The sequence below is a fragment of the Physcomitrium patens genome, chromosome 2 (genome assembly GCF_059467195.1).
Source record: "Physcomitrium patens ecotype Gransden chromosome 2, ASM5946719v1, whole genome shotgun sequence".
NCBI classification, from domain to species: Eukaryota; Viridiplantae; Streptophyta; class Bryopsida; order Funariales; family Funariaceae; genus Physcomitrium; species Physcomitrium patens.
In genome coordinates this window covers 19,185,142-19,247,954 of record NC_143411.1, presented here as the reverse complement: position 1 = coordinate 19,247,954, position 62,813 = coordinate 19,185,142, and the positions used below count along the sequence as shown (strand labels likewise).

The 62,813-nt window shown below is 38.9% G+C and overlaps 7 protein-coding genes and 1 long non-coding RNA gene across 18 annotated transcripts; 6 read left to right on the top strand and 2 right to left on the bottom strand.

Moving 5' to 3' along the window:
* Positions 1–27,691: 27,691 nt before the first annotated feature.
* On the top strand, positions 27,692–30,022 carry LOC112277443 (cell number regulator 8). 5 transcript variants are annotated; one of them, XM_024509784.3, is made up of 5 exons: positions 27,692–27,824; positions 27,957–28,002; positions 28,505–28,776; positions 29,049–29,251; positions 29,521–30,022. In XM_024509784.3, the coding sequence occupies exons 3-5, from the start codon at positions 28,515–28,517 to the stop codon at positions 29,749–29,751; spliced, it is 696 nt and encodes a 231-aa protein (XP_024365552.1). In that variant the 5' UTR covers positions 27,692–27,824; positions 27,957–28,002; positions 28,505–28,514; the 3' UTR covers positions 29,752–30,022. The 5 variants fall into 5 exon arrangements, with proteins under 5 accessions (XP_024365552.1, XP_090104375.1, XP_024365543.1 ...); XM_090248249.1 differs by having other exon boundaries at positions 27,957–28,200; XM_024509775.3 differs by lacking the exon at positions 27,957–28,002.
* A 907-nt stretch (positions 30,023–30,929) lies between these two features.
* LOC112277454 (uncharacterized) lies at positions 30,930–33,127 on the top strand. Of its 2 annotated transcripts, none has more exons than XM_024509809.3 (4): positions 30,930–31,132; positions 31,708–31,801; positions 32,302–32,454; positions 32,671–33,127. In XM_024509809.3, exons 1-4 carry the CDS (start codon positions 31,000–31,002, stop codon positions 32,711–32,713), a joined length of 423 nt encoding a protein of 140 aa, XP_024365577.1. In that variant the 5' UTR covers positions 30,930–30,999; the 3' UTR covers positions 32,714–33,127. The 2 variants fall into 2 exon arrangements, with proteins under 2 accessions (XP_024365577.1, XP_024365587.1); XM_024509819.3 differs by lacking the exon at positions 30,930–31,132 and adding an exon at positions 31,201–31,333.
* Positions 33,128–33,222: 95 nt separating this feature from the next.
* On the bottom strand, positions 33,223–34,995 carry LOC149989776 (putative sphingolipid transporter spinster homolog 2). Its single transcript, XM_090248251.1, has 4 exons — positions 34,981–34,995; positions 34,064–34,192; positions 33,793–33,896; positions 33,223–33,434 (listed from the first exon to the last, which is right to left on the bottom strand). Exons 2-4 carry the CDS (start codon positions 34,127–34,129, stop codon positions 33,398–33,400), a joined length of 207 nt encoding a protein of 68 aa, XP_090104377.1. The 5' UTR covers positions 34,130–34,192; positions 34,981–34,995; the 3' UTR covers positions 33,223–33,397.
* LOC112276664 (putative sphingolipid transporter spinster homolog 2) lies at positions 34,916–38,366 on the bottom strand. Of its 3 annotated transcripts, none has more exons than XM_073529617.2 (8): positions 37,987–38,128; positions 36,894–37,377; positions 36,645–36,720; positions 36,297–36,371; positions 35,914–36,016; positions 35,530–35,608; positions 35,258–35,347; positions 34,916–35,057 (listed from the first exon to the last, which is right to left on the bottom strand). In XM_073529617.2, coding segments are annotated over exons 2-8 (441 nt in total). In that variant the 5' UTR covers positions 36,896–37,377; positions 37,987–38,128; the 3' UTR covers positions 34,916–35,041. The 3 variants fall into 3 exon arrangements, with proteins under 3 accessions (XP_073385718.1, XP_073385715.1, XP_073385721.2); XM_073529614.2 differs by having other exon boundaries at positions 35,265–35,347; XM_073529620.2 differs by lacking the exons at positions 34,916–35,057; positions 35,258–35,347; positions 35,530–35,608; ... (1 more) ...; positions 36,297–36,371; positions 36,645–36,720 and adding exons at positions 37,660–37,797; positions 38,287–38,366 and having other exon boundaries at positions 37,125–37,377; positions 37,987–38,057.
* Positions 38,067–40,822, top strand: LOC149989775 (uncharacterized). Its single transcript, XR_016501792.1, has 3 exons — positions 38,067–38,154; positions 38,321–39,297; positions 39,510–40,822. It is a non-coding gene; the product is annotated as an uncharacterized LOC149989775 (long non-coding RNA).
* A 5,174-nt stretch (positions 40,823–45,996) lies between these two features.
* LOC112274734 (glycerophosphodiester phosphodiesterase GDPDL3) lies at positions 45,997–53,184 on the top strand. Its single transcript, XM_024504450.3, has 10 exons — positions 45,997–46,425; positions 48,245–48,544; positions 49,026–49,153; positions 49,312–49,846; positions 50,087–50,128; positions 50,462–50,764; positions 51,383–51,522; positions 51,714–51,932; positions 52,199–52,475; positions 52,650–53,184. Exons 1-10 carry the CDS (start codon positions 46,320–46,322, stop codon positions 52,937–52,939), a joined length of 2,340 nt encoding a protein of 779 aa, XP_024360218.1. The 5' UTR covers positions 45,997–46,319; the 3' UTR covers positions 52,940–53,184.
* Positions 53,185–53,640: 456 nt separating this feature from the next.
* On the top strand, positions 53,641–56,316 carry LOC112274744 (uncharacterized). 4 transcript variants are annotated; one of them, XM_090248248.1, is made up of 2 exons: positions 53,641–53,728; positions 54,845–56,316. In XM_090248248.1, the coding sequence occupies exon 2, from the start codon at positions 54,887–54,889 to the stop codon at positions 55,967–55,969; it is 1,083 nt and encodes a 360-aa protein (XP_090104374.1). In that variant the 5' UTR covers positions 53,641–53,728; positions 54,845–54,886; the 3' UTR covers positions 55,970–56,316. The 4 variants fall into 4 exon arrangements, with proteins under 4 accessions (XP_090104374.1, XP_024360228.1, XP_024360241.1 ...); XM_024504460.3 differs by lacking the exon at positions 53,641–53,728 and adding an exon at positions 53,790–54,571 and having other exon boundaries at positions 54,709–56,316; XM_024504473.3 differs by lacking the exon at positions 53,641–53,728 and adding an exon at positions 53,920–54,571.
* Positions 56,317–57,678: 1,362 nt separating this feature from the next.
* On the top strand, positions 57,679–62,505 carry LOC112278935 (adoMet-dependent rRNA methyltransferase spb1). Its single transcript, XM_024512862.3, has 10 exons — positions 57,679–58,336; positions 58,454–58,657; positions 58,976–59,022; positions 59,271–59,427; positions 59,683–59,744; positions 59,933–60,218; positions 60,397–60,530; positions 60,644–60,764; positions 60,888–61,502; positions 61,837–62,505. Exons 1-10 carry the CDS (start codon positions 57,857–57,859, stop codon positions 62,263–62,265), a joined length of 2,535 nt encoding a protein of 844 aa, XP_024368630.1. The 5' UTR covers positions 57,679–57,856; the 3' UTR covers positions 62,266–62,505.
* Positions 62,506–62,813: the final 308 nt, after the last annotated feature.

The window sequence follows — 62,813 nt, the reverse complement described above, 5'->3', positions numbered from 1 at the left end:
TCCCTTCTCCTATGGTGGAACGTCCTTTCGGTATTAGAGAACCAAGAATTACCTTACTCGAGAAGTTTGATGGCACCAGATTAAAGTTTAGAGGATTTATCAATCAAGTGCAACTTGTGATTGAACTTCAACCCCAAAACTATCCAACTCTAGGATCGCAACTTAGATTCATTGATACGCTTCTTTCAGGTTCAGCACTATCATGGTTTTCATCTTTTTTTGAACGACGAGATCCAATATTAGATAATCTAGAGGCTTTTTTAACACAGTTTCGATCCATGTATGGAGAACATGATGTAATTCGTATTGCAACCAATAAGATCCATATTTTATGACAAGATAATCGATCAATAATGTTATACGCTTCACAATTTTGACAACTTGCAACTGATATCAAGTGGGATGATGTTGCACTTATTAGCCAATTTCTCTACGGATTACAATATAAGGTAAAAAAATTAATGCTCAACTTACTAGATCCTCAAACATTGAATCAAGCAATTGACTTTGCTATGAAGTGTGACAATCACCTTTTTAAATTTCGATTCGAGAACAGTACAAGTCGACCTCAACGTTACTATAATTCAATGGCAACATCAATACTTCTTCAACACATACATTCGGAAGTAGAGGATATGTAAATTGATGCAGTACGTTTCAAACTTCTTACTGAGCAAGAAAAGTCTTATCGCCATCAAGAAAGATTATGTTTATATTATAGAAAACCAAAGCACACTGCTCAACATTGTCCAAAGAAACGACGCAATTACAAAATGAGGAGTATGGCTGTGAAAGAAGACAATATGTTAGAAAATGAGTTTGTCCAGCTAGAATAGGGACCATGTGGCTGGAACCTTGCACAACATCTAGTAAAGATCCTATTCTCTCCTTAGAGCCCTCTCCTTGTTTTACATTAAATATTATTTTAGGTTCTAAATATTGCAAAGCCCCTGCCTTATTAGATTCGGGAGCCTTGGCGTGTTTCTTAGATGAAGAATTTACTAAAAGATATAGCACATCTTTAGTAAAGAAAACTAAACCTGTTCATGTAGAAGTCATAGATGGTCGTCCATTGTCTTCTAGAGATATTACTCACGAAATCCTTCCTATAGAAGTAATAATCAATGGTCATAATAGCTTTGTAGTATTTAATATCATTAAATCTCCTTCTAATCTAGTAAATTTAGATTTATTGTGGTTAGAAAAATACAACCCTCAAATAGATTGGATTTTCCAAACTCTTACTTTTTCTAAAAGTATAACTAATAGTGTAGTTAATCAAGTAGAGAATCATAAGTCCAGTTCAATTAAATCCGTATTTATAGGTGCAAAAGCTTTCTTGCATGCTGCTATGAAAGAATCACCATATATTATTTATGCCACACCTATTTCTACTGGTGGAAAGACTTTAAGTGGCGTTCCAAGCCAATATCAAGAATTTCAAGATGTATTCCAAAAAAAGAATGCAGATACACTCTCAAAACATCGTCCCTATGATTGCTCAATTGACCTTCAAGAAGGAGTATAACCGCCATTCGGACCAATCTACACTTTATCATAAAATGAATTGATTGAATTCAAGGAATATATTGAAGAAAATCTAGCCAAGAATTTCATACGCTATTCTAAATCTCCGGCAGGAGCTCCAATTCTATATGTGACAAAAAAAGATAGATCATTGCGGATGTGTGTTGATTATCGAGGACTCAACAAGATTACCATAAAAAATAAGTATCCACTACCTTTAATATTTGGACTTCTTGATCAGCTTAATCAAGCTAAGATCTATTCAAAAATAGATCTCTCAAGAGCATACAATCTAATACGCATCAAAGAAAGAGATGAATGGAAGACTACATTTCGAACTAGGTATGGACATTTTGAGTACAACATCATGCCTTTTGGACTTATAAATGCACCAGCAGCTTTTCAACATCAAATGAATGATGTTTTTTGAGAGTTTTTGGACGATTTTGTGGTCTATTATCTAGACAAAATCTTGATCTATTCTAAGAATCCAAAGAACATGAATTTCATGTTCGTCATGTATTATAAAAATTAAGAGATGCAAGACTCTATGCCAAGATAGAATAGTGTATATTCCACACTAATCAAGTCAATTTCTTAGATTATATCATTTCAAATGATGGACTTATGATGGATCCTAAGAAAGTTCAAACTATTATAGATTGGAAGATCCCAAAAATGATAAGAGATGTTCAATGCTTTTTGGGATTTGCTAACTACTATCGGATCTTCATGAAGGACTTCTCTCGAGTTGTAGCTCCACTTACACGTTTGACTTGTAAAGACAAACTCCAATGGAATTAAGAAGCGGAAGTTGCTTTTGAATCTTTGAAGACACCATTTGTTTCTGCACCAATCTTGTATTGTGTTGATTTTTCCAAAGCATTCTTTATAGAAACAAATGCATCAGACTTTGCTTTGGGTGTAGTTTTATCACAAATGGGAACAGATGACAAACTTCATCCAGTAGCCTTTCATTCAAGAAAATTCTCAGTAGCTGAAATCAATTATGAGATCCATGACAAAGAACTTCTTACAATTGTAGATTTTTTTCAAGAATGGCATCATTATCTAGAAGGCGCTTTTAGTCCAGTCACCGTATATACGGATCATAAGAACCTCGAGTATTTTATGTCAACATGCGTGTTAAATCGTCGTCAAGCTCATTGGAGCATGTCTTTATCAAGATTCGAATTTATCATCACTTATCGCCTAGAAAAACAACAAGGTTTGTTCGATGCCTTATCTAGACGTTCTTATCTTACAACAAAAGAAGGAAATGCAGCTTTTGAGCAACAAAGAACGGTTCTCTTGAGGCCGGAGCGATTTCATCTTCGAGCAATAAAATCAACATTGATTGTTGATTTTAACTTTTTTCAAGTAAGTCCAATTAAGTATGTCTTTAGACCTTCTTGTTCATGATATCAAGAATAATTCTTCTAAATCTCATGATCCCTCTAAATTCGAGTTCAAGAACAACCTACTCTATTTCGAAGGACACCTATATGTTCCTAAAGGAGAAGCATGTTTACATATTCTTCAAGCTCATCAGGACTTTTCAGCACTAGAGCATTTTGGATACAATAAGACTTTAGAGTTGATATCTAGGGATTTTTGGTGGCCTCAAATGTGGAAGGCAGTTAAAGATTTTGTGCAATCATGTGATGTTTGCTCAAGATCAAAAACTCCTCGTCATCGACATTTGGACTTCTTCAGCCATTACCTATTCCAGAACAACCATGGTCTTTTATTTCTATGGACTTCATCCTAGATCTTTCAATCTCAGGTTCTTATGACTTTATATTTGTGATAGTATATCGTTTTATCAAGATGGCACAATTTGTACCATGTACAAAATCTATCACAGGTGAAGAAACAGCTAAGCTCTTTCTTGACAATATCTATCGCTATCATGGATTACCTAAGGATATTATATCAGATAGGGGAACTCAATTTGTATCAAGATTTTGGCGGACTCTTTTCAAGATTCTAAAAGTAGATATAAAACTATCTTCGACATTCCATCCTCAAACTGATGGACAAACGAAGCGTGTTAATCAAATTTTGGAGTAATATTTAAGATAAACCATTAACTATCAACAAGATGATTAGACAACTCTTTTGCCATTGGCAGAGTTTGCTTACAATAACATGGTACATTCTTCTACAAAATAAACACCTTTCTTTATTAATTATAGTTATCATCCATGACTTGATACTTTTGACTTTTCAAAAGTTGATAATCTTGCTACAAAAGATTTGGAAATTCATTTACTAGAGGTACATACAACGATGAAGGTGTAGTTAAAAGAGGCTCAAGAACAACAAAAGATCAATACGGATGTCTATCAAAAGGAACAACCACTATTCCTCTTCGGTGATAAGGTATGGCTACTTTGTCGCAATATCAAGACCACTCATCCTTATGACAAGTTGGACTATCGAAGGCTTGGACCATTTTCTATTTCTGCACAAATCAATTCAGTTGCATATCGTTTACATCTATCAAAGTCAATGGAAATCCATCTAGTATTCCACGTGTCGCTTCTTGAATCATACAAGATAGTGGATATACCAAGAAGATGACAAGCTCGACCTCCTCCTATAGAAGTAGACAATAATGAAGAGTTTGAAGTAGAAGAAGTCTTAGATTCAAGGCAGCGCCAAAATAAATTGGAATATCTTGTCCATTGGCACGGATATGATACTAATGAACACACATGGGAGCTAATAAAGAATCTTACAAATGCAGCAAAGTGTCACGGATACAAAAAATACAGACTCGAGATCTAACAAGAAGTTCAAGAAGAATTGGCAAGAATTAGATTAATCAGATGAGAACAACACCAAAGAGGTGAGCTGGAGCTCCAAGAGATGTGTTGTCGAGATTGAAGAACTCTTCAACCTCGATTCCAATATATACTTCTATTTAGGAAGCTTCTCAAGTAACTTCTATCAACTAGGAAGCTTCAAGAAGGTTCCAGAGACTTGCTTCTAGAAGGTTCTAGAAACTTATCTCTAGAAGGTTCTAAGGACTATATCTCTAATATCTTCTACTAACTAAGAAGCTTCTAGAAGGTTCTAGAGACTTGCTTCTAGAAGATTCTAGAAACTTGTCTCTAGAAGGTTCTATGGATTATGTTCCTAACATCACCCCCTCCTTTAGCTTCGAGGTCTCTGAGAAGCAATAGTATTTGATCAGTACCAACTCAAGAAAATGAAGATCTGTCGCATAATGTCTGCTATGAACTCCAACTGTTGTTCACAAGGTAAGTGATTCATCAGTCCTTGAAGCCAACGGTAGTGGCCCACTCCTTCAACTTCTGACCAAGCATGAACTTCCATGTCCTCATTGTGAAATTGTCCTACAAACATGCTTTCTGGCTGACCATCGTAAGCAGGCTCGGACTCAAATACAATCACCAGTGATCGGTTACTCGGTATCTTTCATCGTCGTCGTGGTGTAGGCGGTTCTTCATCTTGGGGTCGCCTTCGTGAGCTAGTCAGTTGAGATAATCTAACTGGCATAGTATCTATCTCTTGGCTATCCATATCAGAAGACCAAACTATAGCTACTAAAAAAATTCTATTTTATCTTGGAGAAAATAACTACATCAACTACGAATTTTGGTGGTGTTCTCCCCTTTTCTTATATTCTTAGATGAGCAAGCTTTAGAAAGAAGCTATCGTCAAACCGGCTTAGGTTTATGAGGATGTTGTTGATGAAACTCTTGTACCTTTTGTGGCGCATTGGCGAGATTTTCAGCTGGCTCCCACGTTCGCTCATTAATGTCGTAGCTGCACCAATGAACAAGATACTCCAACTTGTCCCACCTTCGCCATGAATCGAGTACCTTTTCAACCTCGTATTCCTCATGGTTCTCAATCTCAATACTAGGTGGCGGACATTGTACTCTTCCAAGAAAAGACGACTCTCGATAAGGCTCTAACAGAGAAACATGAAAGACTGAATGTACCTTCATAGAAGCCGGTAATTCCAGATGGTATGCCACTGGATTGATTTGCTTCTAGATGATAAATGGTTCCAAACTTCGATAGTCCAACTTATCACATGATCGCTTGGTCTTGATATTCCGTCGAAGAAGCCATGCTTTATCTCCAATTTTGAAAGTAGGTGCTTGATTCCGAAATCTATCTATAGATGCCTTATAGGATTCTTGAGCAGATTGTAATTGAAGCTTCAACGTAGTTTGAAGCTTTGATAGTTGTTTCGCAAATCCTTCAGCTGCTGGATTGTTATTTGTTGATGGACTCAATAAATCAAGCTTCGGATGATACCCATAGTTGGAAAAGAATGGTGTGTATTGAGTCGACGCATGGAGGGTGTTATTATATGCAAACTTGGCTAGCGACAGATATGTGGTCCAATCATCTTACTGATAGTTGATGCTGCATCGTAAGTATTGTTCCAAGACTTAGTTCACCCGTTTCGTTTGGCCGTCAATTTGAGGATGAAAAGCCGAAGAAAGCTTGATATTCACCTTCAGTATCTCAAATAGAGATCTCCAAAACTTTGATACGAACTGGATTCTTTGATCTGATATGATATCATCTGGTAGTCCATGATATCGATACACATTATCAAGAAAGAGCCTTGCTGTGACTTCACTAGACGATGTCTTCTTACAAAGAACAAAGTGCGCCATCTTTATAAGCCGATCTACCACGACAAAGATGCTGTCAAATGAGTTCGATGATGGAAGGTCCATGATGAAGTCCATGGAAACTGAAGACCATAGTCGATGTAGAATCGATAATGGCTGTAGGAGTCCATAAGGGCGATGCCAAAGATTCTTGGATCTTGAACAGATGTCGCAGGAGAAGATAAAATCTTTCACATCCTTCCACATTTGGGACCACCAAAAATCTCGAGAAATAAGCTCTAAGGTCTTGTTGAATCCAAAATGTCCCGTAGTTGGAAAATCGTGGCGAGATTCAAGTACTTGGAGTCGTGCTGGTCCTTTTGGGATATACAATCGCTCCTCAAAGTATAAAAGATCTCCCTCCACCTTGAATTTGTCGTCATTGGTACGCTGGTTGATATCAATGGCTACTGAATCTTTAATGGTCGCGGCACGTACCTGATTCAAGAAGTCAGCATCTATTGGCACAATAGTAGCGCAAAGCCAAAATTGCTCTAGCTTCAACAATATCATACATTATTGATCAAACGTTGCTTCTCCAACCTTTGGTATAAGATACGATCTCCTTGATAAGGCATCAGATAGTCCTTGCTGCTTTCCAAGTCGATAAGTGATAACCAAATCGAACCTAGATAGCAACATACTCCACCGAGCTTGATGTCAATTTAGAACTCAAGCCGACATGAAATACTCCAAATTCTTGTGATCTGAGTATACGATCACTGGGTGTGCAGCTCCTTCAAGAAAATGATGCCATTCTTGGAAAGAATCAACTATAGCAAGGAGTTCCTTATCGTGGATCTCATAATTGATTTCAGCAGCAGAGAACTTTCGAGAATAGAATGCAACCGGATGGAGCTTCTTGTCTTCTTCCATTTGTACAAGTATAGCTCCTAAAGCAAAATCCGAAGCATCAGTTTCTAAATAAAAGGCCTTTGTAAAGTCTGGATGTACTAAGATTGGAGCCATAGTTAATGCGATTTTTAGGTCTTGAAACGCCTTCTCCGCTAGAGGTCCCCATTCCAGCTTATCAGTGCATGTCAACCGAGTGAGAGGAGTAGCAATTTGAGAGTAATTCTTGATGAAGATCCGATAGAAGTTGGCAAAGCCAAGAAAACATTGTACGTCTCTCACCGTCTTCGGAACCTCCTAGGAGACGATTGCTTCTACTTTCTTGGGATCCATCTTCTAGCCTTCCGTAGTCGCAACGAACCCCAAAAACTCTATCTCTATTTGGTGAAATAAATACTTCTCCAACTTGGCATATAGTCCTCACTTGTGTAGTTTCTCCAAGACCGAACAAACGTGCTTTTCATGCTCTTCTTCATTTTTGGAGAATATCAAAATATCATCCAAATAGATGACAACAAAATCATCAAGGTACTCTCAAAAAATGTCATTCATCATATGTTGAAAGACCGCTGGAGCATTGGTAAGACCAAAGGACATGACATTATATTCAAAATGGCCATACCTTGTACGGAATGTTGTCTTCCACTCATCTCCTTCTTTGATTCGTACGAGGTTGTAAGCTCCCCTTAGATCAATTTTTGTAAAAATCCTTGCACGTCCAAGTTGTTCTAAGAGACTAGAAATCAAAGGTAACGGGTAACGATTCTTCTTTGTTATCTTGTTGAGGCCTCGATAGTCCATGCACATCCGCAATGAGCCATCTTTCTTCTTCACAAATAAGATGGGTACTCCAGCTGACGATTTTGAATGACGGATGAAGTTCTTGGCTAGATTCTCGTCGATGTACTTTCGTAACTCCGCCAACTCTGTCTGCGATAGATTGTAGATTGGGCCAAAAGGCGGTTGTGCTCCTTCCTGTAAGTCTATGGCGCAATCATATGGTCTGTGTTCTGGTAGCATGTCGGCATTTTTCTTTTGAAACATGTCTTTAAAATCTTTATATTGCTTCGGTATACTTGTTGTCGAGATCTTCTCCCCAGTAGTTGGAGCCGCATAAATGACAAATGGTGTGCCTTCCTTAGACGATCTTATAAATGCTCTTGCTCCAATAAATAAGGATTTTTCTATTCGGGGTTTTCTACTAGGCTTGCTCTTGGGTGGTTTTGTGGAAAAGGTCATCTTCTGCAACTTCCAATCTATAGATGGATTATGCTTTTCTAACGAGGAAAGACCAAGAATAACAAGATTTGATTAGGTTTTAATAATATTGAAAATAATATGACTACTATGGCCCTTAAACGTCACTTTTATAGGTTTTGATTCATATGAGACACTACCAGACAATAAAGGTCGCCCATCTATGACCTCAACGTGAACAGGTTTGGATTTTTGCACTAAAGGGATCTTATGATGCTTCACAAATTCTTTGTCTAAGAAACAAGCAGATGCTCCTGAATCTAATAATACTAAGGTTCTCAGTTTCTGAGGGCCAATAAGCAAAGGGATTGTAAAACAAAGGGCAAGTTGAGCTGAAAGAAAGGAACCTGGTTGTTGTTGCAATATTTCACTGTCTAGCCGCACGGTTCCTATTGTCGCTGGGCATCCTCGTTTTTCTGAATAAACATGCCCCTAGTCTTGACAATACATCGATTTTGCTTCTTGGGGCAGTTGCCAACTTTGTGGCCTTCTTCACCGCAATACAAGCATAGACCTTCCTCAATACATCACTTTTTTTCTTTTAGAATAAGAGATTAGACACGTACCACATCAATTTGCACGTCTTCTACCTCTGAATGTGAATTCACGCTGTCGTGTTGTAACACGAGTATACCGTGAAAATATAAAGAAAGGGGACTTTTATTAATGTTCAGTTATCTCGAATATTAGGAGCAACGACCGATTCCAGTGCCAATATTCAGGGGCCAGTTCAGACACCCCATCATAGTCGATCAGGACATACTTACCAGTAACGAAATGCTCCGTTTGAGTCCAATAGTGGAAGTCAACAGAATCGAAAGGACTAAATCGATGACTGAGTGAGCCTGACACGAAGGACCAATTTGACCCAATTACGGGAACATCCAGGTCTTACTACGGGCCTCTTAGCCAATATGAGACCAGAATTGGTCGGGCGGCTCAATGTGGTCCCAATTACGGGGGTTTCGATTCCATTTTAGGCTGTTCTGTTCTCTGTGCCATTTCAAGGAATATTATTTCCGAAAAAGGAACCTTTTAAAAGAAAAAAAAATGGAGGAAAAAGCTCTAACGGCGTAGCCAATTCCGGATCCAAGATAGAAGATTGAAGAAATTCAGAGGCTAGGGTTTGAAAGAGGGGAGAATTAGGGTTAAAGGGGAGGATAGGTTAAGAAATGAAGGGGGGAGAATTAGGATTTTAAGGGTCGGAGAGCTAGCTTCATGCTTCGGGGGGGGAGAGGAAGGGGGGGGAGGGGGGGGAAGAAAGACAAAGAATTGGGATTTTTTTTTTTTTTTTTTTTTTTTTTTTTTTTTTTTTTCTTCATAGGGTTTTGGGAAGACTGAGGCAATCGTTGTTGAAGTCAGTGTTATACTAGTGAATCAGGGTTTTAATGAAGTGGATGTGATTATTCTTGACTATTTTATGAAATCGAAGTTACGTCTGTGATTGAAGAATTAAAAGGGTGTCTATTGGATTGAGTATGCGGAGTGAATGAAATTTATTGGGTTAATCTAACAAGCCAGTTAGTGAATACAAGGTCGTGAGTGTAAAGCGGTATTAGAGATTAGCAGATCGGGTTGTTTAGGATTCTCTGTAAAGTCTAGAGACCTATCAGCTGGGACAAAAATGATTTCGGCGAGCAGTCAAAGGACATCCGTATAGATTTATGATATATTCTTGTAATCATTTATATTCCAACAGTCAAAACTCGATAGACTGCTTGAATATTAGTAAATCTCCATACTACCTTCTACAACCAGACGCTTGATGCGTTCTCGAGCAGGAAAGCACGTAATACGACATTAGTGGTGAACTCGACGTGAAAGCTTAAGGTGGAAGGTATTGGATTTTGTTTGATTTTATTTTTATTTTTATGGAAAACGAAAATAAAAATTTTGAAGGATCTTTGGGAGGAGCTTCTGGTGGGGGTTCTTCTAAAGGACAAGGTATGCACATAGATCCGTCTATTGCTAGTATGTTTCAAGCCTTCTCATTATCAATGCAGCAACAGCAAAGTAATAATCGAAAGAAAGCTTTGGCAACCAAAGCATTGCAAGCAGTGGTCAATAAAATTGATCAATTTGATGGAAGGAATATTTCAAGGTATTTAAGATGTTATGTTCGTGAAATGGAATTAAATCGGATTTCTGAGAAGAAAATGGTTAAATTATTTGGACTTACCATGATATCGGAGATAAGAGACCATATTACATTGATTACGGATCGTTATGGGAATTCATGGGAGGTTTTTTCACATGCATTGAAAGACAAATATTTCTTGGAAGATGCTGATCGCATTACTAAGAAGCTGTTTCTGGAATGGATTGAACGACCTAATAAGAATTTGCAAGCAACAGAGCTACTAAGGGAATTTGAGAGGTAGTACTCTCAATTATCGAAGGTAGAAAAATTGACATTGGAGCCGAACAAACTTGATCTATTTCTTCAAGCTTATGATGGAAAATTGCAAGGAAAATTAGAACTCCTTCTTGAAGACAAAGAAGGAGATGAAGGATTGACAACAAAGTAGAAGAACATTAAAGATGTGGTGGAGTTGCTTACAAAAAGAGAAAGGAGGAAGGATAGGAGCAATATTCCAAAAACAGTACAAGCACCCAAAGCTCCAGTACGTACAACACTACCAACAATGCCTACAGTTCAACCTTCGACATCCTTATCAAAGAAAGCAGATATGGGGATGGAAGAAATTATACGAGGAATGCGAGATCTTCAAATCAAATTGGCAAGATTTGAAGAAAATACTTCTACAAATAATTTGAAGAATGTTTCAAAACAAGGATATGTACAAAGATGCATTTGGTGTGATGATGCTTCACACACTAGAAAAGATTGCAATGAATTTAATAATATGATACGGCAAGGAATTATTTGCTGGAAAGATGGAAAGATAGCATTAGAAGATAGGGAGGATCTTCTTCAAACCAATTTTGGCAAGGGAGGAATGAGAGCATTGGTTCAAGATTATTTAAAAGAACATGAAACAGCAGTACGAGAAAGTGCAAGTTATGGTGCTAGAATAGATGATGACCTTGGTGGAAGTACGGAAACTAGTGAGTTTTGGGCTTCTGCCATTTCTACAATGCAAGAAGAGAAATTACCTCGAGAAGCGTTATTGAGGATTGCAGCTACAATACGAGGTGCAACACGTTGAGAAGATCTTGTTGAGTCTCTTTCAGTTCATGCATATATTGCTAAGAGCCAACATGAAGCCTTGATGGAAGAAAAGAGACGAGGAAATTTTAATGATATGAGAGAAGGAAATTTTTCTAAGAGGCAAACTCGAGGAGACAAGGCTCGGGAGGCAGCTTCACAAGAATTGCCTGTAAAAGATATCTCAGCATCATTGGAAGAAAAAACAAGGAAAACAAAAGGTAAAGGTAAATCAATTGCTTATAAGCTACTTTCTGACATTGAAGCGGCAACAAATTTGAAAGGGGTGTTGGAAGAACGTAAATTAAAGACTAAGGTGGAATTCACATTGAAAGAAGTTTCGGGAATTGCAAAGAAGGAGTTTCATGATGTTATCATTGACAGCATTAAGCGAAAGAAGTAATTAATGGGCGAAACTGGAATGAGTCATGCTATTGATGTAAGAATATATAAAGATGAAAAAGAGGTTGATATTGGTTACAAGCAACCAACAAATGAAAAGAATGGATATAATCAACGAGTACGTTTTGAAGATTATAGTAATAAAGAAATGGAAACTTTGAGCCATTATACTCGAAAGCATTGGACAAGAGCAACTACTGAGGTATTGGTGAAAGTAGGAGATATAGAAGAACCAATTGTTGCTTTAGTCGACCATGGTTCTAAAATAAATCTCATATCTAAAGATCTTTATAAGAAGCAAAAATGGACAATTGATATGGAATATGGATGGGTAATTCGAGCAGCTAATAACACACAGGGCAAATTATATGGAGCTTGTCCAGATGTCAAAATTCGGATTGGGGATGTTGCGATGGAGCAACATTTCTTTGTTTAAGATACAACGTCTTATCCGTTGATTTTAGGACAACCTTATATTACGGCAACACGGATGGAAACAAAAGTATGTGACGATGGTTCTCTTTATGCAAAGGTATGTAGCAAAGATGGGAAGAAAGCTGTATAATTTCTAACAGTACCTCCTAACCATGAACGAAATCGAGATACGTTGAGGGAAAAACCATTACCAAAGATTGTTGAAGGATTTAAGGATTTTGAGGAGGTACCACTATAAAGCGAGATTATGGAGGTACAAAAGAGGAGGTACTCTCACAAGATGAAGGTGCCTTTGATGTGAGTTTTATTGGTATTTTGGAGAATGGAAATATTATGTATAAGAAAGTTAATGATTTTAAAAGAAAAGAAAGAAAAAGATTATATAATATTGAAGGAGAATTATGCAAGTTAGGTACATTGCAAGATGATGAGAGGATTTTAGGTGTTTATAAAGAAAATGGACTAGAAGATTCATTGGAATTGATTACATCTATTGGGTTAGAGGATAATGATAAGATTGTTGAGATTCATTCAAGAGAGGTTTATACCATACTTGAATCTTTTCAAGCACCAGAAGTCACTGTAGAGACGAGATATAAAATAGCAAATAAGAAGGTAAAGCGTGTTGCCGGACCATTACCAAAAGATTCTAAGAAACAAATGATAGAAGCATCAAAAGAAGCAAGTTTAAGAGATCCAATGAGTATTGGACATCAGTTTACTAAAGAGACTTTTGAAGAATTAAAGATTAGTTCTCATCGTTCTTTATTGTTGGAGGAAATTACTTGCTTCAAAAAGATGTTGACTAAACAAGGTAGATCGTTTGCCTTCGAATCTCATGAAATTGGATGTGTGGATCCGAATACTATAACACCTATGGTTATCTTCACTGGACCGCATGTACCTTAGAATCTAAGACCAATTCCAGTATCAAGGGCACATTTACCTAAATTGGTGGAACTATTAAAAGAAAAGATGAAGATGAAAATATTAAAACCCTCATTTGCGTCGTATTCTAGTTGATGGTTTACAGTACCTAAGAAGAATGGGTCACTACGGTTTATTCAAGATATGCAACCGATGAATGCAGTAACTGTCAAGAATGTAGGAATTGGACCTATAGTGGATGAATTTGCTGAGGCGTGTGCAGGAAGGACGATCTATTCAATGGGTGACTTGTATTCAGGTTATGATCAATTTCAACTTGTCGAAGAAAGTAAAGATATGACGACGATGAGGATACCACTTGGATTGGTTAGAATTTGCACTCTTCCTCAAGGCACGACCAACTCAGTTGTGCATATGATGAATGGGATGAATAAGATATTGAGAGATTTTATTCCGTAGAAGATTATATCTTTTCTGGATGATGTTCCTATAAAAGGGTGCGAAAAAGGAGACAAGGATGAAACTTTAGATAAGAGGGGGTGTTGCAAATATGTTGTTGAACATATACAAGATTGTGAAAAGATTTTAACTCGGCTTGGAGAAGTTCATCTTATATTATCGGGTATGAAGTCCGTATTTGGAGTACGAGATGTTGTAATTATTGGACATTTATGTGGATCTTATGGAAGAAAACCAGATCCGACTAAAGTTGATGCAATTGGAAGGATGAAAGAGGATTGTGATTCTTTAATAGAGGTTCGCAGGTTTTTAGGTGCATGTGTATCCTATCGAATCTGGATCCCTCATTATGCTCACATAGCGGATCCATTATATGAACTGTTATGCAAGGGCTATTGATTTAAATGGGAAGAAAGGCATATTCAGGCAATGCAAAGATTGAAGAAATTATTGGTGTCACCTCCAATATTGAGGAAGGTTGATTATGAGTGCGCTAGAGACTAGTGATTCTTACTCTGGCACTAGTCCAATTGCCATTGGATGGGCTGTGGGTCAAGATGATTCAAGTGGGAATAGATTTGCAGTTCGATTTGGAGCTAAAGTTTTAAGTATTCGTCAGCATGCATATTCACAAGTCAAAAGAGAACTTTGGGGAGTTAATTCTCCTATGAAAGCTGAAAAGGACTATTTGATTGGGGCAGTAGTAGTAATTGAAACTGATTGCTTGCTATTGCTTGGAATGATTACTAACTGTTCAACGCCAGATATTGCAATGTTGAGATGGATTGCTTACATTAAGTCACTAAATCGGGAATTTAAGCATGTTACTGGGAAGGACAATTTAGTAGCAGACATGCTATCTCGAGCAAGATACGAGAAGGAGTAAGAAATGGTTGAAGACATTGATGATGTCAGATTGAAATTCTATTCAATATCAAATCTCAACAGAGAAGACAAGCTATTTCTTGAAGAATCTTATGAAGGAGAATTATTGGATATTGATCATTACTTGAATACCTTGATTAAGCAAGGAAATTGGTCTACAGAAAAATTCAAACAAATAAAAAAAAAAAAACATATGGATTTTTGCTTCGAGATGGATTCTTATGGAAGAGACCGAAGAAAGGAATTGGGATGCTACAACGAGTGATAGGCAAAAAGGAAGAAAAACTAAAATTATTCAAGGAGTTTCATGATAGTTTATGGGCAGGGCATAGAGGAATCTGGGCTACTTTTGCTAAACTCAAGGAACGATATTGGTAGAAAAATATGTATCGAGATGTGCTATCATTTGTAGAGTCATGTGAAATTTGTCAATCGTATTTTAATATCTGACATCGAGATGGTCTTCATCCTACATATCCTCTGGCTATTCATTTTAAATGGGTTGTTGATTTGGTTATTATGCCAGTTGGGTTATGGCAGATGAGATATTTGGTTTTAGCTCGTGAAGATTTATGAAATCAAGTAAAAAGAAGAGCATTGAGGATAAAATCTACAGAGGGGATTTGTAGGTTTTTGCTTGAAGATGTCATTTACCACTATAGATGCATAGGAAAAATCACTGCAGATCATGGAGAATTAAATGCACAAGAAGCTCGTAAGTTCTTTGAAAGATGTGGAGTTAAACTATCACTGACTATTGCTTATAATCCGGAAGGGAATGTAAAAAGCAAACGTGGTCACCCACCGATTGTGAAAGCATTAGTTAAAGCTTGTAATGAGAAAGTTAGAGAGTGGCCACGACTTTTGTCATTTCCATTATGGGCTCATCGAACAACACATAGTTCCGTGACAGGATATATGTCAGTAGAACTTATGACAGGTCAAAAACCAATTATGCTGATTGAAGAAAAGGTACTTACTTGGAGTATGCTACCATGGGAAGATGGATTGACAAGAGAAGAACTTCTGGCTATTAGGATTCGACAATTGGAGCAAAGATCAAAAGGTATGCAGATAGCATTGGAAAGGTTAAAAAGAACAAGGTTACAAAACAAGGTGCGATTTGATAAGCAACATCGATTGAGACGTAAAGCAATTGAAGAAGGGTATTGAGTACTTGTTTATGATAGTAGTCTGGACAACCAATATAGCAATTTACGAAAGTTTTCAAAACGTTGGTTTGGACCATATGTAGTAACAACTATTCATGATAACGCGACTTACTCATTACAGGAGTTAGATGGTACAAAATTGAAAATACCAATTGCAGGGAAGCGTGTAAAAATATTTAAACGAAGATACGCGGAGATGAATATGGAAGACCTTAATGAAGGTATAGAGACTCCGCAGTAAGAAGATGAAAGTGATTTAGATAATGAAAGTGACGAAGACGAACTGGACAAAGACGTAGAGAATATATTATAAATCAAACAGTAATTGGGTAAATTAGTGCATACCAAACGATGCACAGGTTCAGCGGGGATGGATGTCGTGTTGTAACACGAGTATATCGTGAAAATATAAAGAAAGGGGACTTTTATTAATGTTCAGTTATCTCGAATATTAAGAGCAACGACCGATTCCTGTGCCAATATTCAGGGGCCAGTTCAGACACCCCATCATAGTCGATCAGGACATACTTACCAGTAACGAAATGCTCCATTTGAGTCCAATAGTGGAAGTCAACAGAATCGAAAGGACTAAATCGATGACTGAGTGAGCCTGACACGAAGGACCAATTTGACCCAATTACGGGAACATCCAGGTCTTACTACGGGCCTCTTAGCCAATATGAGACCAGAATTGGTCGGGCGGCTCAATGTGGTCCCAATTACGGGGGTTTCGATTCCATTTTAGGCTGTTCTATTCTCTGTGCCGTTTCAAGGAATATTGTTTCCAAAAAAAGAACCTTTTAAAAGAAAAAAAAATGGAAGAAAAAGCTCTAACGGCGTAGCCAATTCCGGATCCAAGATAGAAGATTGAAGAAATTCAGAGGCTAGGGTTTGAAAGAGGGGAGAATTAGGGTTAAAGAGGATGATAGGTTAAGAAATGAAGGGGGGAGAATTAGGATTTTAAGGGTCGAAGAGCTAGCTTCATGCTTTGGGGGAGGAAGGGGTGGAGAAAAGACAGAGAATTGGAATTTTTTTTTTTCTTCTTCATAGGGTTTTGGAAAGACTGAGGCAATCGTTGTTGAAGTTAGTGTTATATTGGTGAATCGGGGTTTGAATGAAGTGGGTGTGATTACTCTTGACTGTTTTGTGAAATCGAAGTTACGTCTGTGATTGAAGAATTAAAAGGATGTCTATAGGATTGAGTATGCGGATTGAATGAAATTTATTGGATTAATCTAACAAGACAGTCAATGGATACAAGATCGTGAGTGTAAAGCGGTATGGGAGATTAGCAGATCGGTTGTTCGGGGTTCTCTGTAACGTCTAGAGACCTATCGGCTAGGACAAAAAGGATTTCGGCAAATAGTCGAAGGACATCCATATAGATTTATGGTATATTCTTATAATCATTTATATTCTAACAGTCAAAACTCGATGGAGTGCTTAAATATTAGCGAATCTCCCTACTACCTTCTATAGCCAGACGCCCGGCGTTTTCTCGAGCAAGAAAGCACGTAATACGACATAAGTGGTGAATCGACATACTTAGGGCGTGGCAAATCGTATGTTATCTTGAACGTTGGTCTTGGCGACATTAGAATAGGAGGTTATCATACTTCACAGCTTGGCTAATAGCTTCGTTGAGCGTTTGTGGATTAGGAAGAGTTAACAGCAAATCCTTCACATCGTCCCTTAAATCCCAATAGAATTCACTCATCAACGCTTCTTCATCCCAATTGATGTCGCATGATAATTGCCTGAAGTCCGATGCATAGTCTGATGTAGAGCGCATCCCTTGTCGTAGTGACAGGATCTTTATTGTAGCCCATCAAACCTTGTCGTGTTTACCAAATGTTTCCGCAAATGCCTCCAAAAAGGTTTCAAAGTTGTTTAGTATGGATGATTGTTTCTCAAACAAAGGAACAAACCATGATAGAGCTTGTCTTGTAAGTAAGGTTCTAACAAGCCGAACACGTGACTCCTCCATTAGATAGCGTGCGAGCTGTAAAACTGTTATCAACCTGATTTGGTTAACGAATCCTCGAAACTTGGAACGCGTACCATCAAACTTGTCCAGAAGACTAACTCGGGGCTCTTTATGTTGTAGAACCAACAGTGCTTGTCGAACCTAAGGTAAAGTTGCTTCTCCAAGTGCAGAAGTTTGAGGCTGGTACAACCTAGATTGTGCCATCTCAGATGCTCCATCATTATGTAGCCTTGCCATGACTCCTTCAATCTCTGCAGTTCTTTGTGATAACGTAGCGAAGGCATTCATAATAGCATCCAACTTGGACTCCGAACTTTCCGTCATACTAATGTCTTGGCCTCCGACCATTCTAAGAGAAGGACAGAAATGACTCTACAAGAAGACAATATTGGTTTAGAGGAGGGTACTCCGCAACTTCTAAAATGCCTTAAGAGCTTCAAGAAAAGGGGTAATCCACTCTCTCCAAGAAGAATAAGGCTCCAATATTATAACAAAAGAAGTATCAGTTTAGAGAAAGGTAATCCGCAACCTCTAAAATGTTAATACACTTCCAAGCAGAGGGATAATCCACACTCTAACAAAGAAGAAACTAGCTCTGATATCTGAGGTGAGTGCAGTCTCGACAAACTGTCACGGACATAGAAATACAGACTTGAGATCTAACAAGAAGTTCAGGAAGAACTGGTAAGAACTAGATTAATCAGATGAGAACAACACCAGAGAGGTGAGTTAGAGCTCCAAGAGATGTATTGTCGAGACTCAAGAATTCTTCAACCTCGATTCTAATATATACTTCTATTTAGGAAGCTTCTTAGGCAACTTCTACTAACTAGGAAGCTTCTAGAAGGTTTCAAAGACTTGCTTCTAGAAGGTTCTAGAAACTTATCTCTAGAAGATTTTAAGGACTATATCTCTAATATCTTCTACTAACTAAGAAGCTTCTAGAAGGTTCCAGAGACTTGCTTCTAGAAGGTTCTAGAAACTTGTCTCTAGAAGGTTCTAAGGATTATGTCCCTAACACAAAGGCGATGGAGGCTTTTCATCGACGACATCCATCAAAATCAAGATGAAAACCTTCTTTATAAAAGAAACAACATCTAAGCAAGATGACATTCTACTTTCAATCCTTGTTCGTAGCTTCTTTGTAGTTGTGACGCTCAGGAGATGGAGAACCAACAACTAGTAGATTCGACTCAAGAACCTTCATTTGCTGACTTGCTGGATGAGAAATTACGATTGTCACAACTTTCAAGACAACCCAATCGAGATAAAGATCTTCAAGAACGACATATTCTTCCTCGAATAGATGGCAAGATATAATGCGTTTGGTATCACAATTTGGGAAGGGACTTCCAATATTTGGTGATTTTGCTAGAGGTAGGAACAATTCCTGATGGTGTTCCAAATGTTCTATTGGAAGGAAGTTATGGAGGCCTCAACAATGATCAAATAATTGGGTGGTCTTGCCGCCTTGATATGGGACACTACCGATGGTTGAGAGGCCCTATCAATCATCTTCGAAGAAAACAAAGATCAAAGTATGTGGCAAATACAATTCGTTGCATCATAGATTTCCTCAACATATGATGACTGCTCTTTGTGGAACTCATTCCTAGAATGAAGGATAATGTCACGAAAATACTCATGTAAGCTAGTAATTATATATACAAATAGGTGGAAGTAAGTAAAAGTAGATAAAAGTAAGTTAATTCTATAGTATTTGATATGGAAGCTTCTCAAAAGCTTCATAGATGCTGCTTTGACTTCATAGGTGTCTTTAATCAACTTTTTGGATTAGAAACGTGGTCAACAAGTTGGCCATGTGCCACACATGTTGTTAGCTTGAAGATCAAGCTAAGTATGTGGCCCACACGTAGAAAAACATGCCTTGTAAGTCAAGGCATGTGTCCTACAAAGTCAACACATATTGAAGGTCCTATAGAACGTCGCCATGTAGCCCTTAGTTAGATAGTATATATAGAGACAAGAGTGAAGCCTTCTCGCTTCTAGTCTAGTTTCAAGGGTCTTTAGTTTTTTTATCTTTTGGTCATAGCCATTCCAATTTCTATTTCAATATATATACTTGTTTATTTATATTTTGTTACCTTTCTTTGAGTGAAGGCTCATTTGTCTGAATTACTTTTTTATCGAGTTCTTGTCCTTGATATGAAGTGCAACAGTCATCTTTTTAAATTTTGATCTGAAAATCATACAAGTGGACCTCAACGTTACTTTAATTCAATGGCAACACCAATATCTCTTCAACACATACATTTAGAAGTAGAGGATATGCAAATTAATGTAGTACGTTTCAAACCTCTTACTAAGCAAGAAAAGACTTGTCGTCATTAAGAAGGATTATACTTATATTGTGGAGAATCTAAGCACACTGTTCAACATTGCCCTAAGAAGCGATGCAACCATAAAATGAGGAAAACGGTGATCAAAGAAAATAGCATGTCAGAAAACAAATTTGTCCAGCTATAATAGGGACCGTGTGGCTGGAACCTTGTAGAATGCCTAGTGAAGGTCGTATCCTCTCCTCAGAACCCTCTCCATGTTTTATGATAAATATTATTCTAGGACCTAAACATCTCAAAGCCTCTGCCTTGCTAGATTCAAGAGCCTCAATATGTTTCTTAGATAAAAACTTTGTTAAAAGACATAGCATATTTTTAGTAAAGAAAACTAAACATGTTCATGTAGAAGTCATAGATGATCGTCCATTGTCTTCAGGAGATATTACTCATGAAACCCTTCCTATAGAAATAGCAATTAATAGTCATAGTAGTTTTATAATATTTAATATCATTAGATCTCCTTCTAATCCAATCATTTTAGGTTTATCATGGCTAGAAAAATATAATCCTTAAATAGATTGGACCTCTCATAGTCTTGAGATTTCTGAAAGTATAATTAAGAGTGTAGTTAATCAAGTAGAAAGTCAAAAGTCAAGTATAATTGAACCTATATTTGCTATATTGTTTGTGCTGCAAAAGAAGGATCACCTTCTGTTATTTACGCCACACCTGTTTCTATTGGTGGAAAGACTTCAAGTCGCATTCCAAGCCAATATCAAGATTTTTAAGATGTATTTGAAAAAAAGAATGCGGATACTCTTCCAGAACATCATTCCTATGATTGCTCAATTGACCTTCAAGAAGGAGCACAACCGCCATTTGGACCAATCTACAGTTTATCACAAAATGAATTGACTGAACTCAAGGAGTATATTGAAGCAAATATAGTCAAGAATTTCATACGCCATTCTAAATCTCCGGCAGCAGCTCCAATTCTATTTGTGAAGAAAAAATATGGATCATTACGGATGTGTGTTGATTATTGAAGACTCAACAAAATCACTATAAAAAATAGGTACCCACTACCTTTGATATTTGGACTTCTTGATCAGTTGAATCAAGCTAAGATCTTTATAAAAATAGATCTACGGGAAGCATACAATTTGGTACGCATCAAAGAAGGAGATGAATGGAAGACTACGTTTCGAACAAGATATGGACATTTTGAATACAACGTCATGCCTTTTGGACTTACAAATGCACCAGCAACATTCTAATATTTAATGAATGATGTCTTTTGGGAGTTTTTAGATGATTTTGTTGATTGTTATCTAGACGACATCTTAATCTATTTTAAGAATCCAGAAGAACATGAACTTCATATTCGCTAAGTATTACAAAAATTAACAAATACAAGACTCTATGCTGAGATAGAAAAGTATGTATTTCACACTATTCAAGTCGACTTCTTAGGATAGATCATTTTAAATGATGGACTTATGATGGATCCTAAGAAAATTCAAACTATTATGGATTGGAAGATGTTAAAAACGATAAAAGTTGTTTAATGCTTTTTGAAATTTGCCAACTACTATTGGATCTTCATCAAATACTTCTATCAAATTGCAGCTCCACTTACACATTTGACTTGCAAAGACAAACTTCAATGGAATCAAGAAGCAGAAGTAGCATTTGAAGCTTTGAAGACAGCCTTTGTTTCTACACCAATCTTGTATCGTGTCAATTTTTTTGAGCCATTTTTTATAGAAACAGATGCATCAAACTTTGCTTTGGATGCCGTATAGTCACAAATGGGAATAGATGATAAATTTCATCCAATAGCTTTTCATTCTAAAAAAATTTCAACATTCAAGATCAACTATAAGATCCACGACAAAGAACTTCTTATAATCATGGATTCGCTCTAAGAATGGCGCCATTATCTAGAAGGTGCTTCTAGCCTAGTCACAGTGTATACAAATCATAAGAACCTTGAATATTTTAAGTCAGCACGTATTTTGAATCGTCGCCAAGCCCATTGGAATATGTCTTTGTCAAGATTTGAATTTAAGATCACTTATCGACTAAAAAAACAACAAGGTTTATCACATGCACTCTCTAGATGATCTTATCTTGTACCAAAGGAAGGAGATGTTGCTTTTGATCAGTAACGAACAATTCTCTTGAAGCCAAAGTATCTTCATCTTCAAGCAATGAAATCAATACTAAGTGTTGATTCAACTTTTATTAAGCAAGTTCAATCAAGTATGTCTCTGATTCTCTTATTCGTGACATGAAGAGAAATCCTTTAAAGTCTCATGATACTTCCAAGTTTGAATTCAAGAAGAATCTACTATATTTTGAGGGACGCCTATATGTTCCAGAAGATGAAGCTCGATTACTAGTTCTTCAAGCTCATCATGACTTTCCAGCAGCAAGACATTTTGAGTACAATAAAACTTTGGAACTAATATCTAAGGACTTTTGGTGGCCCCAAATGTAGAACGCGGTCAAAGATTTTGTACAATCTTTTGATATTTGCTCAAGATCAAAAACTCCTCGTCATTGATCTTACGGACTTCTTTAGCCATTATCCATTCCAGAACAACCATGAATCTTTGAATCTCAAGTTCTTATGACTCTATATTCATGATAATGGATCATTTTATTAGGATGGCATATTTTGTACCATGTACAAAATCTATCACAGGTGAAGAAACAGCTAAGCTCTTTCTTGACAATATCTATCGCTATCATGGATTACCCAAGGATATTATATCAGATAAGAGAACTCAATTTATATCAAGATTTTAGCGGACTCTTTTCAAGATTCTAAAAATGGATATAAAACTATCTTCAGCATTCTATCCTCAAACTGATGGACAAACAGAGCGTATCAATCAAATTTTAGAGTAATATTTAAGATGTACCATTAACTACAAATAAGATGATTGGACAACTCTTTTGCCATTGGCAGAGTTTGCTTACAATAACACGATACATTCTTCTACAAAACAAACACCTTTCTTTGCTAATTATGGTTATCATCCATGACTTGATACTTTTGACTTTTCAAAAGTTGATAATCATGCTGCAAAAGATTTAGAAATTCATTTATTAGAGCTACATACAACGATGAAGGCACAATTAAAAGAAACTCAAGAATAACAAAAGGTCAATGCGGATGTCTATCGAAAGGAATAACGACCATTCCAAATAGGTGATAAGATATGGTTACTTCATCGCAATATCAAGACCACTCATCCTTGTGACAAGTTGGACTATCAAAGGCTTAGACCATTTTCTATTTGTGCACAAATCAATCCAATTGCATATCGTTTACATCTACCGAAGTTAATGAAAATCCATCTAATATTCCACGTGTCTCTTTTTGAACCATACAAGACAATGGATATATCAAAAAGAAGATAAGCTCCACCTCCTCCTACAGAAGTGAACAATAGTGAAGAGTTTGTAGTAGAAGAAGTCTTAGATTGAAGGTGGCTCAAAAATAAATTGGAATATCTTGTCCATTGGCACGGATATGATATTAGTGAACGCACATGGGAGCCAATAAAGAATCTTGCAAATGCAGCAAAGGTGGTGGAGGCTTTTCATTGACGACATCCATCAAAATCAAGATGAAAACCTTTCTTATAAAAGAAAGAAGATCTAGGCAAGATAACATTCTACTTTCAATCCTTGTTTGTAGCTTTTTTGTAGTTGTGACGCTCAGAAAATGGAGAACCAACAACCAGCGGATTCAACTCTAGAGCCTATATTTGTTGATCTGTCGGACGAGATATTATGATTGTCACAACCTTCAAGATGGCACAATCGAGATGAAGATCTTTAAGAACGACATGTTCTTCCTCAAATAGATGGCAAGATACAATGCGTTTAGTATCACGACCTTGGAAGGGACTTTCGATGTTTGGTGATTTTACTAGAGGTAGAAACAACTCCTAATAGTGTTCCAAATGTTTTATTCTAAGGAAGTTATGAAGGCCTCAACAATGATCAAATAACTGGGTGGTCTTCCCGTCCTAGTATGGGACACTACTAATGGTTGAGAGGCCCTATCAATCATCTTCGAAGAGAACAAAGATCAGAATATGTGGGAAATATAATTCGTCATATCATTGATTTTCACAACATATGATTACCACTCCTTGTGGAACTCGTCCCTAAAAAGGGAGGTAATGTCATGGACATATGTATGTAAGCCAATAATTACATGTATAAATAGGTAGAAGTAAGTAAAATTAGATAAAAGTAAGTTAATTCTATAGTATTTGGTATGGAAGCTTCCCAAAAGCTTCATAGATGCTGCTTTGACTTTATAGGTGTCTTTAATTGACTTTTTGGGATTAGAAACGTGGTCAACAAGTTGACCATGTGCCACACATGTTGTTAGCTTGAAGACCAAGCTAACTATGTGGCGCACACGTAGGAAAACTTACCTTGTAAGTCAAGGCATGTATCCTACAAAGTCAACACATATTGAAGGTCCTATAGAACGTTGCCATGTAGCTCCTAGTTAGATTGTATATATAGAGACAAGAGTGAAGCCTTCTTCACTCTTGTCAATTCTTTTCTTGCTTCTAGTCTAGTTTCAAGGGTCTCTAGTTTTCTTGGCTTTTGGCAATAGCCATTCTAGTTTCTTTTTTAATATACATATCAAGTTATTTCTATTTTGTCATCTTTCTTTGAAAGAAGTCTCACTTATTTATTTGTCTTTATCATGTTCTTGTCCTTGACAGGTTTACATTATATACTTTGTGATTGATTTGTATTACTTAATGAGTTGTTTGTAACAATCTTTGTTTATATGACACCTTCCTTATTCTATGTCTTTTGTCTTTGTTTTCCTCCTTAGTTTCTTATTCTCCATCTCTTCTTTTCTATTTCTATTTCCATCTTTTATTCTTCAACTATACCCTATCTCCTCCCTCCTTTCTTTGTTCATATTTCTAACTTAGGACATGCCTTTCTTCATACTCTCTCCTCTTTTTTCTCTACTTTGTAATCCCTCGTTTATCTATTATAGCCAAGGCCCATTAACACCACTACTTCATAAAAACTATTTTTAACTTTTTAGGCATATGTTGAGGTTTCATCCTCCATCCTTAGGAATGAACTTTTTTGTAGAATTCTCTTTAAAGAGAAGTAGTAAAGATGGAAGTATTATAAGGGTTTTTTTTGCTTAATAAAAGAACAAGTTATTATTATTATTATTATTATTATTATTATTATTACTAAAATATATGTTTTGGATTTAAAAATTACATAGTGAAAGAGATTGCATAGAAATTAAGGCTATAGAATACATAAGCTATAATCTTAATTTACAGTAAATTGATGTGTTTGATGCTTTTTAATACTAGAAACAACTTATTTATTCCTAAATTATACGAAGTACCTTAGAATGAGAAAAATAAATAAGAACCAATATATATATATATATATATATATATATATACATAGATAATTTTTAAAATTATATAATATTAATTTAATAAATACTTTAATAGATTGTAAAAAAGATAACTATAAGAAAAGAAATAAATGCATCCAATATTTATTTAATATTATTTTTATTATATAATGAATACCTTTGTAATATATATATATATATATATATATATATTTAATTTTTTTCTATTCCATGAAAATACTAATACATATTAACATCATTCCATACTGATATTAGAAGCATTTTTGAGCATTTATAGCTTGTGACATAAATTATCTTTATTCCATGAACATATTATAAATGTCTAATTATTAAAACTCCAATAAAAGTCAAATTTTATATTAATGTATTAATCTCTCATTCAACCAATACCAATATACTATGAATTTATATTTACATTTCAAATATTAAAGTAAAATAAAATAAAATCTATAAATATCAAAATATTATTGTTAATATATATATTATATACATATACATAAATAATAAAAAATATCATTGAACGTTAAAGTAATTCTTGTGAAGTAGTAGTATTAATGGGCCTTGATTAGCATGGATCAACAAGAACTTGCAAAATGGAGGGGGATGAAAGAAAGAAGACATGAAGATATGGAATGAAGAACAAGAATGATCAAGGACATGAATTGAAAGAAGATGCATAAACTTATGAAATCGGTGTCAAAAGTAAAGTGACAAAATAGAAATAAAGAAGTATATATATTAAAAAGAAACTAGAATGGCTATTGCTAAAAGACAATGAAACTAGAGATTCTTAAATCTAGACTAGAAGCAAGAAAAGAATTGATAAGAGTGAAGAAGACTTTAATCTTGCCTCTATATATTCTATCTACTTAAGATCTATGAGCCAATATTTTATAGGACCTCTAAAAACTTGTTGACTTTGTATGACACATATCTTGACTTACAAGATAAGTTTTTTAAATGAATGCCACACAATTAGTTTGTTCTGCAAGCTATCAACATGTATAAGATGTGGTTAGCTTATTGACCAAGTTTCTAACCTATTAATCAACCACAAATACATATAAAGTCAAAACATTATCTAAAAAGCTTTTATGAAGCTTATTTAGAAGGTATTATGAAATTAATCTACTTTTACTTACTTCTATCTATTTAGAGTACATAAATAACAATTACAGTAGATATATATTTGTAACAAGAACAAAGAAGAGAGTTAGAATAGAGGACATGAAACAAACAACAGGAACATGGAGGAAGGAAGAGGATGAAATTAAGGGGTAGGGAACAAAAGATAGGAATAAAGGACAAAGATGAAAGATGGATGGAATCAATTATTAGATAGTAAGGAGAAGTGTGACTTTAGCAATATTAGAGTGTGGCTTTAATAAAACTTTATATATATATATATATATATATATATATATATATATATATATATATATGTTATAACATTTCAAAGTATTAAGACTACATTCATTACACTTCCAATATAATGCCATCAAATTTTTGTAAAAAATTATTTTTATGGAAACAAATGCATTGGATTTATCATTGAATACAAAAGTGCTAGAAATAAATATAGATGATGTATTATTTTCTATTATTTTTTTAGTTAAGAAAGTTTCTAATAACATACATTAATTATCAAATTTATAATATGCTTAAAAAGAACTTAAATTTATCATGGCACATAGATAAATTCACATTGTATTAAAAAAATATATAAAAAATTAGTATAAGCATACAAACGTATGAACACAAGTTAAAGCAAGTATATATATATATATATATATATACGTACACACATAACTAATGAATTATTTTCAATGATTCTCTATTAACTTTCACTCATCTCTTCATAGGATATCATTTAGCCATTTTTATTTATTTCATTACTTATGTTTTACTTATCCATTAATCCAATTTTCGGAGGATATTTTTGTATTCCAACTACAAAGCCATAGCATGTACTCACAATTGCAACGAACCAAGGAAATCGGACACAGAAACCCGACATAACGAATGCAACGCCGACCCCTTCCACTGTGGCGGGAGTCCTGCCAATTTTGACCGAACATGTCATCCCTTCCACGTCGTCCCACGTCGGAGAAATAATTGGTAGGAAATCTTTGCTGGCACTTTTGCCACGAAATTGTTGAGTAGGGTTGTTTCCGGGAGCCATCATGACCTCGTCTTCTAAAACTCGGCGTGAACCTCCCCCGCCGATTTGCATTCATTCATCACCGTTGCTCGATTTGTCCGCTAAAGCTCTGAGCGAGCCATCGCTTAGATTGGTCTGTGTCGTCTGGCTTGGCAGCCGCTTTGGTGTTCTAAACCGCTTGAATTTCGCTCAGTGTTATCTTAAACTCGTAAGTTTGTTTTCATTCTTGCGCTGTTAAAGTTTGATGAGGTGAGTGGTTTGGATTTTATGGTTGGTGCGGTGAGGAATGTCGTGATCACGGGTTGCTCCTACACTAATTTTGTTGTGTGGATGTCGGCAGTTTGTTGTGATTGTGGAACGGTGGTCTGCCAAGTTTGAGTGCTGAGGTTGCCTCCGTTGTCTTGTTCTTGTTTCCACGAGGATTTGTTTTGTGTGTTTGCTGAGTTGAGGTAGCGTGTAGCATTGGGAGTTCCAGTTTCAGATGCCTTGCGTGGTTGTGAGATCTTGACTGGGTTTTCTTGAGTGTTGGAAGAGCGAAGTGTTGAATTTTCGCGCAGGCTTTTTTTCTCTTGTGGTGTGTTGTGGTGAGTTGTCTTTCGTAGCTTATGGTTTCGTGCATCGCGTGTAGAATTGGGTTTTTGTCGGTGAGAAAAGAGGATAATCTACGAACTTTTCTTAGTTGAAATTTCGGGCTAGGTTTATGGTTTGGTTACTTCAAATGAGAAGTGCTTGGCCCTTTTGGCTGTCGATTAGGTTTGGCCAGCGTCCTCTGAATTGCGCTTTGACCTTCTTCGTTTGAAGGTTTTCTTGCATTATTATATTCTCAAGACCTAATTGTGTTTGACTGATGTTGTGAATTTCATTTCACTTGATTCTACCGCTCTGCAGCGTTACCAAGATGAACAAGGATCAGGAGCAAGCACTGGCAGAGCAAGAGGGATTGCTTGACGAATGTAAACTGTATAGGGGTGAAAAAGAACCAGACACCAAGGAGCCACTTACACAGGAAGATGAAGAAGATACAGTTACCGGATTGCCCGTTGGGCCTGGGCCTGCAACCACAGTTGTAAGTGCCCAGATGCCTCGCACTCCCTGGTCTACTGGCCTCTTTCAATGCTTAGGAAATGGTGACGGACATTTCAGCAGCGACCTTGAAGTTTGTAAGTATCCTTCTCGAAATGTATTTGGGCAGTATGCTTAAAGGATTATCGTCACCATCTCCAGTGTTCTGATACCATTTTATTTGCACGAGTGGTTCGGGAAGTTTAGGTACATAAATTAATTGCAAGGGACCCCCATAAATTGTATCGTTTCTGGAACTAGTTCCCTCTTCATACATAGCCGTGCGTATTCCACATGTGCTATGCCATTATTCTAGGTCCAGACCGTCTTCGAGCAGTATACTAATATGTTTAATTTGATCATAAATCAGGTGTCCTTGGATTTGCTGCACCATGTGTTCTGTATGGCAGTAACATGGAGCGTTTGTACCCGGCTCCAAGGGTTTTCGTTGATCACTGTCTGCATTATAGTTGGCTTTACTTTCTTGGCTCACTTCTGTTCAATGCCAACAACATTGCGCCCTGGAGCTCAGTTAATTCACGTGTTGCACTTCGTCAAAAGTACAATTTGGAGGTAATTGTTTAAGCATGTACGGTCGATCTGTAAATGTGGAATGCCATTTGAGAAATTGGGCTTTCCTTTCCTTGCGGGGCTCGTTTCTAAAAAAATTGGTTAACCAGAAACGTATCTGAGTGATGAAGATATTTATTATAATTTTCAGGTTGTAGAAATCTGTTTAAACTAGTGTTACGCTCATTCACTTACTATGTCCATGCTACAAAACTGCCCTCATCTGTCCGTTGACGTCTGTTCTTACTCATCACGCACTTGACAACTTGCAGGGATATGGGAATTACTGTCTCGGGTGCTGTGCCAATCCTAGTGAAGAAACTCGAGAGCGCTGTGATTCAGTTTGTGATCTCTTCATTCATGGGCTTTTCTGCCTCCATCCATTCGCTTTGGCTCAGGAAGCTCGCGAACTTCGCCGCCGGACCCTGCATCCAGCTAATCAGCCTTACCTGGTCATCACCATGGCCCCTCCCACGGAGCAAAGCATGAGCAATCAAATTTAGAGAACCTAGGTCTTTGATTCCAGATATTTGGATTGGGCCGCCTGTTATTGACTGTTAAATTTTTGTGAAGTTGCACATGTTGTTGCTGTTGTGGACCAATCTACCACTGTGTGCTTGTCATAAGGAGTGTCATGGTGAGAGAAAACGTTGGTGTAAGAAAATCCATGCGAGATGTCAAGGCTTTCAATCTCCATTATTTTAAAGTACTCTTTTTAATCTGTATATGTATTACTATCGTTTATTGTAAGTGTTCTGTAAGACTTTGTGAGCACTTCATTGGTCTCCAATCTTGTATATTTTTTCTGCTACTCCGGGACGCATACGAGTTGGATATTTACAAAAAGACATACTTGGTTAGCTAAATCCTAAAAGAACAGATTTGTGTTTTGTTTTGTGTTATACAGCTGAAAATCTTAGTTATTTCGATGCATGTCTTAGCAATATATTTTTCCCATATTATAGCTTATTGTTTAGTAGTTTTATTTTCGTTTAAGAAAATCGTCTCTTGAATCTCAGATGAGACGAAAACTGTGAATTCTGAAATTGTTTTAATACGAGGTGGAAAAGGATGAGGTTTCGGTAAAGAAGATTGCCCGTTGAGAGATGCACTAACCCAAGATCTTGTATGTGGACGATAGTTGAAACTAGAACCGAGAGCAGGTAAGAAAGTGTTTGAGGATGTGGGTGGTGTCGGAGCTGCATCACCACTACCACAACCACTATGTTTGAATCCATAAATAGAATTTACTAGAAGTTTTTCAAAAGTAATCCCCCTCTCTTAAAATACAAATAATAAATTATGAATACAAAACCAACAACTTGCAGAAATGATCTGTAGCTTCCATTATATTTGTACCGAATTCGTCTATATTAAAAAAACAGAAAAAGTGAAAAATAATTACATCAACATCACATTGATATGAGGACAACATCACATTGATATGAGGACAACATCGGATCTAAACTAATGCACAGATCGTGAAAGTTTCCAGTAAAGTTGGAGTCATGCTTTTTGGGCTTCACAGAACGAGCCAAATGTTCACAGCCCACGCATATCAACGTGGTGTGGGTTAGTTAACTTCGGCCACAATTAACTCATTCATCAGAAAAACTCATTCATCCGTCGGTGAAGCATCGACTTCGATCGATTTCCGAACTCACTTAGTAATCTTTGTCTCGGTGGCCCGGTTGAAGCATTCAATTGCTGCTGCTAGGGCTCAGGAATAGATCGGCCGTCGATTGATTGAGATGGGCTTGCAGGAGCTGTGGAACACGCTGGGTCCTGGTCTCGCAGGGGCCGTATTTGGAGGAGGGTGGTGGTTCTGGGTGGACGCGGTGGTGTGTAGCGACATCAAAGTGCCCTTCCTTCATTACTTGCCGGGTACTACGAATTAGGGTTTGAACGAGTTCGGATTTGACAGTGCGCGGGGATTGGGATCGAGTGTGTCAAGGGTGCGAACGTTTGGTCTTGTTGGATTTGTGTGTGTGTGTTGAGTGTACATGAGATGCCAATTTTGGGTTCTGGGTGAGATACTCTTCGAAACTTCTGGACGGACAGATTTGGAGTCGTCGGGAAGACTTGGTCAGATTTTGCATTCTCTGTTCGTGTCTCAAGCTCGGATTAATCTATTGGATTTTATGAAGAAAAAGATGCCTATTTGATTAATTGCTCTTCGGGCCTCCAAAATTATACTAATTCAAAAATTTGAACACTTTAGGGTTAAGTGAGCATGAGCTGAATGTGTAACGGTAACAGGATTATGATAGCATTCTGAATTTCACGGATTCAGGATTTTGTGAGTGCGAATCGGTTGTGGAAATTCCAATTTTGAAGCAGTGAATAAATGCAGGACGTGGAAACAGTGTGCAAGGAAATACAAGGAGATCAACAGTGTAGCGGTGTTCTTTACTCATGTTGATATGGCCAGGCTGATTGACAGATATGAATGGTTGCAGGAATATTTGCGACAATCGCGGCGTTGATGGTGAATGGTGTGCGGAGAGATGAGCTCACAGATTATTCACCTTTTGATGACAACGATGGCTGCCGGTAACTATTCTAAGAATCATTTTGAGAGTAGTTACAGTAGCAATCGCACATACTAGGAGCTAGTTCACGTAAAGCTCTGGTCTCGTTTGTGATATTTTGAAGTTGTTTAACCCTTGAGTGCTTGAATTTTGAAACTGTAGCTCTTATGGTGACCAACTCGGAGTTTTAAAGTTCGAGAGAAATTGTTTGATTGGTGTAAGATGGAAATTAAATTTTGCTTGGTGGAAAAGTGGGGTATCTACATTGAAAATGGTTTGTACTGCGAGTGGAATTTTGTATCGTGGAGCTCATAGATTCTGTGACTTAAAGCACTAACCGTATCCAGCTGGATGTTTGGTGAGTTTCGAGCTAGCATGTTTACAGATGCATAGGCAATCAGAGTTTGAAGACGAAGAGGTCATTCTCCTGTTGTTAATGGCATTCTGTGTGTCCTTAAGACGTGAGATTGTGAAAGTGCTCCTGGCGGTGTCCTTAGTGACAGTTTGTTTTTCTGTTTCCAGGTCAAGAACGTGGTTGTTTTTAGCGTATGTTATTGCATTTACCTCGTTGGCGGGTTCTGTGGGTATGCTAGTGCAAGACGCACTGCTGCCGACCACTCCATCTACATGGACGGGCATAGCTGGAGTCTTGCAATGCTTCTTTGTCCTTTCCAGGTAACACACAGTGGAAATGGGTTGTGACTATTTTATTTTTATATTTAAGAAGGATGAATCCATTCACTAATCGCTTGGTTGTGCATGTTGCAAGTGCACAGGCGTTAAGATGCTCACAAATTCATTCATTTATTGAATCAGATAGCTTCTTGTTTTCAATGAACTTGACTTCCCAATTGTATTTTTATGTACATGTTTATTATCCATGTCTTGCAGTGGCTTGATGTATTGGACTTCGAGGGCATCGTCGGATTATTAAGTCCCTAGGGGAAGACATCTGTAATAATGTTAAAGGTGTTCATTCAATTTTTTATTTATCGAGTACAGCAATCACTGGTTGTGTTTTCTCACGACTCCAGATTTTCGCTGTCCAGTTTCAAATATTTGTATCATTTGCAGAATATTTCTAGAATTCGGGATCTGAGGCAATCACTGCTTCCTTTAAAAACGGTAATACATTCAAGGCTTCCCCATTTCAAATGCTAGGGTCCTGTACATTTTCAAGCGTCATTAACCACTTATAAGTCTGTTTTAGAGAACGTACTGACGCAGCCGACAGTGATTGATAGTACCAATACTAAAGTGACCTCAAGTTGCCATTTATGGTTTAACTTCGTGTTCATTTATGTTTTTAGTTTTTAAAAATATCAATCTATGATACCAATTGATGGAAGTTTTTACAGACCTATCCTCTAACCCTCGCCTGCGATTTTGAACAGTCCTTTCTTACCAGCGTTATTTCAGAGAGGCGGTCGAACCCACTTTGCAGGTGGTTAACAATTGGCAACCCTTGTCCTTTTTATTTTTGTGAGAATAAAACTTCAGAAATGAAATGGTGCAAACTAACAGCTATGCAGTGAAAAATCACGTATCGTGCATTTAAATTACATTATAAACGTTCTGTCATTCAGTTAGCAACGGCGCTTCCTGGGACCCCTTGGTTTCACCCGTCTCCTTGTCCAAAGCCAAGAAAAATATCCCTACAAAGCACACCAGACAAGTATGTTCTTTAGGCATGTCTCATAAAGACTCGACTACAAGAAGCATTACAATAATACAAAAAAGCTTGAAAAAACATGTGTACAAAGAAGATAAAGAATAAATTGCGCCAGAAGATCAGCAACTAATTGTTTGCACTAACAGTAAATCACTGCAGTCTACGATAAGTACTTCATTAACAAATATTTGATGATCATTCCAAGTATTCCTACCACTAAAGAATATGCACCAAAGAAGCGATGCTAAATAACTGAAAGCAACAGAAATATCGGACAAATGACATAATCAATAAAAGAAATGATATGATCTAAGTTAGCTGAAGAGGTGCATACAACCTACCAGAACTGCAGGCATGTGGACTTGACGAATCCCCAAATGGCAGCAGCAAGGAAGAATATGGATGTGAGGATAAGGGTGGTTATGCACCAATTCTGAACCCAATCCTGTGATGAATGTCAAGAGAATGAATTAGTGCTAATAGAGCACATGTTTACTAACAATCATATACCAGCTTCACAAGGGCATCATAATACATTTCAAGTGAGAGACGAGGGTGAGACTAAGAAAATATTTGAGGAGGTAGCAGTGTTGCATCAAAAACAGGAGTTACCTGGAAAAGCCCTACAATAGGACCTGAAGGCACATCTCCAAAAATGTGTACGCAAACAGTGGACATAGCCAAGGCTAAAGCATGTAGGTTAGGATTGACTCTGGGAAGGGAGGCAAGATTAACAGGGCCCTGCCAGCACATCCTACTGAGTTGGGTTAATTGGAAGACTGTTTTTAAACATAGTAAACGCAAACTATAGTTGTATGCGGTCTATTCACATGAACCAGTGTTGCTTAATTATGTCATGTGATCAACCTGGATTGCAAGAGGAAAAAATTGCCAACTGCCAAAAACAAAATAAATACAAGCAAGATTTGTGATGTGAATGCAACAAAATAAAAGGAACTCAGGACAATAGACACTGCAATCAGCTTCAAACAACAACCTGACGAAGGTAAATTAAAATGCATCCCTACTTGAGTTAAGGACACGTCAAATTTGCTTATGGTACTGAAAAAATTACAATACTCGAAATACTCAGTTACTGTGAAGCATTATACGTGCGAATAGTATATAGTAACCTCATACACTTTACTGCTATCACAAAGTTTACAGAGTGCGTCTCAGAATTTTTATGACCATGATATTAAAGTAACATCTGTCTGAAAAGGTACCCATTACTGCAAATTGAGCATTATATTGAACGAGTTCCGAAGAGTAAATCCTGTGTAGTCTAAGAAGCGACCACCACAGTAAGTGCCCATTATACCACCCAGTATTGTCAATCCCCCAAATACCTCATCTGCATTTCTCTGTTCATCCCCCAAGTTTTTGCGAACATTTCAAGCATCAAAAAGATACATCATACTCTTCCATTTTCTAAACTGATCATGAAACAAGAAGCACACGATATGCTCACTGTCATGATTACAATCACCTTGTTACATCATTAAAACCACCCAGTATCAGGAACTTACAATATTGAAAATTGCTTGTCCGGCCTATGGGCCCCAATAAGAATAAGCGCCCAGGATGAAGTTACAGACAATGTGACCTGCAAGATAACATCCATGACTTCGTCGTCAATGTCCATGACTGCGTGTATCATGCTTAAAATATAATTATATCTCTAAATAGAATTATACACAACCAGATGATACTGCAGTGTGGAAAAAGGTCTAATTACAAGGGCCATTCTCAGTTGAGTTTATTCATTAACAAACCACAAATGGAGACCTAAATAGTCTTATGTACCTTATACCTAGAACATTTGTGGTGTAAACCTTGCTCATTGTTAGCTCCTTCATGTCACTAAGGAGACCCCCTTGCGAAGGTGCTGTTTGCCTGCGAGAAAGTCCCGAAAAGCTAGTTAGTATGTAGTTCACGTAAGTAACGTGATGATGTGAAAAGTACAAAGCCTGTGGAACGAGCAGCTGCAACATACTACATAAAATTTTCATGACAACCAATAGGACCCATTGTCTTTGCACGAGTCTCAGAAAACCCAGAGCCATTAACATGCTCACTTGATGTTGGCATTATCACGTTGTCGATGCAAAGATTCTTCGTCCGACGGAGGATTTACGTCTACCTTGTCCAGTTCTCCTATTTCCATCAGGGGGACAATATCAATCCCAGTACAATACAAGCAACGAACGATCAGGACTTACACGAATATAGGTACTACAGGCTTCAAATGTAATTGTTATGCAACAGTACTCCACTAAGAAAAGATAATGCCAAGATGTAGCTGTGACTCCGTGAAAAATTAGTAGTATACGTACAATACATATCTGAGCAACATTGTAAGAAATTTACTTACATGCATGGCTGCACTATGAAGGAACCCCTTCGACGGGCAAATCATTAAAAAATCATCTGTTTAATTCATGATGAAATAGTACACAAACCTTTTAAGTAGATCCGGTCGGACATGAAACCAAAGGCTGCAAAGGGAGGCATGAGTAGACTCTCAATCCCGAATGAGGCTCGCCAACCCAGTGCTCCTCCTACCTGCAAGAATCAAGTATCGAAACCACTAAGCATACACAAGATGCACTCTTAGCAAAAGGCTGAAGAATCTTTGTATATTAAAGAGAGGTGATAAAGAGCACAGGAAGCAAAGGATAAACTAGCTTCCAAGATAAACTTCAATGTACAGTGCAGACAAAAGAATTAAAGCAAATAAATTATGAAAAAAAATGTCCATGTCAGGACAATGCTCCAAACCACGACTATTTTCGTATCATCCAAATCACAAATTTCGTTCTTAACGTGTGAGAAGATGAGTAACTACAACTCCATAAACGTAGCCCAAGGCTACTCCTACGGGTATGAACATGTAGAAAATAGACATCCATGAGGAACTCTGCATACACAACAGCTTACTGTTATTTTGTGCCACATCACAAGAAGTATGATACATAATAGTAATAAGCTCATGAATGTTTACCTTGTTTCTAGTGGGCAGAAATTTAAGGCATTAAGTTGTGAAGTGGTGCTAGTGCGAGAAAAGTTGAAATGAAAATATCAATTTACTACTAATTCAAGAACTCGATGAAAAATTGATTCCCAAGACCAGTTATTAGCACACTGCAGCAACTCACAAACTAGGGTTAACTCACCCTAACCAGCATTTTACCTGTGAAGATGGAGCAACATTGAGTACAAATGGAGCAGCCAAGCTGACAAAAGTTGATTCTCCCACTCCCACCAACCTGACATTAAAATCTCCGCATCATTAACTTTGGAAGAATACAACCACATCTGGAAGCATTTATCTCATGTGTGATTGATGGTGTGACAATGGCAGTCCAACCATTCAAACTTGAGACAATTCATAAACTAGGGACAAGTAACATCTATCAATGGGTTAAAGTTGCATTCTCACATGCGAAAAGCCGTGATCGACCAAAACCCTACGGAAAATCCACGTCCTGCTGTCGCAAACACCGACTGAAAGACCAGCTCCAATGAGACTGAAAGGATTCACTCTGAAAAAATGCTGTGTTTCAAAATGGATGGAGTAATAATATGGCAGCTGCTTATTTCCAGGAGCTTCAGGGACTCACACTCCCACCAGAACTTCCTTATCTGAAACCGAGGCTGAAAACAATGCATAGACTAGTGAAGACCAATTTATAGAACTTTGGTTGAAGTCCAACGCTTGGCAGATGCACTACAGACATGAAAATAAAAGCTGATTACTCCGGATACATTATCTTGCAGAACAACACAAACAATAACTGATAAACATAATGATGGGTAAACAGAATTCTGCTAGGTGAGCAAACACAGGTGATGCTGCTAGGCGTCCAGCCATAAACGCAGATGATAATATTCCATCTTGAAGAGAAGTCAATCCGAATTCGCCCCTGTTGTTGACGAACAAGAATTAGCAAACCTCAAACTGATAAAAGCTCTGTGCAGAAAGTTACGTAGAAAATTTGGATACCAACGTTCAACATTGGTTTCCACAGGTTAGTCAAGAAAAGAGAATGAGAATGTCGACAGGTTTCACAGATCAGAAGCACACCCAGGTCCGACATCCAGTAACACAGTGATTCTCTTTCTAGAGCTGGGTTTATGGGAACAGGGAGAAGACAACCCTAAATTTAGAATTGATGAAACTCTACACATTTCAGAGAAATACGCACTGGACACTGGTTCCACGGATGCAGGTTGCATCATTCAAACACCCGGCATCTCCTAGCACTCCATTCACTCCATTGCTTGCAATTATTCCACGATCCAAGTGATTGAGCAAATTAATGCAGCAGAATAGCATGAGGAGTCTGGACACCATCTAATAATTATCTCATCAGCACCACAAATTAACAATCGCGATCATAATCGAACCATACAAGTCCTCAAAACCACTGCATAGCAAATACAAGTAAAGCAACCCCCACTGAACAAAAAAACATATAAACCAACAATTCTAACATTGAATTTTACTTTTTAAAATATAAGGCGATGATCACCTGTTAGGCGTGAACCACTGAGGCTGCTGGCTACTCCGAATGTCACCAATTTCCAAAGCCGCTCCTGCCATCTTTGATCGCTTTGGTTAGCTTGTGTGATAATACTCGTAAGAAATAGAGGTTCAAACTCCCTTCGTCATAGCCATGATCAAGCAGTGTTTCCTACAGGTCATTCACTTCCTCGTCTACCACATGCTGGCCTTGTATGTACTAGACTCCACACGTCAAACTTCATTACGTGACTTCTCCGGTTCATGTTTTCTTCTTGCGACTACGTACAGATAAAGTACACCAGCATACCTTAATTCTCTTAAAATACATGCTCGTCTTGCAGGGTTTGCCAGGTTGCAGCTTGTACTTGAGTGAAGGTTGTGATACCACATGAGATCTACAGGGTGACATTGAAAGTGTAGAACCTGTGATGGTTAGCTCTCTGGTTGCGTACAAATTGGATATTCATTTAATGTGAGTGACCTGTTCCGATCTCCACACTGCTGAGTTTGTGTCCTCGTCGACCCCGATTTAATTATACCGCTACCAACACATAGCAATTTGAAATTGACTACTGATATGCACATTTTCCCTCAAACCTGAGAAGGGTGTGCTGCTTGGGCGGTTTGCGGAAGGACCTTCACTGGGGCAACCTGTGGCAGAGCAATGCATAATCGTGGTGGCTGCATTTAAGCGTTCGAAACCACCATATAACTTCCTTTTGTGTTTCACAATTCTTTCTGTTCCGACGCTACATAAACTAGTATGACGTAAATATTTTGATGCACCCTAATTTAATGCCTCCGCAAAGGGTCATCCACATGTTCTTACGGCAGCAAAGCCTGGATGTGGAACATGCTGCTGGTTGTGTGCTTAAATTTCTTGTCATACCTTTCTTGATGATAGTTTTGTTCTTTGAAATTGTGGGCTATAGTTAGGTGATGTGCAACGAAACTGAAGCTTGAGTGTTGCTTTTTTCGTGTGCGAGATTGTGGTGTTAAGAATTTTGGTTCATTGGGAGGAGTGAGGGATAGACGGGGAGACGTGGGATCCAACATCGGCGGTGGACGAGGATGGCCAGCAGTGAGTAGCTGCAGACTGTGAAGCACAAGACAGATCGTGATGCTGCATCGACAATTTGAACAGAAAAAGCTTTACGTGGGGGTGCAGTCCAAGCTTCAGCCAGTAATGAACCATCCCTACGAGAAGCAGGTCGTAAAGACCATGCAGCGCGGACGGCGACCCAGACGGCGAGGGAAATTTTCATAAGCGAGGACGGCTACGAGCGAGGTGTAAGCGTAAACATTGCGCGGCTCGCAGGTATTATCTCACTATTCAGAAGCGCAGCATAGTATCCATTCCGTTTTCGCTTGGGCTAGAACATAACTACTAGAAATCAGTGTTCTGTTTCAAAATGCGCGCCTGTTCTTTCAAGCATCGCCTTTCTGCGACTGGGTCATCTGCACTGCTACTTCATTCATAGAAAGTAGGCTTGCCTGGCGTGAGTGATGGCCTTATTGAGAAGTGAACAGCGCGAGGGGTTGCCTGCGATCAGCGAGGAGCCGGACGAGGTGACCCACTCAATACATCTGCACAGGACGTGGTTGGTACCGCTGGTGCGCTGGGCGTGGGTGATAAGTTTTGAGTGTGTGGATACTCAAGCGAGGGTCCGTATCAATGGGGGGCACTTCTTTACATTCAAATTGATTACCCAGTTCGAGCAATGACTAGAATTTCAACTTACTGACGTTAGAGATGAGGTTGACTCGTGTTGTCCTGAGAGAACAATACATTCATCGAGTCTTTGTGAGAAACAGCTTGAGAATGAGAAGTTCCCGGGAGATACACACTTCAGGCTCCTGAAAGGTACGAAAGCTGAGATGCTGGGAATTTGTCCAACTCATGCAACTCACTTCAGAAAGCACCCGTTTGGTGAATCATGGAATGGCACCAACGCATCCGTTGCCCCATTAGCAAATGAAAAACAACACTTCTAAAGAAAATACAGAATTACTGGGTGAAATTCGAACAATGCGAAGAAAAGAGAGCCTAGACTCTGCATTGGGTTTTTGAATTAGGAACCGGATAGGAACTTGATCTAGCGGCTCCTCTAACCAAAAAACTTATTGACCCATCAAGCAACTGAAAGCAAGGGACAAGTGGGCCAAACCAAACAATGCAAAGTAGACAAGATTAGTTGGTTTCTACGACCAGCAGGAGGGGGATGCAAGTAGAGGCGGCGAGAACCAACAGACACAAAGGTCCAACAACCACATCACACTCAACCAAACACACGAAACCAAAGAGAAGCATAAAACACAAAAAAACAAAAAACGCAGAACCAGGTATCGACAAACAGAAAACCACTCAAACAGATGGACATACACAGACCTACAAGGCGAGCGACAACCACAGGCAGGGGAGAGGGGGGGGGTGCAAAACTCCAGCGAGCCCAACTTGCGCACACACAACTTTCGCAATAAGAAGGAACACGCGATCTCTCAAGCAAGGAAGAAACAGCGCAGGACCTCTTTAACAACTGCAGAGCCATGCTCTCCAGTGGCAGCGAGTGCGAAACGCACTGGACACACGAGAGGACGACGCACGAATCCTCGGCGCCATCACAAAACACCGCACAGACTAACATAGAATGGACTTTTTCCGTGTAGCCCAATGTTAGACAATATATTAGGATACAAAGTAGTATTGGCATACTGAGAGTTGTAAATATTTGTACATCGACGAACTACTGCTTTTCTTATTCTGCATGGTTTGTTTGATTCCAGGTTGTTTTCAGTTTTTAGTGTGGTTTCCAGAAGAAGAAAAAAATCAGTCTTTTTTTTTACTTGTGTATTCATGTGAGTGCTGTTTGAAATGGGTACCAGATTTCTGGTGATGAAATCATGTTGATTTGATGGGATTTTTTTAAGTAGTTCAAATCTGTTGAAGTGTTATTAAAAGTGTGTAGACCTGAATTGGAATATGAATCATGAAATTTAAGTAACATATCCAAATGGGTACAACTGATTTCAATGTGAAAAATGTGATGAAACTTCAATTTAAACAAAGCCTGCAATTTTGGAGGACTGTATCACAACATAAACACAGACAAAAGCACATTTCATGGGGAAGTAAAGTCAATACCTATAAACTGGTTCCTTCACATGGTATCAATGGCATGGGTTTGAATTAGAACCAAAAGAGACATCAACAGTCCACTAGCATTCAGAAATCTCCCTAAACACAAAAGCTGAAACCAAGTGCTTCCAGAAAAGAAGCATTCCAGAACCTTCACATTCACTGATGCTTCATGCAGCATCAGAATGCCCCTTCTAGTCCAGTGCAGGGCAATTGAACTTTGTCATGATGTACTTGGCTGCACTTGCGAATGGATGTAGTGGTGAATGAATGGATGGTGAGAGAGAGCTTGAGTATCTCAATGAGGAAAGCCTATGCTTGGGATTTGTGACCACCAATCCATCACATCCTCTTTCAGACTTCACTTTGGGATAAAAAGGGTCTGGCTCCTTTGCAGGCATTAACTGTTTTGCTTCTCCTGCAATCAACATTCTTTTTTCTAATTTTCATTTGATTTATATATATTCCCAAAAATGTGTGCAGCCACCTGCTACATGGTTGACTTCACCAGTCTCTTGATCAAAAAAAATCCAGGTCAAATAATGCTTCTTTAGTCCATGCAGTGAATGAGCTGGCTGGAAGACAAAAGAAGAACTTCCCTCCTGACACCAGCTTTGCATAATCCATTCCCATGAGATAGGATTTTATTTATGTATTTATTTATTTATTTATTTATACTTTAAGTTTATTTAATTATTTTTCTTCTGTATTTTTCACCTGTGAAGATCAGCCTTCACCAAAAAGGTTAAATGCTCTTTGAGTGTCATGGTCGTAGCCACTCAAATCAAGGTTGTCGAAAAATCAAGGCCAACTTTTGAACAAGACCCACAGAACCATCTCAGCAGCTTCACACGATATTGAGGAAAATGCATTAGCAAATAGGAACCCAATACTGAGAGAAGTGCAACTGCAAATGTAACTCTGAATGCAACTCTGTTGCAACCAAATATGGGTTTGCTGAAATCAAGTGATACTTCAATACTAAGCCCATGCTCAACATCCCCTTGTTTCTGGATCCTATTATGGATTATGTAAGCTTCATCCATAGGGGTGAGGCTAGTGAATGAAACAAATAATTAGATGAATAAATCTATCCGTTAGGGCTGGAAGGGGCTGGGAGCATGATATTGTTGCAGCAACCAGTTGACTGGTGAGAACTTGGCAACACAGAAGCAAAAGCTACTTCAGCTTAAGCTTTGGAAAGACTGCCTCTCATTCTTGTGCACCTCCCCAACTCTACATTTTCCCAGGCTGGAATTAGCCAAGCATGGGCCAATTTTAGGGCAATTCTTACGGGGTTCCTTCCACAATCCAGCAGAGAGTAACTGCTACCTCATGCAAAGAGCCTTGTAAAACGCATCCTGGAACACAGCTCTGCCCCTCTCAGAACCAGCCAGGATGGATGGATGTATTCGTGGATGGATGGATGACGATTGTGGGGCTGGGCCGGCGGCCCATATCACCCCATTGCCATGTCATCACCTGCTGTGACTGGGCATGGTGATCCGTCTCCTTTTGGTCGACTTGGGCTTTGGAGATGGAGACATGAGGCATAATCAGCAGAATTAAATCTTTCACTCAAATCAAGGTTTTAGTTTGATTGAAAAGTGGTACATGTATTTGACAAGTTATGCAGGACCTAGTACCTAGTTAATTATTATATATACAAATATAAGAGAATGTTAAATAGACCCAAGTTTTTGCTAAATTGACTCACCCATCCTAACCATCACGAAAAAAAAAAAAAAACAAAACAAAACAAAAACAACAACAACAACAACAACAACAACCTCTAAATTCATTTCTCTCTTATTGAATTTGCAACAAATGAAAACCAACCCATTCATCATGAATATCATATTCTTCATCAAAGGTGGGTTGATTTAGTATAAACATGGGTCTATTTAACATTTCTCATATGTATATAAATATATATACATGTTTTTTATATTGGTAATGTATATATATATATATATATATATATATTCCCATTAACCAATGTTTCTTGCTTACCTCATAATTTTGTCATAATGGATGTCGTTTTGAGTTCATATCCTACCATCTCCTATCCAATATTTCTTGTATAATTTATGAAGTGTCCATCCACCAAATATATATATATATATATATATGTATAATGTGTAGATATATATATAAAAAAAATTAAAGCCACACCTCATTCCCAACTCATGATTCATTTTTATACAAATTCCATGTCCACCCCCCCCCCCCAACCCGTTCTCATCCCACATCCCTGTTCACATACCCCAACCCCGCCACCCTGACCCCACCCACTGGTCCCTACCCTCACCCCCGGCCTACCCGGCCCCGTCCCCACCCCCTGCCCACTCTCCCTGACCCAACCCCCTTTGTTTTCCCTCTCCCTATGGTCATAGCACTGCCAAAAATTAATGATATATGTATGTATAAGTATATGTAAACATACGTTTTTTAAAATTTGGGTATCTGGTTTGCTCTTATTTTTACGTTACAGTTTAGATATCAATCTAAGTGTTCAAGAAGTCATATCTAATTTATAATAATAATTTTAAGCGGCAATATATACATATATATATATATATATATATGTGCATACACACACATACACTAAACTAATATTTTTAATAACTTAAATATATAACTTAGACTGTATAACCCATTTCTTTTTAGATTTAAAAAAATCAAAATCAAAGGTGTATACTAGTAAAGAATCAAATTATTGTAGTTATTTCTTAACAATATGTTTTTATTCATGGCAAAACCATCCACCAATGGCTATTTTATTTTATTTATTGTGTCACTTCATTATATCAAATGTTGTCCATGATCCTATGTTTTCATTGCAATAAAAAATCACATATATATATATATATATATATATACATACATATATATATTTATATATTTATTGTCTTTTTATTTTAAAATATTTACTATATTGTATAAGGTTAACAAAAAATAATAATAATAATAATCTCAGTTTTACTGATGTAATACATTGATTTTAATCAAAATAATTTTGGATTCAGAATGTGCTCTAAAAATTTCTATTATGCACAAACCTTTGAAGTAAATCATTTAGTGATTTTTTTTCAAAATCATAGCATATTCATATATACACACAATGAAACTCAATAGTAATTTTTAAATTATTGAAAATTAATTAATGCAAGAAAGTAGTAAAATAGAAATTAAAAAACACTTAATTTATCATAATATAGTTAATAAACTTCAAAAAATTAATTAAATTTTAAAATTTGTATATTTACATATACTTAAACACACATACATATGTCATTAATTTTTGGCAATGCTATGACCAAAGGGAGAGGGGAAAACAAAGGGGGTTGGGTCAGGTCAAGTGGGCAGGGGAGGGGGATAGGGGGGGTGGGGCAGTGGGGTTGGGGTATGGGAACAGGGATGTGATGGGAATGGGGTGGGGGACATGGAATTTGTACAGAAATGAATCATTTGGGAATGAAGGTGAAGCTCTCAAACTATTCAAATAATTCAGGGTTAAGTAGGATATACCTGTAAGGTAAGTGTGGTACAAAAATTGAAAGAGCAGAGGAAATTCACAATGTTTAGTATTTGTCATTTCCCATGAATAGAGGATTCTTCACTTTGTTCAACAAAGTTGAATGGCCTATTTTTGCAAATGAAAAAATCGTGTGTTTAAGAGTTGTTGTACAAGTGCACCACAAGCATTTGCTACTCAGTTGAACAATTTGCTGGCTCCAACCACGATCCAGCTATATGCCTTGGAGCATGGCAGTGGTCCCTACTTCATCAAAACCCTAGTCAGCAACTCTTACCATAATCAGGAGAGTGGTTCTACCCAATCCAACAGCTTTTTTTGTGGGTTTCATTCAGCACTCCATCCTGTGCTGCAGACACTGCTCAAATGGATGACCCATTTAGTGTAGACTTTGAAATGACTTTAAAAATTTGACTTATTATTTTACTCCTCTTTAAATGCACTTCACAACCCAATCTCTAAAATGGTATCCTCTGGTATAACAGAGTGAGATATCAGCTCCACCAGTAAAAATGAGTATTTGTGTATTTCTCAATAAACCTTGTTGGATGAAGCAGTGAGTATGTAACTATCAAGAGAATCTCATTGGAGTTTGAAACTCGATTTTTTTTATTGACATAAACACCTCCATGCCACTCATGAATATCATCAAAAACATGTATATATCATGAATGATCATTTTTCATGGGATGAAAACCAATGCACTAAACTTAGTTCTCATTGATTTGATATGAGTACCCTTCCAGTTGATTCGGAAACAAGAAAAAAACAGAAGGTAATAAAGACATAAAAACAGAGAATTGGGCAACGAGATATTACCTCACAGAGTCCATGCATCCATATCCCACAAGTCGTGTTGCTTGCTTGAAGACCTTATTAGAAATTCTATCGATTCGTCTTCTCTCGTCATTTTACCAGTTTATTGAAGTTACAGAGTAATATTAATATTTTTTTTATTATCATTAACTGAATGCAAGTGTGGTTGGAACCTGGTCAAGCAAACAAAGAATTAATTGCAAACAGAGGCAAACTCAAGGAAAACCGAACAAGGAACATGAGAAATCAACAGCACTTGGCATATAGAACTATTCATTTTATTCGAGACCTTAACAGTAGCAATGTGAACGCGCCAGGAAGCGGGAGCGTGCGTTCCTAATGGCGTTCTCACAGGCCACGGCAACCCCGATCACCGCTCGCAACGGATGGTGGGAGGAAGGAAGCCACGAACGAGGCGAAAGCGACGGACGGGACAACGTGGAGAGCGGGGGCGCGGGAACGCGGGTGGCGCAGGCGGGCGAACCTGAGGGCGCAACAGGAGGGGGACTGGAGCGTTGCGCGGGTGCGCACCTAGTTGAAGGGCAGCACCCCGCTCCGCCATGGTCACTGTCATGCCACCGCTTGTCTCTCTCGACTTGCCAGGCATTAACAAGGGGTTCGGGGGAAGAGGAAGAGGAGGAGGAGGAGTAGGAGGAGGAGTGGGACTTCGGAGATGGTGGAGGAGGACTAGGGATTTGTGCATTTGGAGTTAATACATCGACTGCGGCATTTTGTCATTTCTTCGCATCGTAGACTGGCCCGTGTTTGATAGGGCTCAAATAGCGTTTTTAGGCGCATTCTCAGTTTGAAATCGAGTTTAGTACTTTTTATTTTTATTTGACGGCATTCTATGGTAAACACGAAGATGGACCTCAGGATCTTGTCGCTGGTGCTGCTCGTGGCGCTTCCGGCGTGTGTTGCGTACAATGCTTCAGTCGGATGGCAAACGATTTCACGTAAGTGATTGCACAGTGCGGTTTGGTGTATCACGCTGGTGTAGTGTGGCTCGTGTGCAGGGTAGAGTTGAGTTTGTGAGATTCCGGAATGGGAGCAGACTGGAATTTCTAGTACGGTGGGAGAGGTGATTGAAAGTTAGTATTAAGGTGGGGGGTGATCGATCTGTGGCGCGCGTGGGGGTATAGAAGTTAGCTCGGGTTTGACGCAGGGCGAGGCTGTGTGATGAGTCTAGAATGCAATGCGAGGCACAGCACTGGGGCAATGCAGGAACGATATAGTGTAGTCCAGTCGCGCGCGTCTGGTGCGGCGCAGTTTGCGGTAGACTGTTGGCTGGGATTGCGATCATGACTAGTGGCTCGCGAAGTCTCACAACCAGATGGGAGGTTACATTCACTCGTGGTTGGTGTAGGTAATCCGTTGAATGGTGTTTTTGAGATGTGTTTTTCTTCTTTTCAGATAGCGGCATTCTAAATCTGTTGTCCAGAACATTGTGGCAGCTAAATGAGCAGATTGCGCTAGTGTCTTGTACACTGTGCAGAATTAGATTCTGACAGAAGAGTACCAAGTTCCTATTGGTGTGTCTGGTTGTCTGTTCCAGAGAATTGGATGCGCACATTGCTTCCAATGTTTGGATGCATAAGTAGTGAATGGTTTCATTAACTCTGCGTTTAACGAAAGAAGTGATCCAGGCTCAATTCTGCCGCGCTGAGATTTGTCCACTTCCTCTCACCCTTAGAATTGGATTCAGGAACTGTTCGTTTCTATGAATTAGTTGTAGATTCTGTTTGCGGTTCGGTACATCAACTAGCCGAGTTGTATTATTTGCTATTTTGATTCTTCTAGCTCCACGTTTAAAGATCTTGACGAGTATGTGCGTTTCAGATATTGGGTTTGTCGCACACACCCAAAATTGCAGATCGTTACTTCTGAGTGTGCTCTTCCTCTCGATCAGCATTCTAATGCTAAGTTCCTCGGTTTACCATGTGCCTAAATTCTTTAATTCTTACTGTCGGCTACATTATTCCTTATTAAGCATATTTCCCATATAGGTTTGCATCGTATGGGTCTCAGCACGTCCTTTTTTTCAGACGCTGACGTGTTTTGAATGAAAACAAATGTAGTGGTTATGATACAGGATGGGACTGCTATGCATGCAAAGGAAACCATAGTTTTGCTTACTAACAGATTGACCCAACGCGTGAATTAATGAAGGTGCTGAATTACGTGAGTTTGACTGCCGATAGTGTTACGCGGTGTTACATGAGCTAAAATAATGAGAGCTGTGAATTGTGATGCGTCGAGGAGTTAAAACTTTCTTCTGATGGACTAGACTGTAGAAATGTTTTTTTGTGCGTCGTTGATTCTTAGCTTCAAAGAAACTGTCGTCAAGGTAAGACTGGTAAAAGTAGGTGTGATAAGTAGTCTGTTTTCAACTTGCATCTGCAGTGGATAACTGGGTTCAGTGTTTGAAGAATTCATATCCATTTCTCTTCGATTCTGTCGTGATGCGAATAAAAATTGAGTGTGTGAATCAAGTGAGCGGAACATACACTAGTGGAGATCTAAGAACTGAATAGACTTTTGGCTTATACGGTGATAATATCAGAGAGTCTAATCCTGTGTGTGTCGCACATTAAACGATTTCTGGATAGCCTTCTTTGAAATTCTTTTCAGACGTGAAGGATCAGTGGAAATGAAAGTTAGGACCGGTGAGTTTGTTGTTACGTGTGAAAACTAGCATCACTAGGCAGGTAATGTGCTCATCTGGTTACTGTTCTCCTCTTCTTTTAACGAAATCTATCTCATGTTGTGGTGCAGAGAATTCTCCTTTGATAGTAGCGAACGGTGGCACTTCAGGCCTGTATCCAGATCAAACACTTGAAGCCTACAGTGATGCAATCAACAGTACTTCTCTTCCTTTGGCTTTATTGTGTGACCTGCAGTTAACGAAGGACAATTTGGCAGTATGCCGCACGGGCTTGAATTTGACCACGTCAACTACTCTAGCAACCGTCATGCCAAATACAACGACGATGACCACTTATGTGGTCCGAGGAGCTTCTCAAACTGGTTATTTTTCAGTCGATTTTACCTTAGCAGAAATTAACCAAACCAAGGGTAAGGCTTCCACTTAGAAACTCTAGCTCTGGCTGGTCAATGTTGGTACTTATAATCTGGTGCTTTGAGGCTTAATTTGTGTTCTGTACTTGCCAGAGTTTTTGTTTGTTTGTTTGTTTGTTTTGTTTTTTTTTTTTTTTTTTTCTTGCAGGTGGTAGGTTTAAGTAGACAGAGGCATCCTGTTTCATTTGTGAAATGGTTGTAAACTAATGTTGCAAGATTTTGGAGTGGAGATAGATGGCAGTTTTAACTCTTGTGCCCTGTGTATGTCACTGCATCTGCATTATCGATGGTACTTAAATGTTAGAGTAGCCACGAGGACCTAGCTGAACTATTGTTTTCTAGTGCATGATGTGAACATGTTTGAGAACAATTTTATTTATTTATTTATTCTATGTATATTAAATGATAACTTTCGAAACATCCGTGACACTGCTGCCAATATCCAGCTTGTGTTCTGACCTAGCGTTCGTCCATGCAGCGATTCAGCCTAACATTGCGCGCACACCTGGTTTCGATGGACAATTTGCACTTCAAACACCCGAAGATTCCGCGACAGGAATTTCTCTGGCAGGACTTCCTGGACTTATGCTCTGGTTAAACGTGGAGGTACATCGTGGCCAGCAATATAATCTTCTCACTTCCTGCGTGATAAAATTAATTATTTGCTTGTGATTTCGATACATTAATCTTTTGTAATATATTGTACGAGTTAGAGATCGATGCTTCGGTATTAGTGACTCTGACCACTCGTTGACTGTTTGCAGTATCCTACTTTTTACCAGCAACATCCTGGAAAGAACAGCCTTGCTAGTTACCTGACCACGTTTCTGAAGCAATATAAACCACAATATTTGTCTGCTACTGAGGTTGGTATTTTAAAATTGCTTGTACCTACTGCCTCCAGAAGTGCCACTCGACTTGTCTTGAAATTTTTGAGCACTGACCTCATCGAAGAGAGTACAAACAGCACATACGGACAAATTCTCACGAATTTGACTGACATTGCCACTTTTGCTGGAGGAATTCTAGTTCCTAAAGAATTCATCTATCCGACCGTCCCATTGAGCAATGGCTCCGTTTCCGGCTACGGTTATTATTCCGGAAATCCAACCACTCTTGTCCAGGATGCACACAATGCGAACCTGGAGGTTTTTGTGTACGGATTTGCCAACGACATATATCCGTCCAGCTACAATAACAGTTTTGACCCTGTTCTTGAATCTTTGAACTACGTGGGGGACTCTTTCACTGTGGATGGGATCGTATCAGATTTTCCATCCACTGTTGCAGAAGCAATATGTGAGTACACTCTCTGTCATATAGAACGCAACGTATCGTGTGCCGTCGTGTTCGTACTTCTGAGTATTCTCGCTATTTAGTTAAACCTTTGCAGGGAAGTTCGACTCGGATGTCTCGATTTTGAATGTGTTTACTGGGTTCGTGTGTTTACTGAAACATTTTTCCTGTCAGCTGGAATTAGTGTATCTGCTTGACATCGTTTAATTGATTGGCCGTACTCACACTCTACTATTGGCGCAGTTTGCTACCCAGATGGTTATGATAATCCTTCAACAATCAGAGGTATACATATTACTCTGCGTTTTGCCATTCTGACAAGATTGTTGATAATAGATACGTTAGAGCGCGTTTTTCTCGGGTGCTAGTTCTGCTCATGTCCTTTGATGTCTTTGTTTGCCTGTCTAAAGTCGTGTTCTGTCTAATTATTGAGTTTTAAATTACGGATTGATAATAAGGCAAGAAATTGAGAACATTTAGGTTAATGTGAATGGTTCCATGCCGACGGTGAGAATCGTAACATGCTTACCATTAACTTGATTTCTGGCTTAATCATTGTGCCAAACGTCAAGGTCTAACTAAAAATTGAATGCCTTCAAAAAATGTGCCTTTGTGCAGCTGCTCCTACACCTGTGCGGAATCCATTGATTATAGCACAGAACGGTGCTAGTGGGGACTACCCAGGTAGTACCTTGTCCGCATATGTGGCAGCTGTTAAAGGCGGCTCTGATTATATCGAGTGCTCAGTACAGATTACTAAAGATGGGGTGCCTATATGCCGGGATGGTGCGAACCTAGTGAATACTACCAACGTTGCCCTCAACCCAGATTTGTTTGAAACTAAATTTACAACTTATCAGGAAATGGGTTCAGGAGTGTTCTCCTTCGATCTCACCTTGGAAGAAATCAGGACTTTGAGAGGTATATTATTTTCGTGCCAGTTCTGTGTTACCCTCATGATCCCTAAACTACCTTTCGGTTTAAGAATACAACTAATAATTAGGAATATCTGTGTAGCAACTTTTGGGACCTCATCATTATTGCAATCATTGTCCTTCCAATTGTCTCTATAAGCTGTATATGTATAAAATATCGAAGTATGTTATCGATTCAAACTTAAAGCTTCGTCGTTCGTCTCTACCATTTCACTCATATATTGTCTTGTGATAAAGAAATATACGTTCTTTCAATACAAACCTTTTAGTTTGCATCTAACATCTTGTTTATGAAAGATATTGGTAACTTACACTGAATTATCTTAGTAAGTCGTCAGGTTCATCAGGAATGGAGCGGTTACCTTGTTATTGCCCTTATTTTTCCACAACCTTGAAATAACCCTTTTTTACAATTCCAATATAATGTCATCCACAGGTTACATAACGTTCTTATTACTTGCGAAGGAGTAGTGAAAATAATTGTCGGGCTTAGAGGAACACTTCATTCATTGATGGATTTTGCGCTCTCCCTTCAGTAATCGCAATGAAAGTAGTTCGGTTATGTTGATGGCACTAACTTTTGTAGCCTTATGATTGTATGCAGCTATAATTTACAGTCCTTTTGGTGTTGTTAATGTTTCCCGCGACCCTTCACTCGATGGTAAAGAAGGTATATTAACTTTGGATGAGTTCTTGAGTTTTGCGAAGAACAATTCAGGCGTTGGTGTATACGTAAATGTTCAGGTAATACCTTTCTTAACCTAATTTTCGGTGGCGTGTGATCGTCTGTTGTCATCATTTACCATAATTTGCTTGTGTTGGGCATTTTTACATGCACAGTCATCCTGATGACCTTATGCTATTAAATTGTTTCATTAAGTCTAGTTGCTTCTTCATACCTCTGTCTGATAACTAGATTGTTTTTTGTACCTCAGAACGCCTACTTTGTGCGCACTGTGAAAAGTTTGGATATGGTGAGTGCGGTTGTGACCTCTCTCACTACAGCGAATCTCACAAATGTCGGCGACAAAGTCTACCTAGCTTCAGAAGACAGTTCCGCTTTGGCTGCGTTCCAATCTCTGATACCCTCCGTCCAGCGCGTGTATGTAACACCTGATACTGGAGACGTTACGATCACGACAGCGGTGCTCCAGGTGTGCTATTCTACTTGGTTGACATTGCTTCAAACCAAAAGCTATCTGAATCTAGAGCTCCCTTGTCTGCAACAGTGATGTTGCGTGGCACCCAAATGAGTTAGTGCACTCTGGTATTGCTGTAACTTTTTTGTGAATAGGGCGAAGTTTTAGAATTATTGGATATGGAAATATTTTAGGCTTTCAGGAATAGATTGGAGTCTGTATGATCATCATTTCTTCTGAAGCACATTGCTTTTTGTCGGGATTGTTGCATTGTCCTGCAGGAAATCAAGAAGTATGCAGATATCGTAACTCTCGATCGCGCTTTCGTCGATCCTTTTGATTCACAAACCTCCTTTCTACTTGAGAAAACATCCGTGGTAAGCGCCGCGAAGTCTCTCAACATGACAGTGTTCTATCACTTTCTGGCCAATGAGTTCAGCGGCCTCGCATTCGACTACAGAGCCGACCCGATTCTGAAAATAAGTTATCTTATTAGTGAATATAATTTGGACGGTTTCATCACAGATCATCCAGCTACGTTGTACAACTTCCTTTACAGTAAGTATTGTTTTTAATTTTAGTTTCTATTAATGTGTATGATTAGTTATATGTCTTAGGATATTGAATCAGTAGGTTCAGTACTCTCTGACTTCGGAGGGATGATGAATTTAGTTGTTCCTACTGTAGCAGTTTGATGCGTAGTTCTTATGATTGTCGCGATTGTTTTGACAGATAACTACTGCTGGAATCTCCTGGGAGGTCAAAAGACTGTAAATTATGCGGCCAATCTGTCTCCTTTGTTCCCAGTGAGTCCTGTACCTGGCGCACCAGCCGTAGCGCCAAGTCCTGCATTGTCTGTAGCTGAACCTCCAGTGTCATATTTAGTTCCCGCGGGAAGCCCTCTTCCGAACAGTTCCATTGCCCCAGCGCCGTCGTCCAACCCCAGTTCAGCAACAAAGCTTCCTTTGAATCTTCTCACTTCCATAGTGCTAATCTTCATTTTAACCCTATTGCTGAATTGATAGCGTCATGGAAGTTCCGACTGGTTACTGAAATTTATTTTGTAACACTATGTTACAGTTCAGGATTGTTATTCTTAGGTGGCCAGGATACACATGGTACGGTAGGCCATATGCAGATTATCAGTGTCCACAATAGCAGAGATTGGTTTCAATTTTTTAAGATGAGTTATGTGAAACCTTTCTCCCTCCAAGAGTGAGGTTGGTTTGTAACCATCTGTAGTAATGGAATGCAACGATTCTTCTTAGTTCGTGTGCAGCTGTTGCTTATGATGGCTTTGTATTGTTGTTATATGTACTTGTGATCAGGATTGTCGCATGTTCAAGACTCATAAGTTTCGCTTGGAATCGCTTTTTGTTCCCGAATTTAAGTGCTTGATCAATCTCGGCTTTTGGATTACAAGTTTCTTAGTAAGAAGTCTTGCTGTCAAACTCCATCTGAGCCGAAAATTGGGAGGTACAACATATCTTTATCGCATCTGCACAGGACACTGCGTTAAACACCGTACTGTCGGGATGAACTGATTTCCGAATTGGGTCCCATCTCGCATTGAAGCTGTCATCTCTGACTCATGCTGTATTCTCACTTGTGAACAACGTTCAAAGCGTAGAAATTGGCGTAGTGAAGTTTGCACGGTTTGTATCACGCATTGGAGATCTCGGTACTAACAGCCGACCTCAAATCCTGTTACGAATGCCCTAGGATATTTACACTGATAGGCTGAGGAAGTAGCGTCAGTTGGCGAGAATCGTCTCCACGCAAACCACTCGGCGGCTACCTGGACAACTAATGTAAGTCCCGGTGCCATCCAGCTTGTCGGTTATGATGGACCTTTCAGTTGGGACTCACGATTGTTAATTTGCCATTTTCACGCTGCGCCACCAGAGTTCTGGTTCAACCGATTGGGAGGTGTATGATTAGGGATTGTTGCTTGACTTAAGATGCCGGTGGTTCCGGAGTGTCGGGACGCGTTGCACATGGGAGCGTCGAATCCCTGGTTACTGTTGATTTCCTGCACAACTCTGGGTTCCTTAGTCCACAGCTGGGGGTGTGATGAGGCACATCTTGCACTGTTTGCAACATACCCGCTGCCATCCCCAGTCCTAGTTCCTTTTAGTTTTGGACAAGGGTTTTTGTGATTAGAGTACATTCACTCGTGGGAGATCTCTGTTTTCAAGAAATGTACGCGGTGCTTTTCAAAAATGTAGCGGTAGCACTGGGGTCGTATTTTCGAGTACAAATGTGACGATCGAGCATTTGAGTAGTCGATACGTGTCGATAGTTCGTGTGATCTCTTTCAGTTGGGGGCAACATTGGGAAGCGCATTCAAAGTTGCTTAATTCTTCAAAGTTTTTTTTAAAGTTTACAATGGTGGAGGTTACGCCCAGGTTGAACGTGAGCCAATGCTGAGAAAGAAATTTTAGGAATGCTCCGCGTTGTGCACCAAGCAAGATTCCTACTTCGCATGCTTTATGGATTTTGGTTTAGAAGCTGCGTCCCTAGTGTTGTGGTGAGTGGATTGTCGTGTCCAAGTTTCAAAGTTCACACCCAAGTTCCAACTAGATTCAATATCTGCGCATCCAGATGAAGAATCTCTTGCCGATCACCTTGATGGAGGCATTCAGAAGTTTCAGGTACGCCGCTGTCTATTAATCTTTTGTAGTCCTGGAACTCTTGCATTCTGTGGGTTGATATGGTGCTATAACTCAGGATTCTCATTTTGATCCCCATTCGAATCAAGAAAGTGAAACATCTACATTGCATGACACAGTTCAAGTAGGGGGGCAACTGTGGCGACGAAATTTCTAAGGGGTAGGCGTTTGAAGACGGACATGATTCTAAGAGTGGCATTGATAGTAAGTATTGTGCAAATAGTCTCCGCTAAACAGTATGATGCAGCTTTCCAGGTGAGATTATGTGATCACAACCAATGCCATCAAACTCGCGAGATGGCGCCCAACATGTGGGGTTTGATCGTCACACTTCTGAGTTTGACTACCGATGCTTGGGGGTTCGCCTCTTCTTCGGAGTTCGCGTGGCGGCTGCTACTGGTATTCGTTGCGGGACCAATCATGCCCGTTTGGAGTTTAATCGAAGTGCTCGGAAAAGCTTTTGTGGGTATGAGGCTTACGAAGAAGCTTGGTAGATCTACGATGACAGTGGCTAAAAGTAATTCCGCGAACATCATTGCACAATGCGACGTGTTGTTGGGAATGAGTGAAGACGCTGCCACAAGATTTCCGGTGATGCATACCGAGCAAAATTACAGCATCGACGTGTTGCTCACACCTCTGGAGGTCGGTAACCGGCGCGAAAGTGAGGCATTGGTGCTACTCAACGACCGGGGCAAGGAAGCCCTTCTAAGAGCCAATGTGCTGCCCAAGTACGAACAGCTACGCTTCCTGCATGGCTACAGTGGCCTCGCCATTGCCGTCACAGCAGCGCAAGCACTTGGCTACATTTTCGGGGTCATATCCCGCGCTAGTCAAAGCCTCAACGCAACGCCCATCGAGAGGATTTGCATGGCACTAAGCTTCATCGTCTTATTGAAAGCCGGCTTGTACACAATCGCCAGCAGCTGCCACCACCCACTGCTCCTCCACGTCTCCTCTGACCACGAAGAAGGCGTTCTGGAAGCATGCAAGGACACCAAATACAACGAGCATGACGAATACATGGTGGAGATCCAGACCCTCATCTGCACGGAGCTGGTGCTCGCCATTCTCCTCGGCCTTTCCATTGTGGCGATCTGGTATATCATCCAGTATAATGTCTTCGATTCCCTACCCAGTTTCTTCTTCGGCATTGGCATCTTCCTGCAGATGATCATTGCGCTCCTCATGTTCGGCAAGTCCATCCGCATCCCAAGTCTTCTTCGCACCAAATTCTGCTCCATCTTCATTGTTGCCATCTGCTCCCTGGTGAACGTTACTGCCTACACACTCGCAGTCATCGCCACCATCAAGAATTGGCACACCAGCGGCTTCAGCTTCAAGAGCTATCTCTCAGATTCATTGCCCCACATCGGCTAAAACCTCAACAACCCTCTCTCATCAACTTCATTGTGAGTGTTCCAGATCCATTACTTTTCAAATCCCTTTTTATGATTCGTGAGATTCCTCACACCCTTTCTCATCACCTTCAACCTTTATCCTGGTTTTGCCTTCTACATGCACATCCAAGATGTGTGTACAAAAATGATGCAGATCTGTGTGTTTTATTAGCACTGTATGTCTCCCAGGTAGCTCGTCATCTCAGTTCTAAGAGTTGGGTTATTCTTGCAGCATCTGTAGTTTAGAGTAGCGGTAAGTGTGCTTCCTGAACCGAGCATGGTCTGAAATTGTATCTAATGTCATAGAAACCGAGTTTATTTTTAACATTTTTTTCTCTCTATTAAAGTCAATTTCATGTTGAAGCTTCAGAAGCTCTCTGTGGAAGTGATCGTTTAGGATTGTGTTGACGCTGGGAGTGGCAGTTTCGTGTCCTGATGACATGGCTTCAGTGCAAGTTTTATTTTTATTTTTATGGGGGTTGGTTGCTTGTTTTGGATATCAATGAGTATGCAATTTTTTATTTAATTCAGAACGAATTATCATGTATTGATTACATGTTGTTTTCGGTTTTGGACTTTAGCTTAATCTATGTATTCGTGACTTTTGGATGTTCGTTTGTTGAAAATTTGACACCAATCAAAGTCTAATAAAATCCTTTGGAGAGAATATGATGTAAAATTACTCATCATTTTTGCATGTAGAAATAAAGTATGAATTCTTATTTTATTGTAAATTTTGCTATATTATATGATTTAAAATGAAAGTGTGCATCGTAGTTTATCGATGTACAGAAGAATTAAACGAACTACAAAAAAACAAAAAAAACAAAAAAAACACGAAATCACAGCATTTCATTCATTACAGTACAATATTTCAAATTATAAAAGTCTATTGATTAATGAAATGGTAAAAACGTATTAGAATGATGACACCAATTATTATATTATATTATTCTTAAATTTTACACGATCATCAGACATACCGGTGTTTATTTCTTTTAAATCTTATTTACATATTCGAAAAAACTTCTGATTGATTTTTAATGGCTATAAAGTCTGATAAATTACATAGAAACGGATTACAAGTATCTATGGCTATTTCATATCTACATTTTATAACTTAATTAACACAACAGATTTCGACTATACTTTCTCACGAAATATTCAAGTACAAAGATATGACGAGTTAAGCTTTTTAAAAGAAAACCCATTTCAAAAACTGTAATATTTTCTTTAGAGCCTTTTACATTTTGCTAGCAAATTCCAAAATCTTAGAAATATCTAAAATATTCCTCTATGTTTTAGAGTATTTTTTTAAACATTCAATACAAATAATAAAAATGCAAGAGTATTAAAAAAACATTGGTTACAGATTTAATACATTACAATTATGACACGCAATCTATCCTCTATTCGAAATAGTTTTAATCTACAACTATTAATTATTATACAACATTCACTAGTTCCATTACAGCACGGAATGACACACGCTTCAGGGGGAAAGGGCGCTGTATATCGTAATACCGCGAACGGTGGACGTACAGAGTTCATCGACAAAGGTGGATGTTGGAATCTGCTGAGAAACCGATCCCGAGGGGAGGGGGGGGGTGGGGACCACAAAACGGGTGACCCGGCCCGTTGAACCCTTAGGGCTGCTGTGCCAGTCCCTCTCCATTGCAGTCTTGAAGCTTAAACCCTAATGCGTTGCTCTGAACTTCCGTCTCTCCACCCCAAGGGTTTAGAGACTGAGAGCCGTGGGACGTAGAACAATTAGGGTTAAGCTTTGCGTCCCAGTCCGGGCGAGGTTGTGTTAATCGGTTTGGGAGGATTGTAAACTGTTTTTTATTGACAAGAAAAATCTGCTGCGATGGGGAAAAGTAAGACTACGGGAAAGGGACGTCTCGACCGCTTCTACTACCTTGCAAAAGAACAAGGGTTTCGGTCTCGAGCCTCGTTTAAGTTAGTGCAGCTTGACAGGAAGTTCCAATTCCTGTCTTCTGCGAGGTCGGTGCTCGATCTTTGCGCTGCCCCGGGAGGATGGATGCAAGTGTGTTCCAAGAATATGCCCGTTGGTAGTCTCATAATTGGTATCGATTTGGTCCCTATTCGGCCGATTCGAGGGTGTGTCACATTGCAGGAGGATATTACTACGCCTCAGTGTCGGGCGGCCATTAAGAAGGTTTTGAAGGAGAAGAAACATGACATGGTGCAGGTTGTGCTGCATGATGGCTCGCCCAACGTGGGAGGAGCTTGGTCATCCGAGTCGTCGGCCCAGACGGCCCTTGTGTTGGACTCCCTCAAGCTTGCCACCGACGTTTTGTGTCCCGGAGGCACCTTCGTGACTAAGGTATCAGGACTAATTCTCTTGCTGCTGGTGTGATTATTAGTAGTCTTCTAATTACAGTCGTGGTGATTTTAAGAATTTCATGTCTAACAAGCGTCGTAATTGGTTGGATGAGTGCAGATTTTCAGGTCACAGGATTATAATGCGCTGCTTTTTGCTTTCAAGCAGCTTTTTGAGAAGGTTGAGGTTACCAAGCCCATTGCCAGTCGTGCTACTTCAGCGGAGATTTACGTGATATGTCAAAAGTATCGTGCTCCTGCTAAAATCGATCCCCGTCTTCTCGATGCTAAGCACTTGTTCAAAGAGACAATTGAAGCTCCAAAGGTGTGTGTTGCAGCTTCTGTGTACACTATTCTCGATTACGGCTAATTCAACCGTATTTTTCTTCCATAAAGCCAAAAATGTAATTAAACTATTAGAGGATATGAAAACTGCCATTCCTGTTTGTATGTTTTGTTTAATGTATTCCAGTAACCGGGGAGGGGGGCTTGGTTCATTTATACATCGTGGTTATTTTTGAGTACGAGCTTTTGGTGACTTTCGGGAACTGTCAAGATGTAATTTTGTTGAGTATATTTTCTAGAATTGAGACAATAACTATGAGCGGAATCTTATCAACCGTATTAATGGTAATGTGGATAGGTTATTGACGTTATGAAAGCAAGCAAGCAGAAACGTCACCGAGAGGGGTGAGTGTAATATGCTCTTGCTTTATTGTTGTAATTATATCTTGTTATTCCGGTCACTATGATTAGCTTTGGCTATGTCGCCGTGACGCTATATTCTGTGTACATCGGTCACTTTTGGGGATTTTGCGAATTCAGGGCTAATCTATTGCTAATGTCTCCCCATGCTTTATGTGCTTTAATTTGAAGTTCTGGGAAATAGTTCTCGGATCTTACACAATGCCAGATCATTCAACTTTGAGGTTTGCCAGGTATGAGGAAGGCACCACCGTCTTACGGAAAGAGGTCAAAGCTTCAGACTTTGTGTGGTCCGAGAAGCCTTTGGACATGCTTGGCTCTATCACTTCAATGTCTTTTAAAGATCCCGACTGCAAGGTTATTAAAGAACACGATTTGACTACGGACGAGGTATATTTTAGTATTTATTTTATTTTATTTTTCGTTGACTCCCAAAGCGAGCTTATTCATTTAGATACACGGTTGTATTTCCAAAAAGATGGCTGTATTGTGAACTTGGTATTGACTATAAATTGTCCACAGCAACCTAATTGTGAAATTTGTGCCTGGTTTGACGTTGAAAACCCGACAAGATTGTGTTATTGGTGTTTGCCATTCGACATTGATTTGTTAATTGATTTTTTTGGGGAGGGGAGTTTCAAACAGATCAAAATTTTGTGCGAGGATCTTCGGGTTCTAGGAAAGACTGAATTCAAGCAGTTACTGAAGTGAGTAACTTTTCTGGCGTACACGCCATCGTTTTACCTTGTATTGAAATTGATTATAATGTAGCACGAGCTGCTTCAGGATGTAGGACATTATGAATTCTCGTGTGTGCACTAGCAAGTCTTTGCTATTTCTGTTTGGCGGGAATAACTTTTAATATCAGCCACTGATTATTTTCTCATTCGGACAGGTGGCGATTGCAAATTCGAAAAAACCTTGAACCTACTCCAGCCAGTGATAAGGAGGATGACAGTAATGAGAAAAAGAAAGGATCAGATGAAGATAATGATGACGAAGAAGAACTGGCTACCATGGAAGAGCTCAAGGAGTATGTGGAATCTCAGAAACGCAAGGAGCGGAAAAAGAAGGCCAAAGCAAAAGAGAAAGCTAAGGCTCGATCAGCGACCGGAATGCAAATTGATGTGATGGAAGATGGTGTTGCTGATACGGAACTTTTTAACATCAAAGCCATCAAGGTATTGTGTATTGATTATAATATCTTTTGGAGAAATGCTAATATTGTCTGTAATGGAATTTTGATTTTTTTTTAGATGTCTCTAATTTTTCTTTCTTATCCCATATTATCTGTTGAGTTTTGCTTCTGTGAAATTTTGGGAGTATGAACTAAATTTTTCTGCAATTGTTTGATACCAGGGTAAGAAAGATTTGGCCAGAATGGAAGTTGAAGATGATGAAGATGACAATGATAGTGTCGATGAAATGCTGAATGATGGCCCCCAGCAAGCTGAGGATGATAGTGATTTCGATCCTGAACAAGATCGTCAAAGGTAAGCAATTATGTAGTTTGTTTTTTAAGGATCAAAACAGCTCACCATTCATGAGTCTTGAAGGTTCCCTCTCGTAGAGCTTGAGTTCATGAACCTTGGGAACTTTGTTTCAGGTATGATCAAGAGCTGGATCAGTATTTTGAACGCGCATACAGTAAATACTGCTCTACTACGGATGGTAGCACGAAACGCCGCAGACGAGCTAAGCTGGGAGAGGCAGGGGACCTTTGGGAGGTATAAAAGGACCTCCAGATACTTTTGGACTATTGGAACTGCATACATTTTGACCTGAGAGTCTTTTCAAAGCTTCCTTTCTTTTGAGTTCCTCCTTTCACTCATGATAAACGTGGGTTGCAGGATAATGAAGTTACAGGTCAAGACGATGAAAGTGATGGTGATGATGTAATTGAGAATGCAGATGAGGATGAAGCGAATCCGTTGGTTGTCCCATTGGCTGAGGCTCCTAAACTTTCTACAGATCACTTGTCCAAGCAATGGTTTAGCCAAGATGTTTTTGATGGTGTAGGCGAAGGCGAGGAACTAAGTGACGATGAAGAGGCTATTGCAAAGATGCGGAAAAAGAGGAAAGCTGAAACTGATGCAGAGGTGGATGCTGATGGTGATGAGGATATGGGTGTAGGTGCCTCTGAGTTGCCAGCCGCAAACCATTCTGCCAATGGGGCTGCTAGTTTAGCCCCTGCTGTAGGAAAAGGGGATTTTGAAATCGCACCCCAGGAAGGAAATAGCTCTAGTGATAGTGACTCAGATAGCGAAGACGATAATGGCAAAGCAGAAATCCTGGCATATGCCAAGAAAATGCTGAAGAAAAAGAATAGAGAGTCAATCTTAGACGACGCATACAACAGGTATACATTCAATGACGAAGATATGCCACGATGGTTTGCTGACGATGAGAAAAAACACAATAGACCTGAGAAGCCTATTACCAAAGAGGAAGTTGAAGCCATGAAGGTACGAACTGATCAATCTGTGTTATTTGATTTATCTCTACAGTTCGCGGCGCTTATTGGTTATCCTTATTGTTCACGCCTTCTTCATGCCCTGCATTGGATCTCTAGGCTACCTTTAAAGTATTTGAAAAATTTGGAAGTATTTGAAAATTTGGAACACAACTCATGGTTCTTAAAAGAGCACTAGAGTTTTTATTTTATTTTTATTTTATTTTTATTATTTTTATTCTTTTTACTGAGTTTGGTTTATCCTTTTTTAATTGTGGTAGTTGTGTGCGTTCACTTATTAATTTTTGGATGGTACCTCATATTTTAAATTTGTGTCCATTTTCCAGGCCCAATTCCGAGAAATCAATGCGCGGCCCGTGAAGAAGGTAGCTGAAGCCAAGGCCCGAAAGAAGAGGCGTGTTCTGAAAAAGTTGGAACAAGCCCGCCAGAAGGCAACTGCAATTGCTGACCAGGAGGATATATCAAATAAATCGAAGCAGAAATCAATGGAGAGGGTGTATAAGAAAGCTTTGGCCGCACCCAAGAGGGGAAAAACAGAAGTGGTTGTGGCTAAAAAGGGCGTAGGTGCAAGGGGAGGCAAAGGAAGAATAGTTGTTGATAGGCGTTTGAGGAAGGATTCCCGGGCGAAAAATACTGGGAAGCCTGGCAAAGGCTTCAAGGGCAGAGGTGGTGGGGCAAATGGTGCCAAAGCAAAAGCCAACAAAGGTAAAGGACCAAGTAGGGGAGGGAAAGGCAGGAAGCCACAAAAAGGCTGAAGGTGCTTCCTGAATGAGCTTCTAATTGTAGGAAAGTGAGGAGGTTGAGAATTTTGTGTGTAGTTGAATGTAGATGCCTTAGGAGCATGTCTTCAGTACGTGACTGTAGCTACTTTTGACTGCTTATTGAATTTTTATGTTTCAACTTCAATTTTCTTTAGTTCTAGATTAGGTCGAGCTGTTCCTTCAACGTAACGCCAAAATTATGGCCGAGATTTAATTTTAAGCTCACGTTTGATACTTCGACAGAGTTTGATTTTGAGCTTGTTGTGTTTTCCTTATCACACGAATAACACAATCCAGTTCGAAATGACCATTACCTCTCCTCGGGTACTTGACAAGTAACCGAGCGATACCAAATGCTGATTGCGTCTTGCTGTCAACTGAACTCTAGTTCGGTCTGGCTAATCTCCTCTTGTCCTCTCTATCTCTCTTGCGTTTCTCGGTTCATTGGCTATCATTTTCTAACTATTTCATGCTTCCAGACGAATCTAGTACCCTATGCTGTACACAATGCCTACCCATTTTCTTAGTAGTTGAGTCCAAGT

What these genes read in the sequence shown, in the direction of transcription:
- LOC112277454 (XM_024509809.3), top strand. Translation starts at nt 31,000, where the DNA reads ATGGGCTTGCAGGAGCTGTGGAACACGCTGGGTCCTGGTCTCGCAGGG. An exon ending in CTTCCTTCATTACTTGCCGG is followed by an intron (nt 31,133 to 31,707) that starts GTACTACGAATT and finishes GAATGGTTGCAG; the next exon opens with GAATATTTGCGACAATCGCG. An exon ending in TGCTTCTTTGTCCTTTCCAG is followed by an intron (nt 32,455 to 32,670) that starts GTAACACACAGT and finishes CATGTCTTGCAG; the next exon opens with TGGCTTGATGTATTGGACTT.
- LOC112278935 (XM_024512862.3), top strand. Translation starts at nt 57,857, where the DNA reads ATGGGGAAAAGTAAGACTACGGGAAAGGGACGTCTCGACCGCTTCTAC. An exon ending in GAATTCAAGCAGTTACTGAA is followed by an intron (nt 59,745 to 59,932) that starts GTGAGTAACTTT and finishes TCATTCGGACAG; the next exon opens with GTGGCGATTGCAAATTCGAA. An exon ending in TTAACATCAAAGCCATCAAG is followed by an intron (nt 60,219 to 60,396) that starts GTATTGTGTATT and finishes GTTTGATACCAG; the next exon opens with GGTAAGAAAGATTTGGCCAG.
- LOC149989776 (XM_090248251.1), bottom strand. Translation starts at nt 34,129, where the DNA reads ATGTCCACTGTTTGCGTACACATTTTTGGAGATGTGCCTTCAGGTCCT. An exon ending in CTATTGTAGGGCTTTTCCAG is followed by an intron (nt 33,897 to 34,063) that starts GTAACTCCTGTT and finishes CATTCATCACAG; the next exon opens with GATTGGGTTCAGAATTGGTG. An exon ending in TCCACATGCCTGCAGTTCTG is followed by an intron (nt 33,435 to 33,792) that starts GTAGGTTGTATG and finishes TGTGCTTTGTAG; the next exon opens with GGATATTTTTCTTGGCTTTG.
- LOC112274734 (XM_024504450.3), top strand. Translation starts at nt 46,320, where the DNA reads ATGGTAAACACGAAGATGGACCTCAGGATCTTGTCGCTGGTGCTGCTC. An exon ending in TGCTCTGGTTAAACGTGGAG is followed by an intron (nt 49,154 to 49,311) that starts GTACATCGTGGC and finishes GACTGTTTGCAG; the next exon opens with TATCCTACTTTTTACCAGCA. An exon ending in CACTGTTGCAGAAGCAATAT is followed by an intron (nt 49,847 to 50,086) that starts GTGAGTACACTC and finishes CTATTGGCGCAG; the next exon opens with TTTGCTACCCAGATGGTTAT.
- LOC112276664 (XM_073529614.2), bottom strand. An exon ending in CGACCGGATCTACTTAAAAG is followed by an intron (nt 35,609 to 35,913) that starts GTTTGTGTACTA and finishes TGATGGAAATAG; the next exon opens with GAGAACTGGACAAGGTAGAC. An exon ending in TTACACCACAAATGTTCTAG is followed by an intron (nt 35,058 to 35,264) that starts GTATAAGGTACA and finishes GTTATCTTGCAG; the next exon opens with GTCACATTGTCTGTAACTTC.
- LOC112274744 (XM_024504460.3), top strand. Translation starts at nt 54,522, where the DNA reads ATGAAGAATCTCTTGCCGATCACCTTGATGGAGGCATTCAGAAGTTTC. An exon ending in GAGGCATTCAGAAGTTTCAG is followed by an intron (nt 54,572 to 54,708) that starts GTACGCCGCTGT and finishes TGCATGACACAG; the next exon opens with TTCAAGTAGGGGGGCAACTG.
- LOC112277443 (XM_024509766.3), top strand. An exon ending in CAGCAGCGACCTTGAAGTTT is followed by an intron (nt 28,777 to 29,048) that starts GTAAGTATCCTT and finishes ATCATAAATCAG; the next exon opens with GTGTCCTTGGATTTGCTGCA. An exon ending in GTCAAAAGTACAATTTGGAG is followed by an intron (nt 29,252 to 29,520) that starts GTAATTGTTTAA and finishes GACAACTTGCAG; the next exon opens with GGATATGGGAATTACTGTCT.